This window comes from Nuphar pumila, chromosome 11 (genome assembly GCF_984573655.1).
Source record: "Nuphar pumila chromosome 11, dmNupPumi1.hap1.1, whole genome shotgun sequence".
Taxonomy (NCBI): Eukaryota; Viridiplantae; Streptophyta; class Magnoliopsida; order Nymphaeales; family Nymphaeaceae; genus Nuphar; species Nuphar pumila.
Window position 1 is genome coordinate 4,698,950 of NC_143259.1, and position 72,089 is coordinate 4,771,038.

General features: G+C 38.1%; 2 protein-coding genes across 4 annotated transcripts; both read right to left on the reverse strand.

Moving 5' to 3' along the window:
* Window positions 1-21,571: 21,571 nt before the first annotated feature.
* LOC149821710 (NADH dehydrogenase [ubiquinone] 1 beta subcomplex subunit 8, mitochondrial-like) lies at window positions 21,572-26,923 on the reverse strand. The gene is made up of 5 exons (XM_089980149.1): window positions 26,792-26,923; window positions 23,815-23,972; window positions 23,605-23,691; window positions 23,242-23,337; window positions 21,572-21,892 (listed from the first exon to the last, which is right to left on the reverse strand). Exons 2-5 carry the CDS (start codon window positions 23,953-23,955, stop codon window positions 21,836-21,838), a joined length of 381 nt encoding a protein of 126 aa, XP_089836275.1. The 5' UTR covers window positions 23,956-23,972; window positions 26,792-26,923; the 3' UTR covers window positions 21,572-21,835.
* A 1,954-nt stretch (window positions 26,924-28,877) lies between these two features.
* On the reverse strand, window positions 28,878-58,693 carry LOC149821711 (E3 ubiquitin protein ligase RIN2-like). Of its 3 annotated transcripts, none has more exons than XM_089980074.1 (13): window positions 58,571-58,693; window positions 57,024-57,517; window positions 55,969-56,046; window positions 45,914-46,000; window positions 45,685-45,806; window positions 35,764-35,860; window positions 35,541-35,646; window positions 35,157-35,314; window positions 34,503-34,640; window positions 34,355-34,422; window positions 33,529-33,756; window positions 29,621-29,999; window positions 28,878-29,539 (listed from the first exon to the last, which is right to left on the reverse strand). In XM_089980074.1, exons 2-13 carry the CDS (start codon window positions 57,264-57,266, stop codon window positions 29,483-29,485), a joined length of 1,761 nt encoding a protein of 586 aa, XP_089836200.1. In that variant the 5' UTR covers window positions 57,267-57,517; window positions 58,571-58,693; the 3' UTR covers window positions 28,878-29,482. The 3 variants fall into 3 exon arrangements, with proteins under 3 accessions (XP_089836200.1, XP_089836199.1, XP_089836201.1); XM_089980073.1 differs by having other exon boundaries at window positions 34,355-34,425; XM_089980075.1 differs by having other exon boundaries at window positions 57,024-57,473; window positions 58,571-58,682.
* Between the last annotated feature and the right edge of the window lie 13,396 nt (window positions 58,694-72,089).

The window sequence follows — 72,089 nt, forward strand, 5'->3', positions numbered from 1 at the left end:
GTGTTCAGACCTTATTTGGACAAGTTCATCGTGGTATTTGTCGATGACATCCTCATATACTCTACTTCGAAGGAGCAACATGAAGAGCATCTGAGGATAGTTCTGCAGACACTTAGAGAACATAAGCTCTATGCCAAATTCTCTAAGTGTGTTTTTTGGTTAGAACAAGTGTCCTTTCTTGGACACATTGTTTCTAAAGACGGGATTATGGTAGACCCTGCAAAGATTAAAGCAGTCACCAATTGGTCAAGACCCAAGAATCCTACTGAGATTCGCAGCTTTTTGGGATTAGTTGGGTACTATCGGAGATTCGTTGAAGGATTTTCGTTGTTGGCGGCTCCTATGACGAAGCTCACAAAGAAAGATGTAAAGTTCGAGTGGAATGAGAAATGTTAGCAAAGTTTTCAGAAGATAAAGAAGCGTTTGACCACTGCTACAGTGTTGGTCTTACCTTATGGATCTGGAGGTTTTACTATTTATAGTGATGCCTCTCACAAAGTATTGGGTTGTGTTCTGATGCAACACGGAAAAGTGATAGCTTATGCATCTCGTCAGCTCAAAACTCATGAAGTCAACTATCTGACGCATGATCTGGAGTTAGCAGCGGTGGTCTTTGCCCTTAAGATATGGAGGCACTATCTCTATGGCGAGCAATTTGAGGTCTTTACCGACCATCAAAGCCTTAAGTATTTATTTTCTCAGAAAGATTTGAATTTGAGGCAAAGGAGATTGTTGGAATTTCTGAAAGATTATGATTTCGAGCTAAAATATCATTCGGGTAAGGCGAATGTAGTCGTTGATGCTCTTAGCAGAAAAACATGAGCTCTAGCTAGACTTGCAGACTGGGAGTTATTTTCCTCGGTGGCTCATCAGAAGGCAGAAGCTCAATGCTTACCATGTCGATTATTATTCGTTCAAACCACATTAAAGTCAGAATTGATGGATCAAATTAAGGAAAAGCAACCCTTAGACCCAGAATTTATGCAAGAAAGAAAGAAGATTTCAGAAAGTGTAGAAACAGAATTCAAAATTGATGATCAAGGACTTCTTAGATATCGTCAGAGAGTTTGCATTCCCAAGGATGATCAACTTAGAAATCTGTTGATGGAAGAGGCACATCATTCTAGATATGTCATCCATCCCGGTAGCACCAAAATGTACCGAGATCTGAAAGATACGTTTTGGTGGAGTGGTATGAAGAGAGACATTGCTGAGTTTGTTAGCAAATGTTTAGTATGTCAGCAGGTGAAGATTGAGCACCAAAGACCAGGTGGTCTTTTGCAACCACTCCCCATACCCGAGTGGAAATGGGCGGATATATCAATGGACTTCGTTTCGGGGCTTCCAAAGATGAAGAATGGGATGAGTTCGGTGTGGGTGATTGTCGACAGACTAACTAAGTCAGCTCACTTTTTAGTTTGTAAGACAACTCACTCGTGTGACCAACTGGCTCAATTGTTTATTAAAGAAATTGTGAAACTTCATGGAGTACCAGATTCAATTGTTTCAGATAGAGACTCGAAGTTCACATCACGTTTTTGGCAAAGTTTTCAAGAAGCTATGGGGACGCAATTAAAAATGAGTACAGCTTTTCACCCTCAGTCAGATAGTCAGTCAGAGCGAACCATTCAGACCCTTGAGGACATGCTTCGGGCATGTAGTTTGGAGTATAGCGACTCGTGGAATGATTTTTTGCCATTAATGGAGTTTGCCTACAATAACAACTTTCAAGCAAGTATAGGCATGGCTTCATTTGAGGCATTGTATGGTCGACGATGTCGAACTCCCTTATGTTGGGATGAAGTCGGAGAAAGGAGTTTGTTAGGGCCAGAGATGGTTCAGCGAATGGCAGACTAAGTGAGATTCATTCGAGAGCGTCTTCTCACAGCTTAAAGTCGACAGAAGAGTTATGCGGATAAAAGACGTCGTGAGTTAGAATTTAAGCAAGGTGATCACGTGTTTTTAAAGATATCTCCGTTTAAGGGAGTAATGCGTTTTGGTCGAAGAGGAAAGTTGAACCCCAGATATATTGGACCATTTGAGATACTTGCGAGGGTTGGTCAGGCAGCATACCAGTTAGCTCTACCACCTTCCTTATCTCGAATTCACAATGTGTTCCATGTTTCCATGTTGCGGAAGTACGTGCTAGATCCCTCCCATATATTGGATACAGTTGAGACTGTATTAGATTTGCAAGATGATTTGAGTATGAGAGAAAAGCTCATCGAAATCCTGGACACGAAAGTGCAAAAGCTCAGAAACAAGGAGTTATCTCTCGTATTGGTTAGATGGAGCCATCACAGCAATAAGGAGGCAACTTGGGAGCGTGAATTTGATGTCCGCGAGCAATTTCCACATTTGTTTCCAGGTAAGATTCGGGACGAATCTTCTTTTAAGGGGGGTAGAATTGTAAAAACCCCTCTGGCAGAGTAGCTGGAGGGGATAGACATAAGTTTTTTTTTTTTAAAAAAAATTAAGAAACTGCGGTTTCCCCAAAGGGGAAACCGCGTAACAGGAGGGGGTGAGGATAAGCCTCACCCCCCAAAATCCGCGGGGGTGAGGGTTATCCTCACCCTGCGTGAGGGTTATAAAAACTCTCACGCAGCCTCCCTCCACCGCATTGCATCGAGCGGCAGAGGGAGAGACAGAGAGTGAAGGGGAGCGAGAGAGAGAGAAAGACTTACCGGCGACGACGACGGCGGCATAGAGGTAAGCCACCCCCCCGTCTTCTTCTTCCCTTTAGGAGCTCAGAGGGCCGACAGCTATGGCTGTCGGCGAGTTACAGTTAAAGAAAAAAAATTACAGAGAAAGAGAGAAAAGGGGGGGGGGGGGTCGGCCGACCCTATGGCGGCCAACTTCGACGGTCGGCCACGGCGATCGGCCGACACCGATGGCTGGCCCCAAAGACCGGCCCATGCGTGTGGGTGCAGAGGGAGGGTCGGCAGGGGCCGACCGCCCCAGCACCTGAGATCGGAAGGGGCTCAACCCCTTCCGCTGTTTTAATAAGGGGGGACCGGTTCGGTCCAGGTCGGACCGAACCGGGTCGGTCTGGGTGAGACCGAGCCCACCGGTCTGGGTCGCGCCCAGACCAAGTGTTTAAAAAAAAAAGAGTTTGGTTCAGCCTGGTTGCGACCCATACCGAACCGGGTCGGTTTGGGTCGCACCCAGACCGAACCGGGTCACGTGGATTGAGCGAACCGGTTCGGGTCGAACCGGTTCAAGCTAAATCGGTTCAAGCCGAACCGGTTTGGGTCGAACCGGTTCAAGCCAAACCGATTCGGTTAATTGTGGGTTCAAGTAGAACCGGTTCAGACCGGATCGGGTCTGAACCGATCCGGTTGAACCAAAATCCAAACTGAACCATTCGGGTCTGGATCTAGGTTTTCCAGTTCGGACCCAGTTCAATCTGGACCTGTCTCAGATCCAGATTAATCAAGTCTAGATCTGACTGGATCAATCTCGGATCTAGACCCAGTCGGATGATCCTGGATCCAGTCAGACAGATCTGGATTCAATCAGACTGTCCAAGATCTAGTCCAGCAGGCCCAGATCTAATCAATCTGTCCTGGATCCAGGCAGGCTATTTTGGATCCAGTCAGAATAGAATGGATCCAGTTCAGACCCAATCAGACTTTCTGGATCCAGTTAAGCAGTTTTGGATCCAGTTATGAAATGGATCTAAATCCAAATAGACAGGGTTTGGATCCAGATAAGAGTTGGATCATAAGATAGTCTCAAATGGCCCGAAATCCGAAATGTACCAAGAGATCCATTTGGATACTTGAGATCCATTTCAGTAAAATGGACATATCTTCGCACTCCGAACTCGGAATCGAGTGAGGTTTGGGGTGTTGGATTTGTATTAAAGAGGGGAATCCAATAGTCTATGAAATTCAGTCAAACTAGAAATACAAAATCGTGGTTTATTGAATAAGATTCGGAAAGGGTATTTTGGTAATTTAGTAAGAGGTTTGTGAACTGATTCAAGTATATTGCTTTAATGACCAGATCCTATTGTTAGAGCTTTATGAGCCTCGATTTCGGAGAGAGTACGTTATTCGCACTTGAGGTAAGGGATATTATAAGTAACTTTAGATATAAATAAACTTGTTTCACGTTGTTTGTTATCGTAGTGTTATAGAGGTTATGTGATTAGCATGATAGCTTTGAGTGAGACCATGACATGCATAAATTTCATGCTTGACATTATGAGTTCATTTAAATACATGTTTATTGTGAAATACATGTTAGTTGTAATATGTCATGCAGGATAGAAAGCAATTGAATTTTCATGTCTAATTGATCATTGATATCATGCATTATGATGAGATTAAGTTTAGATTAGAGTCTCATTTAGTTCATTGATGTAGTATGAATGGATAATTAGAGTTCAGCATGCAGTACCCCTTAAATCCCGGAAGTGGCGACCTGTGGCAAGGGCTACCTGGTTCGCGGCCAGAGTGCAGCCACCATGGAGAGTGGGCCGCCGGTGATTTAATGATGTAGAGACACTACATCATTGCGTGCTAAGTGAGAGTGGTGTGAGTCCTAACATCAATATGAGATTAAGAATGAGAAGTGTTGTGATTAGTCATAGCACCACTCGTGAGGGAACGAGTGAACTTTGAATTTTAGAATATTGTTCAATGTGTGAACTTAGTTATGACTTAGGATTTCACTCACACTAGTTTGGGATTCTAGAGGATCATGGATGGTTGATAACCATCATGTTTAGGATGTAGCATGAACTATGCCGAGATTGAGAGCTTGACCTCCCGGCTAGCTACCGGTGGGGTACCCGTGGTGGTACACTGCAGTGCCTAATGGTCCGGGGACCACTGGGAGTGTATGGGTCATTGTTTGGCCAACATGTAGAATTGGGGTGTTCTAAAGGGTTGCTACGCCCATAGATGGCTATTACCGGTATAGCCAGCCTAAAAATAGTTGTGTGAAAGAGAGTATTTGAGAATGATAATGAGAAAAATTAAAATATACAAACATGTGTGGTGTATCGAGAATTAAAATAAGACTAGGGGCTTAGAGCCCACTACAGTTGTAAATTGTTGTTTATTTACTTATGATTATTTCTTACTGGGTTGTAGACTCACCCCCATTTTTGTTTAATTACAACTGTAGGTTCCAGGCATTAGATCATTCACTTGTGAGCAACTTCTTCTTCAACAGAGCATTGGTATCTTTTACTTTCCTTGTCATTGAATAAGATGTATTTGCTTTATTTTATTATGAATGATGAACAATTGTAAGGAAAAAGTTGATTATGAAAATAAAATAAAAAGTTTTTTTTCAGCCACGTTTTTTGTTGTGTAAGCTTTGCACTCTTCCCTCTGGGAAGTAATACCAACCGAACTTGGACTCCTGAGGTCCCAGATCGGGGTGTTACAAAATGACACAAGGTCATTGCTATGCAGAAAAGCCAACTGGTAGCCAGATTGTGAATCCCTGATGAACCGTCCAGCTTGACATGTGGAATAATTTACCTATGAATCAGTTGTGCCAGTTTCCAATTGAACTAGTTCCTGCAAATGAGCTAAAACGGGTCCCCTCATTCCCTATCATACTTCCCAGGTCGGGCACAATTTGCCTCTTCTCACCATCCTTTAATGAGTGTCATCTTGGTTTGTGCAAGTAGACGTCATCTTGAAATGCTCCCTGTTGACAAAATTTAAGATTAATTTTGAAATTAGCAGTTCAATCGCATAGCAACAAAAGCTCGTGAGCTTAAACTACTAAGAACACATTAAAATGACATTCTCATGACTTAAAATTTGCCAATGAGCAAAAATTCATTAAAAGGAGAAAATTGAAATCTAAAAACCTCGGTCAAGTTATTATTTGGAAATAATAATAAAACTAGTAGAAAAGAGGAGAAGTACATGCACATGCAAATGCACAAATACATAATGAACACTTTTTTTTTTCAATAATTGCATAAGAAAGCCTTATGATTGGAGCTCCTTTTAGTTTCATTCCTCGTAGAGAGAGAGTGTAGGTCAAGCACTTTGTTAGAAATTTCTTTGTAATAGGTGGGATCGAAGCTTCGAGGCATGCAATAATGGTGCTTTCTTAAAAGCGACAATTGTCCCCACTAGAGTTGAACAAAGGTGCAATAGGGTTGAACACAACATTACTTCTGAGATATCCCCACTAGAGTTGAACAAAGGTGCAATAGGGTTGAACACAACATTACTTCTGAGATATAATCAATCATGCACTTCACGTGCAATTTCAGCCACTCGCACTGAGTAGACTGGCCACCATAACGTGGCTACCCTGAACAACTAGAAAACAAAGAAATAGAGAGAGTAACGAGAGATAGCGTGATAAAAAAGATCATCATCAAAGACAAATATACAATCCAAGTGATAGATGAATTACTAGACAAACTTTATGCCTATTTTACTAAATTAGATCTTTGATCTGAATCTTCAGATTCCTATGACCCCAAAAGACATTCACAAAATGGTCTTTCACACTCATGATAGACATTATGAGTTATTAGTCAGGGATTAAGAAAACAATGAGGAAATTTGTCTATCATATGTGACACTTGTCAACATGTCAAATACAAGACAACTTCACCAGCCAAATTATTGCAACCCTTTCTGATTCTCATGCAGATATGAGAAGAAATATCTATGGACTTCATTGATAGACTTCCTCTAACCAATGGACACTTTATAATTTTTTTGGTGATGAGCTGATGACCCACTAAGTATGGTCACTTTATTGCCTTAACTCATCCATACACGGCCCAGAGCATGGCAGACACCTTAGTGAAACACATATTCAAGCTCCATGGAATGCCCCAAATCATTGTTAGTGACTGAAACTCGGTGTTCCTGAGTATATTTTGAATAGAGTTCTTCAAACTCCAAGACACCCAGCTTGCCATGGGTACCTTATACCATCCCCAGATAGATGGCCAAACAGAGGTCCTGAACAGGTGCTTGGAAACATAACTAATGGTCTTCATGGGGGACAGACCCAGACAATGGGTTCGACTTTTATCCTGAGCAAAGTGGTCATACAACACATGCTTACACTCCTCGATCCAAATGACTCTCTTTGAAGGCTTATATAGATATTAGGCCCTATCAATAGTCCAATATGCAAATGGGTCTGCCAGAATGGAGGCAGTCAACTCTATCTTCTTCAGCTTCTCAGAAAACTATGCATGCTGCTGCAAACTGCTTAGCATCGTATGTAATAGCAGCAAGACAAGAGAAGGTAGGATAAGGAGTTCCAAGTAGGAGACTGAGTTTTACTTAAAACCCCTCTCCACAAACAGATCTCTTTGAGGAGAGCTAGGGGTTACAAACTTGCCCCAAGGTTCTACGGATCATATACCCAATCTTGGAACTGTTTAAGAATGTAGCCTATAGACTCCAACTTCCACCTGAGGCCTAGGTACATCCGATGTTTCATATTTCTCACCTCAAGCCTTATGTGAGAAGCCCTCCAGAATAGACAATTTTCCTACCATATATGGGGAACTTGATATATATAGTCCATCCTTACTCGTGTTTTTGGCAAAAAAACATCACATCAATATGAGGATTACTATTGAGGTCTTGATGCAGTGGAGTGCATCTAGACCCACTGTTATCATCGCAAAATTTTTCCCCTCCCTTGCGAGAGAGAAACGAATTTCGCGAGTCAAACTCGACCAAAGTTTTGAAAATGGTTTTTGAAAATTAACTCGCCTCCGTTTTGAAAATTTGTGGGAAAATTCCGTGGAATGGGATCCGCCTGTCGGTACGAGGTTCAACCGTTCCTGGCGCCTTTACCAGGGGTAATTGAACCAAGGATCAATTATGTGCTTTAACTTGACTCAAATATCTAAATTATGCTCTATTTTTCCTAGAATGCACAAAGAATCAGGCTTGTGCTATGAAATTTTGAAAATAATGCAATGTTTGAGAAAATATGATGTTTGCTTTGGAAAATTGAAATATGCTTGAAAATTGATTGAAAAAGTACTTGAAAATTGAATTCTTGAGAAAATCATTGAATTTCATTAGAAATCAGAAATTTGCATTGGAAAGTGATTTCTCAGGAAAACTTGAAAATCTGAGAAAATTGGTTTTGAGATTGGAAACTTGGAATTGATTTTATGAGAAAATGGATTTGAGAATTCTGAGGAAATCTAAGAAATTCATTGGAAAATGACTTTTGACATGAAAAATGGATTCTCAGGAAACTGGGTTCTCAGGAAAATGGGAATTCTGAGAAAATAGATTTCTGAAAACTTGGGTTTTTGAAATTTGAGAATGTTAAAACATAGGAAAATCTTGATTTGAACTTGGGAAATACTTTGAAATCTCATTTGAAAATTTAGAATTCTGTGAAAATCCGATCCTGAGAAAGACTTGGTAAATCCTTGAGAAAATTGATTTTTCTGAAATTGAAATTGGAAAATGAATTTGAAAATAATGTAATTTGAATGATATGAATGAATGAATATGAATTTGAAAAGAAAATTTCATTGAGGAATTGAGAAATCCTTTTGAAGTTTTGAAAAATGCAGTGCATTTTGAAGTTAGCCTAAGTGTGTAGGCTGAATGTGGCTAATACGAAGATCATAAATCTTGGTTTTCTTCGTATTCTGACTATGGCCATAAATACGAATCCCACCGAGTTTATAAACTCCATAAGAGCTTGTGCACGTGCCATTTGTGTAAACCATAGTGAATTTGAAATAATGTGCATGAATCATACATCACATATTGAAATTTGCATAAATTAAACTATATGCAATGCAGCCCTATTCTAAGTAGAAATGTAACTCTTATTCCAAATATTACATTATTTTTTTACATTGAATTGAAATAAAATAAAGAAATAAAATGGCTAAGTCTTCTTCTTGAATATTCCTGCAAAACTAGAAAACAAGGTTAGCACAAAAATGTAGGTTTTTCTGAATTTATCCGAAAATATGGGAAATTATCGGATATTATTCAGATATAAACCCAAACTCATACCCCCTTTGATATAAACATAATAAATAATGAATAAATTTGAAAATAAACTTGAAAATTCGAAATTGGGGTCAAAATGACCAAAATACCCCTGATGACCTTGAAATCAGGGTTTTCTGAAAATTTTTGTAAATTTTGAAAATTCGAAAATCAAATGAAATAAATCAAACATAATATGATGAAATATGATGATATGCATGAAATTTTGGAGAATTAGAAATTGAAATTTCGAAATTTAGGTCAAAATGACCAAAATACCCCCGATAACAAGACTATGGCCTTGAAACAAGGGTTTTCTGAAATAAATTTTGCAAAATTGAAAAATATGAAATGCAAAGGAGATTGAAATTAACCCTAATATGATTCTACATGATTATGTACATGATAAAAACCCTAAAATGGCGAAAATATCATAAAATATCGAATTTAACCTGATTTTCGCCTGATTTTCGCTTCTGAATTTAAAGATAAACTAGCACATGGAGCAAATGAACTTGAAATTAAACCAAATTTCTCATGGACACCTAAAATAACCCTAGAAACAAAATGGAGCTCGAAAATCTATTTTTTTGTATTTTTAAATATGGAAATTCAAATAAAAACCCTAAATTTTGTGATTTTTGCCTAAAATGTTGATTCTAAAGGGGATTTAGGATATCAAATTTCAATAAAAATTTCTCAAATTTTATGGGGTGACATAGGACAGTAAGGCAAGGATTTGTTCCTTTTACACTTTCTAGTTTTGACCTATGGTCGGAGCTGTACCACTCCGGCAAGTCGGATCAGAATCCGGCGACTCTAGGATTTAGGGGAAACAGACAGGTTTCGGTAGAAAATATGGGGAAAATGGAAGAAAGATGGGAAAAAGGCTGAAATTGTAAGAAAATGTCTCTGACAAATAGAAGAAGATTGGATCTTTTTACACCATTGGGATTCAGGTTACGGTTTGGAAAAGGCCGCACTGTTATCAGAGACCTAAATCTCTGGAATTTCTGGACATTGGAATCTGTTAGACAGAAAAAGAAAATCCGGACAAAATATTAAAACAGATCCACAAATTCCCAAATTTTGGGAAATGACAGGAAAGCATGTTCGAAACAAGTTTCATGTTGAAAGTTTTTGCAAACAAGCTACAGATTGGGCAGACTTGATGCATTAGGTTCTGTCTATACCCTGACAAAGGAAAATCAAGATTTTCCCATAGGTCTGAGAAATCCGATTTTTTACAGAGATCAAAGCTAATTAGAAAAACCTAAAAATTTCCAGATCATTAGTAGATTCAATCATGAATCTACTGTGATTTTTGAAGAAGGATACGAATCTCCCATGGGAGTGATTCTGGAGTTTCTTGTCTGCTAAAGCGCAAACTGGAAGTTCAAAAAGACAGAAAACCCGATTTAGGGTTTGATTTTTAAAATGAAGTTTCAGAACCCGAATCAATCTGGGTTTTTTATGAGAAATCAGAAACAAATGCACGTTCTTAACATGAAATTATCAGAATTTTACAATGTGAATCAGTACATTAAATAAAGACCGGACTGAACACCTGAATAAAAAATGCTATAACTAATATGCAAGTACTAATAAAACTAAGTAAAATACCTATAAAATGGTAAAACTAATTAAACAAAATACCTAAAACGTGTGATTTATATGAAAACCATGCTTAAAATAAAGAAGACAAAGGAGATACAAAGTTGGTTGATGTTGGCTATTGACGAGAAGGACCCGATCCATTCATCGGATGGATCACCTCTCTTACAACCTTGAATATGGTAAATCAAGATTCCACAGCCATGAGATATTCCTTTTGATCATATAAATCCAATTTCAAAACTGGTTTTGCAATAGAATCATAAAGAAATTACGAAGGTAAGGGATTTTACCTTGGCAAGGGTCTTTGCTTGGATCGACTAAAGGAAAGGACGGTAGGTGTGGCTGCACCAAGGTTGAAGATGATGGTGATGAAGGTGGGTGCTAGGAAGCTGAAGCTGAAGATGATGGTGATGCTGCTACACTTGGAAGGACCGGAGATGGCTGAACCGGCTGGGAGGAGTGGCTGGAGGAAGGAGGTCCGGCTGGTGAAGGTAGAAGGCTGCAGCTGTTGAAGGTAAGAGGGACCGGCTGTTAGTATGGCTGGAGTCGTGTGGCACCAAAGAAGGAGGAGGATGGTGGCTGGATTGGAGTTGGTTGCTGCCGGCTGGAGGCTGCTTCAACGTAGACAGATCGGCTGGAAGTGGTCTTGCATTGTGGCTGCAGCTGCTACAAAGGGAGGATGATGAAGGTACTGGTGCTGTAGCAGCAAAAAAAAGAGGCAAGAGAAAACCAAAGGGCGTCAATGGGCTGGAGAAGCCAAAAGTGCCCAGCCGTATGACCCTTTTTGGTTGAAAACTTAGGAAAAATAATGATTTTCCTAAGTTTTCATGGAGAGATAACCTTGATGGGGAGGGAGAGAGAAAAAGGGTTGTGGCCTACGTGAATGCTGGGAATAGGTAAGTGAAGAGGCTTTAAGGTAGAGAGGGAGAGAGAGAGAGAGAGAGAGAAAAGGAGGTGCCTTGAATGGGTTTTTCACCAGCCGTATCTTCTCCTTCTTTCCAAAATCTAAACTTAGGCTTTAATATATCCCCAACTTAGGTCTTGATTGTTTAATGAAAAGAAGATAAAGAAGTTTACGTGAATGGCTGGGCAAGAAGGAAGGAAGGAAGGAAGGAAGGAAGGAAGGAAGAAGGAAAGAAGAGGAAGAAGAAAAAGAAAGAAAAGGGAAAAAGAAAGGAAAGAAAGAAAAGGAGGGAAAAAGGAAAAGGGAAAGAAAAATGAGAAAAAAATGGAAAGTGGGGCTGGATGCTTGGGCGACCACCTTGTGGGTCCCACCTCTCTAAAATGCAAAATAAATAAAAAAAAATGAACAAATAAAAGAAACTTGAAAGGAATAAAAGAATATATTTTTTTTAATAAAACAGAAATGTAAATGAGTGGGACATCTCAGAGCGGGTCCAAATTCTACTTTTGAAATTTATTTTGATGATTAGAGGGGTAAAATAGTCTTTTCAGAAAATTTCCATGCAAAACGAGTTATTTTTGGCAGTTTTTGAAACAAGCTCAGATTTTCAAGTTCAATACCTCATTGCGAAGCAAATCCAATATTGAATTTAAAAATTTAATTTTGAAAGAAATCCAGATTGTTTTTCTCAAGAAAATATTTCCAAACGAAACGAGCTATTTTTGGCAGTTTTTGAAACAAGCTCGGATTTTGAAGTTCAATACCTCGTTGCGAAGAAAATCCAGTGTAGAATTCAAAAATTTGAGTTTGGAAATAAATCCAGATTATTTTTCTTCAAAAATTATTTCCAAATTTAGACTCCCGGGGGTAAAAATGTCGATTTTGAAAACCCGAGGTCTTGAAGTTAATTTTTGAAAGCTTTTAAAACTCGATCTGGATTGAAATTTATAAAACTGGAGCTCTGGACTTTGAAAATGAAATGAAATGTGATGAAATGTTATGAAATGCTGAGAAATGATATGAAATGACATGAAATGCTATGCAAAATGCTAACCTTGAATAAAGAATTTTGGATGTCAGACCCCGATTGACACTTGTATCAGTTTAAAAAGCATTAAAATTGATAAAATTTGCAAAATAGCTCAAGAAATGGTTTTCGGGACTCTACTGGGTCAGAGTGACACTGAAAATTGAGGTTCGAGCTGGATTTAATTGAAATGAGCTAGATTGAGCTGGGTTTTAGAGTTTTAGAACTCAAATGAACTGACCCGGCACTGACTCAACTGACCTTTCTGACTGAATTTTCAAGAAAAGTTGCCATTTTTAGAGAAATGGTACGGAATGATCACTGGAGCGAAGTGAATTACGAACCTGAGCTGGGTTTGAGCTAGAACAAAGGTCAGTAATACTGACATGAACTAAAATCAAAGTTTGAACACTAGCTCAATTGACTGAACTCAACTTAATTTCAGCTGAAAGAGCTAAAATGAACTAAAATTGGTTCCTAGACACTTGGAAATGGTTTTGAACTGAAACTGGAGCACTCAAACTCGTGGTGAGCTCAAGTTAGACTCTGGAGAATATGACTGACTATGAATGACTGACTCAGAGACAATTGGCTTGGATTTGAGTGAGAAATAAGCTCATTTCTGAAGAAATGATCCCATTTTGGCAGGAATGGTTATAAATGGAAATGGTTTGTTCATTGTGAGCTCAGATGAGCTTGGAATAATTGATATTCTAAATGTTCTGAACTGACCAATGAGCTTCGTTGACTCCGACTGACTGGTGTCTGGGATGTCCTAGGGGTAAAATAGTAATTTTCCTAATAAAAGTTGGTAAAATGATGATTTTCTGAAACTAACTCGGGGTTTGACTCCTACACTGACCTAACAGGGTTGGCACTGCACGAGGAGGGTTGTTTGAGAATGGATGTGGAAAATTTGAGGTGTTTACACCCACAGGAGTCACTTGAGAGATCGATGATCAACTTGTAGAGCACTATCAAGAGTTTCAGCCTTGAGGACAAGGTTGATTTGAAGATGGTGGGATTTATAGCGTCCCAACCCAGGTAGCTTAAGAATTTTGGATCTGAATATCTCTATTAGATGAATGAGACGGTTGATTCATATGGGTGTAAATGAAAATTGAGGTTAGGATAAGGAATAGACCAGTCAACTGCAAATAAGAGGATGGATGAAGCCATTTAGAGAATATGCAAGGGTAGAAAAGACAATCTTCTAGGCATTATCAGGTTCTCGGGGACATGTGTCCATTTTCTAAATTGGCGCTACCTAGAGGGAAAATGGAAAAGATAAAGAAGCAAATCTCTCTTTGTTAGGGACGTGCAGTTTGATCCCTCATTTTTATGCTACTTTTCGTTCTTTTATGCTTGGTTTTTTATTTAAGCTTTGTGAATATAAGTTTATTTTTTATCTCATTAGTAAAGTTGTTTTAGAGAAGTTATTATCATAACTTCTTGGTCTATTGCTAATAGAAATTAGGCTCCCTCCTAAGAAGGAGATAGGCTCTTGGGATTCATGCCCAAGGTGATTCACTCTCACTTCTCCCTTTCCTTCTCACGCACTACCCTTTCCCTCTCACGCATCTCCCTTCCTACACCACTGCCACCCCCTGCAAGCCGTGGCATCCGATTCGAGTTTGCACCCCCATCGAGTCTGCATCAGAATATGATTGATATTATAGACCCAATTATCCCCAACTCAAATTTTAAATATGCAAGTTCATGGAGTCCACTATTCTTTAAAAGAATTATACACTAACAAACTTTACTATAACCACTGAAATTGAAAAGGTCATTCAATATTCTAAAGTATGCTAAAATCTAAATATAAAAAAATATATAATTTCGAAACCAATCGATTATATTAAGTTAAAATAAAAAGACATCAATGTTGTATCATATTCAAGATAAATCAAAATCAATGGATTTGGGATTAGATCGAATATAGGTTTATGTATAAGCAGGTTCAGGTAGGTAGGGATTCCGGTTCAGGTCGGTTTGGGTAGGAAACAGGTTCAGGCGTATACTGGGTTTGTGTTTGGGACAGTTTTGGTATAAGATTGCATGGAGCAATTTGGGTGGTGTAAAAATGGGTCAGGTCTAAACAGTTTTGGGTCCATATTCCCCTACTCAATAACTGACTCTTTTTTTTCGATGGGTCTATATTTTAGACTCAACCCGAGCCCATGGGCCTACTAAGATTGAGTGTGGTCAGGTCTAATTTTAGACTCAACCGCCAAAGCTTTCTCAGGTTTATCCAATCTCAGATTGCTTCTTGCCAATTATGCAAACATCCAAGGGGATTGTTCACATTTTCCCTAAGAAATTGAAATGGCATGGCTGTCCTTTGGAGTTATTAACGTATGACTTCAACCTTGAGGAAATAACAGTGCTAGACTTGTCACACAGTACGATCAATCACTTACAGAACAAGATGTTGCCTTTGAGAATTAAAGTCATAAATGACGATTAAGTTGGCAGCGGGGCCCCACCCTTCCTCACCCCGGGGATGGAGGACATAAAACGGGAATGGAGGCAGGGATGGAAGTTAAAATCAAAACCCATGCGGGGATGGAGGCGGCGATGAACTTACGCTTTCCTCTGCCCTGTCCTGTCCCGTCCCGATCCCCTACCAAGCCCCGCTCCCAATCTTTCTTTAGGGATGGCAATGGACCGAGGGAAAACGGAGCCCCGCCCCGTTTAGACCGGGGATGAAGGACATGAAACAAGGATGGAGGTTAAAATCAAAACCCATGCAGGGATGAAGGGAAGGATTTTGAGACGGAGCGGGGGTGGAGACCTTGTCCTCCGCCCCCGCTCTGGTCCACTGCCATCCCTAAATGCGAGCCGCACAAGATCAGTGATCTCCCATCTCAGTAGGAGGAGAACACCCTCCATGTCACCTTGTAATCTCCTGAAAATTCGCTGATTCCTCTCCAACCAGATTAGCCTTCATGCTGTAAGAATCCACACCCGCCAAGCGAACTTCCATCTCTTCTCCCATGACTACAAATGTGTCCCTTGGCAATTGTAAACTCTCAAAAATCATATTCAAGTCTCCTCAAGGCTCGTGTAACATATTTTGCATAAAGTCATACTCCCAAAACAAGTGTAGCAAAGATTCGTCGTCAGCTACCGTGTTGGACACATGTCGTCTCCTTACAACAAACAAACAACAACTAAGCCTTCATCACAAAACAATTGGGGTCGGCGATATGAACCAACAAAGAAAATCATTCTGGGTCTTCCACATGAATCCTTCTCCTCCATTCATTTCACATGTGTCTTCTTACCGAGAAAAAATAACTATTTCAAGTACATCTTTGAAACCTTGAAGGTTCTCAATCTTAGTGGCTGCAGTCACTTTGCTAACAGCCCTGACTTCTCTAGTTTCCCATGCTTAATGAAATTGATACTTGAAGATTGTCATAGCTTGGCTGAAGTTCACGAGTCCATCGGCAATCTACAGAGCATGGTTTCCTTGAGTATGAGAGGCTGCAAATCACTAAGAGGCTCTGCTGAACAGCTTTTACCAATTAAGTAATCTTAAAATCTTAATCCTCTCTGGCTGCTCCAAGGTTGCCACTTTGCCAAAGCAGTTAGGTGCCATGGAATTTTTAACAGAACTTGCACTTGATGAGACTGCAATAGGAACAAGACCCGATTCCATTGGACTTTTGATAAGATTGTGCAAGCTGTCTTTAGTTTATTGTAAAGCTTTGGTATCCCTGCCCGATTCCATAGGAAAATTGAGCTCTTTAAAGGAGTTGATGCTAGATCATAGTGTAATTCATGGGATACCATACTCAATAGGATCATTGAAGAAGCTTCAAAGATTAGGTGCAAGAAATTGCTAGCACTCACTGATTGGATTAAAATCAGCATTTTGCCTGCCACCATGTGACAACTGAGAAATCTTTTTTATTTGGACTAGTGGTCTTTCAGCAATAGTGAATTGCCTCAGAATTTTGGAAACCTCACCAACTTAAAGATTCTTAATCTGAGCCGTAACAATAAGCTAAACATGTTTCCATCTAGTCTCTGTCAACTGAGCACCTTGGAAAAGCTAAATCTCGGAGAATGCAGCTTGCCAGAGAGTGGAATTCCTAAAGATTTTTTAGGGTTGTTAGATGCTTAGAAGTGTAGGTGTTGGACTAGAGAAAATAGGGCTTCTCTTAATCTAGATCTTAGATGCCTGAAAATGGGTGACAAAACCCTATTTATAGTTGTAGAGACGAGTCATGGACCTTGGCTTAATGGATTTTAAGCCCCAAAAATCAGATCTGGATGACATAAGTATCTGCATCTGATTGGGGAAAGATTTGAGGTGGTGCAGTCCTATTGGCACTAGTTTTTAGCTTATGGGCTAAGAAACTAGTTTTGACAAGCTGAGGGGGGGTAATGAACCAAAATTTAAAAGGCTAAAGAGGTGAGTTTGGGGCTTTTTGGTAAGTCTTGGAGTCCAAAACTTCTTCCAAACATACACCAGGCCCAAAATGAGAGGGGACAAGCATTGATGCCACCCTGGGGGTATGGGCAAAAATCTGGGTTGTTGCCCTCTTCGCCCCAGAAAGGGCACCAACCTAGATTGTCGTCCTTATTGAGGAGGCTCTGGATTCAAACTAGATCCTTACCTAACATGACAACCGGACCAGTACAGGTGACAACCCAGGCTGGATTGGGTCTTGATCCACTATTGAGAATGACAGCTTGGCATAAAACTGACCCAGATCCAAATAGCTTGAATGACAATTGAGTTAGATATGTATGTGCAACAACTTGGGTCAAGATCCATACCAAGGATGACAACTAGGGTTCAGATCCAAATAGTCCGGGCGATAAGTGGGATGACAGTCCAAACCAAGGACAACAACTAAGATTTGAGCGACAACCTGTACTAGATTTAGGTTCAAATCTAGATGCAAACAGGGTAAAAATCTTGTTTTTTGCATACCTTTTGATTTGATGTTTGTTTGAGGTGATTTTTAGTGCGTTTAAAAGCTTATGATGTCCTCTTTGACTTTTCTTTTGGATACAAAGCTTGAAAACATTATTTTCCTAACCAAAAATGCATTTGAAGCATATCCAATAATTTTGAATAATTTTAAATACAAAACATTGTGTTTCATGAAAACAAATATTTGGATAAAATCCATGTAATGATTATTGGTCAAATTTTGGGTATTTACAAATGCTCATTTTTATTGTTGAGAGCTTTGTCTATAACAGATAAGTAGACACACTCATCTAAGAAGACAATATGATTTTGAAAAGCTTGACAACCATACAAAATCTTTTCCTTTTTTGATAGATGACATTGAATGGTGTGTGCTTTTCTTCTCTAGCTTTTATAGTGAAAGACTTTGAAGTTGTCTTGGAAACAAGCTGAGCTGCAAGATCGGCTCATGTTCAGCTTACAAAAAGCTCGTTCAAACTTGTAAAATAGACTCAACAAGCTGAACATGAAAAATAGGTATCAACTCGAGCTTGTTAAGTAGTAAAAAATATAATTTAGATCTATTTTGCATCATATAGTATATGCAGAATACAACAACAACAACTACGCCTTCATCCCAAAACAATTGGGGTGGGCGATATGAACCAAAAAAGAAAATCATTCTGGGTCTTCCACATGAATCCTTCTCCTCCAATCATTTTTATCCAATGCCATGTCCTCGGTGAGGTTCAAAGCATTCATATCTTTTCCTATCATCTCCATCCAAGTCTTCTTAGGCCTACCCTGACCTCTTTTAACTAATATATTTTTTTCATTTCTTCATCCTTCTAACTAGAGCATTATTAGGCCTTCGCCGAATATGTCCAAACCACCGTAAACAATTCTCTCTCATCTTTTCAATGGATACAATGCCTACCTTCTTACGTATCTCCTCGTTTAGAATCTTATCTTTTATTGTATTTTCACACATCCATCTAAGCATACGCATCTCAGGTACACTCATTTTTTGAATATGATGTATCTTGGCAACCCAACATTTTGTACCATATAATAAAGCGGGCCTGATTGTCATCCTATAAAACTTTTTCTTCAACCGCAAAGGCATTCTACGATCGCACAACACTCCAGTTGCACTTTTCCATTTCATCCACCCAACCTTTATCCTATAATTTACAGCTCCATCAATTTCTTCATACTTTTGAATGATAGATCTCATATAGTATATGCAGAATATATGATTGAAATATTTTAGCTTGCAAAAAATAGGTTTAGTGTAAAATATTATCACTTTTAGCTTTGAAACATTGCATTCTTTGCACAAACAATAATGGAATCAGTTCCACTCATCCCCTATGTCATCCCCATCTTCATACCCCTCTTTGGGACTTCATTGATGCAAATTATTCTGATCAAATCGGACTCCATAGATATGATCTACATCGCTCATTTAGTGAAGATCAACATTTAAATCGCTGAGATCAAATTGGACTCCATAGATATCATCCAAGGGCCATTTCTTATTAAATCAACCATGCGGAATCAATTTATGAGGTTAGATTTCATTACAACTTGCATCATAAGATTTAAAAGGAGTATGAAGATGGGGTGACACAGGGGATGAGTGGAAGAAAACTGCTTACATAATCTAACCAGCAGAAGATACATCTTTTACTATTCATTTCATTATCTTAGATCTTATGATTTCAAACTGGATCTGAAATTCAATATTTGATGAGAGAGAGAGAGAGAGGTGAATATGACTTCGTAGGATCTGTAGCTCAATCTTCGACATTGGGCAAGAGACTCATAAATTTTGGGGGCATTTTCTGATCTTAGATCTCAAGTTTGCAAGGACTGGGTTTGATGGAGCCCCGTAACAAATCCAAACCTCGGATCTCAAAGGCAACCCATATGTTTGTACCCAGTTGGCTTAACCACCCTTGTACCAAATCCCTAGAACTGAAGGTGTGACGACACTTACCCAAAGCAAAATTCAGCTGACAAAATTCTCCAAAGCAACCTATCTACTACACCCAAGAAATGAATCTACCGAGTACCGAGTGAATTCACATCCCAAAACAATAATGTCAGTTTCACCAAGAAAAGAACGTGAGTAGAAATACCGAATGCTTAGGTTTGGGCTTATAAAGATGCATTTGATTGCTCGGGCCTTAAACTCAGCCGTGATCCAAGGATTAGAGATGCATGTATTTCTAACCCCATCCCCCACTCCCCACCCCCACTTTTTCAATTTATAACCCAAAGAAACTGCACCTGGTACGAAGACATGGTCATGTTGGCTTAGCCTGCCATACATATGTATGTGGCGTAATATCGAGATGGGACCCCACCCCCTGGGCCTATGGTGAGTGATGCTCATGGGAATCGAACCTTGAATGTTGATCCAACGGCCAAGGCCCTCAACCCACTACGCCAAACCCTACACGTGTCTTGAAAATTGGGCAAGAGATACATGAATTATCAACTAATCTCAAACACGGGAGAGGGTAAGGTTTTGATTTAGGGTGCGGTTTGAGTCACTGTTGTCAGTATCATTGTGAATCAGCTGATTCGCATCGTGTCAGTCAAAAATCAATTACGAAATTGGTTTCAGGCCTATTTTAATATTTTTAAAACAACTTAGAAAAACATTTTTTAATATTTTACTGACACGTCATCCACTGGTTAAAAATTGGCTGATTCTGGTTCACAATCAAAATGTGCTGATTCTCTAAATCATTTTGAAAATCAATTCAGCCCCAATACCGAGTATGACAACATTGGTTTGAATGTTTCAATCTCAAAATCAGACTTGAGATCAAACCGCAATCAAATGCATCATCGGTGTTTTTTAAACACTGTTCTTGGCATGAGCCCCACACCAAATTCAAGGATCTAAGTTCCAATAAAACGCACTGTTACGATAACACCACCACCATGCATCTATTTGGCCCACATTGTAATAGACGAGACATGAAGGTAAGGTTTTGTAAGGCTGGGCTTGAAGTGTCTCATTACCAATATGCTTCGAGAGTGATATTTGTGGCTTTTAGTTCAAGTGTGTCATGTTACCAACGGGGCTGGGCTTGTCTGGCAGGAGCAGTTAGTGCACATCACCTTGTGTTGGGATGTTGCAAGTTCGAATCCCAATGGTATAGTTGTATAACTGGTTGGAATCTGCGAGAAAAAAAAAGTGCCATGTTCAACATCAACAACCTAGGGAAGCAGGGTTCTGTATTATTGGAGGCTGAACACCGTAAGTCCGTACTCATATAAGCTCACTGACACGAATTATGACAAAATTAACATCTTTAACTGAAGTTAAATGCCTCGATCTGTTTCAGCATTCTGTTCCCCAAATAAATAGAGTGTCACGAGTCAGTAGAAACAAGAACAGACCTATTCTTCAAACAGTAAAACAAAGTGATAACCTCTAGCCATTGGGAAACAGACATTTGATGGAAAATGAATCAAGAGAGAAGATGTTGCGACTATACCATGCATTTTCAACTGACATATTGTAGAGAAAAAAATAGACAAGTACTAGGGAATACCCGAGTATGATTGCAAAGACCACCCATATAAAATGATGAAAAGAGATTTGAGAGATGGGCCCCACATTTTTCTTATAGCAATCCATGCTCTAGATGCCACACTCGAGATGAACGGCATCTAGAGCATCTTGAATGGAAGAGCTCAAAATGAAAGCAAAACCCATAAACGGTTGGATGCCTTCCACAGCATAGATGAAGGGCATCCGATGCACCCCTGACTGTAACTTCAGTTTTGACCGCACTGGCAAAGAGAATGGACCAAGTCGTTTAGATGCCAAAGACCCATAAGAATTTCACTCACTCTAATACTGAAAGTCCAATAGCACACCTCTCTCTCTCTCTCTCTCTCTCTCTCTCATGCACACTCACGCTTACATGAAGGTACATTTTGGAGTACGCAGATATACTGAAAGGAAGCTATAAATAGTCCAGAGAAGAATGACATGAAGTCCCAGAAGTTGGTAAAGTTGGATAGTTTATGTGCACATGTGAATGTGAAGACAAAATTCCTCCAAAGACTCGGACCCTAGAGCAACATTATAAATCAGCAGCCCTTTATTAAGTTCAGTTCTCATAATTCGCAATCAGGTTCTTCTGCACGTTTATAACCAGAAAGACGAATAAACTTAAAAAATGATCCTTGCTGAGATCAAAGTCTGGAACCGCCAAAGAAACAGAAAACAAAAGGCAAAACAGCACACCACTGATGGGCACCAGCACCAAATCAGGAGACAATAAATGAAAAATCAGGGTGTCACCATCTGTAGTTTTAGACTTACAAGCAATATCGCATCCAAAAACTCATGGCTCTCCTCCGAGCTCCACCCGCAGATTGTCATATGGATAAACCTTTGGTGTCTACAGATAGAAAAGTTGCATCAGCACCTCAATTACCAATTATCTGGCTCACATTAAAGAGACTGTTTTCCATATACCTTTCAGTGGAACAGGCTTAAGTTCAAATTTCACAAATATCAGGTTTCAATTTATGCTGTCCCAACTCTCTCAAAAAAAATTATGCTGTCCTAATCTTTCTCAAAAAAAATTATGCTGTCCCAAAAAGGAGAAGACCCTGTGTGTGTGTGATGCAAAAGGGTCGGATTCGGTTCAGATGTAGGCATTATTGAAATTCTACATAATGAATCTGGCATAATCAGATTCGGATTCAGATGAAGCCATTACTGAATCCGGATCTGATAAGCTATAACCTAATCTGATATAATTTTTACATGTATTCTGAATTGGATTAAGATTTGGACTTAAATTCGGATTCAGATGTATAACCTAAACCCGAATCCAAATCCCATTACCAATTGGACATGATATATACTACCAAAACAAACTAAATGGATTGGGATTCAGCCGGATATCTGACCCAAATCTGAAACAATGGCATTCTTGTATATTCATGTAGGGGATATTATTTTAGGGTGCAAATCTGATCCACAAATCCACTCAGGAGAAAATACTTATTTAGTGTAAAAAACTAGATCAATTTCAGATAGTGAAGGCTCAGCACTACGACCATTTACAATGAAAGATAACCAAGTTGTTGGGTGACTTAAATCTGATGTAACATGACTCCAAAGTCCCCCTGTCAGTTCATAATTTAAACTTTCTAGCAAGAATATTTTAAAGGGTTATTCTAACATTAAACCAGTTGTGTTTAACATTAGATAGATTCAACCTTATGAAAATGACTAAAACACTCTTAAAATAATGGCATTTTTTAAAAACAAGGTTACTTTTTGAGGTCAAAAGGATAATTTTGATAACTTAATAAAGTTACTCTTTGGAAGAGGTGTTTGACTTTTCAATTCCCTTCAAGTTCAAAAGACCTATAATGGCCAAAAAAGTAACCATGTATTTTAAAAAATATCATTCTTTCAAGGGTATTTTAGTTATTTTAATAAGGTTGAATTCCATCTAACGTTAAACACAACTAGTTTAATGTTAGATTAACCCTATTTTAAAAGAATACTAGCACAAAAGGTTCAGTGGAAACGATATAAACACTAGGCTGTTTGTACATATATTTGACCCATCAAGCAGGCATGCATTACGTAGACATAAACAGCTAATCTTTCACAGCATTGGTGACCATTTTCTACATTTAATAAAAGCATGTAAATTGAGGACAATCAAACCATTCCACATGCAGAAAACATATGATGCAACAACTAGGTAATAAAGCAAATTCAGCTTACAAAGGGCACTTTAGAAGCCTTGTCGTTCCAGACAGCTAGCAGTGCAACACCTGCAAAAAAGCCCAACCCTCCGCACAACCAGGCTAAAGCTTCATACTGAGAATGATAACAGTAAAATTCAGAAAATGTCAAGTTACAAAAAACAAATAGATCTTATTTACAATTGCAAACAACAAAAATAAAAGGGAAGAATGCAGAAAATTTTGAGAAGGTTGCAATGTTTCTGCATAACATCTGACGCTTGTTTTGTTACATACTCCAACAATGAGTCAAAAGGGCTGAAATGTTTCCAAAAGGTTGCAATAAATGAAGCATGTGTTTTTCTTTAAGTAGGCCATAAATGAGTTAAACCAAGTAGCTTACCTTCCCAACAATGGGGCCAATACTATCCACGCAGGGTTCTGGATACGGGGTTCCATTGTCCCAAGTTAGCTCATCATTTACAGGAAGCTGAAAGAAAAAGAAACTTAGGAAAGGGAAAAGCAAAACAAGTTGCACAGAAACAGATATACTCAACATCCACACACACACAAGAGAGAGAGGTCATATTTTCTTCATATAGATCACACATACAGGCTTGTCAGGAACTATGTGGTTCCCAACAGGCAGACCCATGCCAGATCGAAAGCGTAGAGAAGATGAAGATAATGACCGTCCAACCAAGCCACTGCCACCCATGACATGTCTTGCGACATTGCACAGTTTCCCAGCCATTCTTGGAAAGGTTTTCTCTGCACAGAACACCGGATAAACTAGCAATAAGCTTGATGCACTTGCACTTTTCACTTAACTAAGTCCAATTATATTTATAAAATTACACATAAATAGAAAAGGGCAGACACATGTATTGCAACCCCATCAACTTTACATGTTGATTTAAAATCTGTCTGCCCTAACATCAGCTGTGGTTGCTAAAAAAATTAAAATCTAGATAGCAAGATTAATAAACCATCTGATCAAATCTGGGATATCTGTGGATAACAAAGAGAGAAAAAAAGGCTATGCAAAAAGAACATTTATATATCAGAAAACATACACTTGCATGTATATTAGTAGAAATAACATAAACGCTATGTGACAGTAAGAGTGTACCAACACAATAAAAAAAAACCTGGTTCAGGTCTCACAAAGTACTTTAAGATCAACTTAACATTTTATTGGAAGAAAATCGACGCAAAAGAACTTCAACTTGAGTTTACTGGAAAAAAAATCAGGCAGAAAAACTTTCTACTAAATGATCCCTGAGCAACTGAAATGAGTTTGTTAAAGACAAGTTATACAAATGATTATTCAACTATGTTCACAGGGACACTCCAAATTACTCTCATGTTATGTCTTCTTATATAATATTCTTAATGGAAAATTAAACAGAATGGTTTGTCCCATGCCCTTTTTTACGTGTCCTTGTGACTGACAGCTATTCAAAGATCCCTAAATTTCTTAAATTCATGTAATGTAATTCATGAAATGTGCATTATAAGAAGTTTTGGGGGTGAATAAGATAGCAGGAGTGGGGGATGGAACTATCTTAACTGAGGGCTATTCAAAGATCCATAAATTTCTTAAATTCATGTAATGCAATTCATGAAATGTGCATTATAAGAAGTTTTGGGGGTAAATAAGATAGCAGGAGTGGGGGTGGAACTATCTTAACTGAGGGATCTCTGGTTCAAATCCCATTGGGGGGCAATACCCCAACTTGAACACCAAAAAAGAGAAACAAAAAAGAGCTCTTTAGGGGGGAAATATTGGGAAAAAAACTTAATCGAATACTCGATTAGATTGTGTTTGAATACCTCAGACCTGATATTCAAGGATCTGATCGCTGAGATTCATGTGTTATAGATACAATGATCTCTGGCCCAACTGCAATTCAGCATTTGACTACCTTGGATATTACCATGGGCCCCATGACACATCAGATGATCCAAGGTAATCAAACACACCATTAAGGACAGCATGTCCTTATTTTCCTGAAAATATAAAAGCATACTTATCATAACTTACGATTCAGAGCCCTATTAGGATATACAGTAGACATAGCAAGAAGCAGTCCTTTAATGCATAAATGAACTTCAAAGTATCAAATCCAACTTTGAAGTAAAGCTAACGAGACCTCAAAAAATCAAAACTACAAGAAAACATCAATAATGAGGCCATGTTTGTACCCCCCAAGTAAAGGGAAATCTCATGGAACCAGATAAGAACTAAATCAATTCAAGCAAGAACCAACAGGTTACCTTCCTCTGGAAAATAAATGCACATAAAAAATCAAACTTAACTCACTATGTAACCAGAAAAAGGTCAAATTAAGAAATATTTTTTTTTGGATACCCTGCTCCATGAAAAAGAAATCACAATATAAATAAAAAACAAAGGTACGCCCATTGTACAAATGCCATAAACGCTGGGATAAGAAGTTGAGAGATGAAGAAATGTTGAATGGATCACACTGTCGTGTCAGAGAGAAGCAAATGGAGAAGAGCAAAGCACCCCAGTGCATGATGATGACTAGAACTCCAATCAAAAGTACACCTGTAAAATCACTAAAGGTTCAATTCTGCATAATAAACATATGGAATACGTACCATTTTTTAAAGTCACGTCTAGGGTTTGTATGGATGATACAAATCCAGATATTCAATTCTCCGGCTTCCATTTTTAAGTTTCTCAAAACATGAGTATCTAGGTTTTTCGGTTGTCCTCAGCTTGAAGCCCACAGAGCTTCTTCTGCTTCAGCTTATTTGAATCAAAACTTCAAGAACCAAACTCTAAATTCCAGTTGCAAAATAGGGATGGCTGAGGAAAACTAGCCCTCACCTTAAGCACAAGCCTTTACTTGAGACCAGCTTAGACTTGTGCACCAATCTTTTGATTTAGACAAGGCCTCTTTCAAAGTGGGATTTTATGCCCATTTTCAGGCACACTTGTCATCATCAAAGTGCTTCTATCTCAAAAGCAATCTCATTCTGGGTGCCCATTTCAGTTGTATGTGCGAAAAAGACTTCTCGCAAGAACTAAATACGAAACGAACACGAACGAAATAGAAGAAACAGAGGCATGCACTCCAATCATCATAATGCAGAAATTTAATGCAACAAGTGGAACCAAGTTTCACTAAAGCAAGCGACAAATTGGGGGACAAGAAACTCAACACGCAAGCACCAAATTAGGATCCTTTTACCGAAAAAATCACGATAATAATATGGTTTTAGAATCAAATCTTTACATCTCTAAACCTAAGAACACTTCAATTCAACATCTTGCAAAATGCCCATTACGACCCAACAAAACCGATCAAGAACATGATCGGATTTTTGCACACCATCGTAGTCATAAGACTCACAGAACAAAACCCAAACTTCGTAGACACCAATCAAACATCCGTATTCATAGAACCCCAACAAAGGATAAACAAGGAAGCCAACTCTCACTGTGGAAGTTTGCAACCCTAACGTGAACCCTACCCTTCAATCAAACCCTAAGATCTTCACAGTATAAGGATAATGATTCAGAAAATTCCGCACACACACTGAGTAACGTGGACTACCTCCTTCTGTGTCTCTCCACTCGGATCTTCCTCCTCGCCCTCGTCTTCTCCGGAGCTCAGACTCAGGCAGTGATCAACGCTACATAACCGAGAGCAATTTACAAAAAAATGCCCAAACTCATCAGATATTTATATAAACGCGTAATATCTTGGTTATTACATTTAACTCTATGCTTCTATAAGTTATGTTTCAAGGACACGATTGGCCTTAAATTGCCGACCCCATGTAATTGGAATAAGGCTTGATGATGATGCTTGGCCCTAAATTCAGTCAGTCTGAGCCTCACCTTTGTTTTAGCAAAATAAAGTGACTGAAATGTCCGCATTTCTTTTTTTGTTGAGGAAGAAATGTCATCGTTGTTGATTTGTTTAACAAAAGATCATAAGCTAACTTAAAATGAGTTGTTTAAAAGGAAAAAAAAAAAAGATAAAAACAGCAATTTATATCTCAAGCAGGCATTTGAAGATTAGGGAGTAGCCGCTTTCCACTTTTCTAGCATACCGCCAGCTTACCTGGTTTTTTAAGGGGTTTTCTATTTTTTTGAAGATATGACCATTGAGATGTGATCTACATGCTTTATTTTATAAGAATCTGCTCTTGGATTGGCCGATTCCTACAGGCAGGTAGGTTTTAATAAGATTTAAAAATCAATAGTCTATAATTTGCATAAATATTCAATATTTAAATAATCATGTTTTTTATAAAAAAAAAAAACATGGTCCAACTGTCATTTCCCAGCAAATCGGCCATGACAAACACATCTGCACGGTCAGATTTGCCAAAAACAACCCTGAAACACACATTCGCTGGTGGTAGGCTGCCGGTAGGTTAAAAAAGTGATGGGCAGCTACCAATTTTCTTGCATTTGAAATGTATACAGATAAACGAAGCAGTTAAAGGTAATACCACAAATGGTACCAGTTTTGTAAATAGATGATTAGTTGAGCCGATTTTTGTAAATTACTCCAAATCTAACTAAACGTTAATGTAAAATGGGTCGAGCCAACTTCGCCCCATTAGATAAACCCAGAAAGCTGCAGGGTCCCTGTTAGTCAAGGCTGGGCTTTGTTGGAACCCAACTAGACAGACCAGGGAGGATGGAACCCATTGGGTTACACACGCCTGTCGGAACAATGTCACGTCTGGGTCTAGTTTTTGGGGCATTCGGCAAGCATGAACTGAGAAGTGTTCAACCGGATTTACATGTGTTTTTTTCTGAGAATTTACAAGTATTTTTTTTTTCTGAGATCTCAATTGGATCTCAAGTAGGGTTTAGCTCTGATATATAAGCATCCAAACAACGTCCAGCACCAGCAATTGGACAATGTTCGACCATACACGATTAACCAATTGAACCAATTTTAGTGGTTCGATCCCAAATGTTGTTGAGTATTTCCTAAAAACAAAAACTTTTGTTATTGGGTCAGCAACAAAACAGTAGGTTTTTCCAGATCCATTATATCTTTTAATATTTTACATGTGAATTTGCACCTTGACAGAGTAGGCAGACAGCCAAATTCAAATTTACGAGGGCTTGCACAAGCAGGAACCTAGTTGCAATTAAATCTGATTAAGTTGGATCCAGGCAAGGCGTACATATGGATCCAATCCACTTATCACATACCCTATAAGGGTTAAGCCGAGAGTAGAAGCAGAAATTTATATTCATCTCCTAGGATGCTGCAGAGGATCCTAAATGAACTTACCATGGTTTAATAACGATGGAGTAAATGGATACCCATCCTTAAATGCATGATCTTCCTGTGTCAAGTATGACGGTATCATGCTGGATTCATGTAGAACGGATGCCACAATAAATATAATATGGAAGAAAACAGGTAGCAGCTTCACAAATTTCATAGCATAATTATGGTAGCATAGGTACTTAAGCGTCAGCAGCTCTACATCATTTGCAAATAATAAGAAAGCCAATGACCATTGAATTCACCAAGCCTCTATGGCAGAGGCGAGAAGTTTTATCAAGCAACTTAGATGATGTCAATGCCTCCATGGGCAAGCATCTTTCACATGAATTGGCAAGGATAGCACAGCACCATCATTATGCTAAGTTTGCTTTCAGAATCATCACCAAAGTAAAATATTGATTAAAAAACACAAGTGATCTTGAGCTCAAGCTCACTTCCTTATTACAAAGCCTACCATATTCAAGAAACAGTTTAAAACTACCCAAAGAACCTGTATATGAGATACATCATGTGTAACAAAACTACAGAAGCTGCAACTAATGCACATTAGAGAGACAGTTATGGTCTTATCCAACAATAGATGAGCAGCGCCAAGATAATGAAAAGGCATAAGCAGCAATAACCCAATCTTTGATACATCACAAATCCTGAAACGAAGCAATCAATTCAATGGTTCTTGAATGATCCAAATTCTAGAATGCAAACAATGCAGCTGACTTATTTGCATAATATACATGTTTCAGACAAGCCATTTTGCACGTGCTTCATTTTGATTCTATACGAGATTACATTTGGGACCATTTCCTTTTTTATACATATTTGAGGCACAAGCTAAGACTGCCGTTGACAAGGAAAGGGCAGGCATGTCCACAGTTCTCAGTAAATTAAGGAGCCTTTACTGTTCATCACTCAAGAATATACACAGGAGTTTTCGCCGCTGCGCTAAAGTTGAAAACAAACTCACGCAACAATTAATATTGGCAGTCACAGATGAAGTAGATTATCCACTGTAATAGTGATAGAGTTGGTTCGCCGAAGTTCCTGTAACGAGCAGCAATATGTTGAGATTTGAAAGGAGAAAGAGAAGTGAAACCTTGAATCTGAATCAAGTTAAATAAACACCTGAAAAATGATTTCATCAGGAATGTGAGGCAACACTTCCCTCACTGTATCAGCCATGGAAAGCAAGCTTGATATGTTTTCCGTCGCAGGGAGAGATGGATTTCTGATATGCAAGCCGTTCATGTTCCCAGGGTTCCTGACAGTAGATGATGGAGGAAGCGGGGCACCTGCAACCACCTGGGATTGTGCCATGGGCCACAGGCTCCATGAAGTGTCATCCATTGTATCGTGTGTGTATGTCCCACCAACTGCAGCAAGGTGTCTCATCAACATTTGCACCCTGCCGAAACCGACTGATCTTATTACAGGTGATGATGGGCCAGCACCATCCATACTGGCATTAGGCCAGGAATTTACCCATCCTGCATCCAGGCCCGTTCTGCACAAGTGAAACAAAGCGGCTCACACACCAGTAGACATTTTAAAAACAAACTCCCAACATGCTGAGTGAGCTGTTCACATATACAGGGAAGAATTGAAAATCATGCACTTTGACAGTTCCAGCCATGCACCACCACACAGATCAGTGCAAAATAAAACTTTAAATCACCGGGGATGCTCAACCAATAAATATTGGAACATCGTTAAGCTAGAACATCATTTTCAATAGGTCATATGAAAGCAGACACCTAAATATGCACCATCGTTAAAGCTAGAACAACATTTTCAACAGGTCATATGAAAGCAGACACCCAAATATGAACCACCACCACACATTAAAAAAGTCCCTACTCCCAAAAAACTCGGATGGTTCTCCAAGGAACTTCCTTATTGGATCCCAGATTTCACCAATTTCCTGGACCATATCAATAAGGGAACTTATGATCCGCCTAACCCCAGATCACCCTGGTCTAAAGTTTCCCACATTACCTGGCTTAGAAGATCCTTGACCAAGGGTATTCAAGCAACTATTGATAGAAGGGTAGGTAACTGGCAATTTGGAATGACAGTCGAAACCTAAGGGAAGCATTCAACATTAGTTGATTCAGCCACACACTAATATAAAAAACCTAATGTGTGTGTTAAATCTTTAACTTATCCTGCTCAAAGGATCAGTATTGAATAATGAACACTCAAACTGACTCTGCCAAGTCCAGAAACAGTACCAACCGAGTTTAGATGGTATGAATCTAAATTAGGTCCCTCGTAATGCACACACACAAGTCTACAAGCACGCATGCACACACACTCATAAAACCTTAAAGTTAAACCCTTTATATTAACATTAGTATTATTCAATGGATTGAGATAAGCAAGAAGCCCTCAAAAGTGGTGGAGGGTAGATTAGGTATTATGTTTTGAAGGGAAACAAAAGTCACCAAATGGTACTTTAGTAATTTTATTTTCAATTTGATCATAAAAAATAACTAAGTATTTTCAAAATGCCATCACATTCAAGGTTTTTTTATCATTTCAATCAGTTAAACTCTGCTAACATTAACACAAAGGGTTAACCAACTGTGAACAAATACACGCACACACAAATAAATATGCATAAGATATACATGCACACATACATATACATATGAATGTACATACGAGTAATGAAGACCAAACACTTCTAGAAAACATAATTGCATGTGTTTTTTTGCTTTAATTTTAACCTGTAAATCAGTAAATGTGTCACTGCTTATTCTCTAAAAATCATGCTTTGGAGTTTGGATTGAATCGACTTAACGAGGAGCATTTATTTTTACTTCATCAAGTTTTGGTGCAATATGAGCTGTTAATTTTTTATGGCTCTAAAAGCACACCTAAATATTAAAAATGCCTCTTCTAACACATCTTTTCTACTAGGTAACATATAGATAATACGTCAATATGTTCGAGCTAAGAAAATACCTGAAACTTTGCTCTTTGAAGCCATTTAGGATGGTTTGGTAGATAAGAATCATGAGATTGTTTAGGAGCTATTTATTACTTTATACATACACACACATTTCCTATAATCGATTTTATGTACAATCGACCGAGAATCGAATAGTTGCAATTGATTTTAAATCATATATTTTCCACACACAAAAAAAAGGCTTCAAGTTGAAAATTTTTGGTGTGTTTACGACTGTTAATTTTTGCATTGCCAGCCATGTCACATGGATATGGCTGTGTGTACAGGGATACGTCAATTTTTATGAAGTTTTCAATATCATCAGCATGTAAGGGGATATGGAACAGGAGCCAAAATGGAGTATCTGTGTGACATAGTTTGCCAGAAAAGCCAGCAGACCCTGCACATGTTAAGATATAGAATTTAGGTTTTCTGGTAAAAATGTATGTTGTAATTTTTTGCTTTTTTATATTTTATATCTCCCTCTAATAGGGTCATTTTTGTAATTTGGCTAGCTTAGGCTAGACTTTAGGCATCTCTCATGGCTGTGTGTGTGTGTGTGTGAGCATGTGTTTGTTTGCATGTTAGATTAACAGCTGGCAGGGATTTGTTTGTTACGCTAAAGTTACCAAACCAATCAAAATATAGTTTTTTATGAATTCAAAAGAGAATACCAGCACCAGGAACCTGGCCCAGGTCCAACCTAAGTCCATTTTAATGGGTTTGGATCACTCCCATAAATTTACTGGCACTAGTTTCACTTAAGTCTTATAACCCAGATCCAGACCTACAGATCCCTGAACTGTCAAAGTTGTTATATGCAGTTTTCTAATTGTTAGCATTATTATATAGGAATGCTGAAGCAGCATACAACCAACCATAGTCACAGATAGCGATAATTTCAAAATATCGCGATATTATTGCTGTAAATTCAGAAAACAATAATATAGGTAAAATATCACGATATTTTGAAATTATTGCCAATTTGATAATATTGTGATATTATCATGAGAATAACATGATATACTCGTGATATTATCACAATATTATCAATTAGTTTTACTGTTTCTATTTATTGTTCACATTTTAAATATGTTTTCTTCTTTTTTTTACATTTTTTACTTATTTCTTTTATGATTTATGTATTTTTTGTCTAAACATGATAAATTTTTACTTTTATTTTTTATATTTTTTAAGCCTCGAGATTTATCGCCAAACCTATAATATCGCGAGAAATAGCCTCGCCGAGATATAGCCAATACCGATAATTGTGTTTATGCAACCAACTAAATGAATTTGGCAGCTGAAGCAATCTTTATTTTAGAGAGGACCATGTAAATCATGGAAGGTCCGAATTATTTCTGCAAGTGTTTTTGGAAAATCTAACTGCACAGAATAAATCCCCAAGGTCAAAACTCAAAACCTAGGGGTCTGTTCTTGGATCAAATTTTCTTGATGCACAAATACGACTTTATAATGTGCTAATAATCAATGGTTTGAAGTTTTTGAAAAATTCATATTATAAAAAATCCTATCTGCATTTCAAAAAAAATTAATCCAAGAGCTGATTCCTAAGTATTTGACCATGGAAATAAAATCCACATTGTTATAATTGCCAAAAGCACTTCCAGAATTGATGTTTGAAGTTTTGAACGTGGTTTGGATGGTTTGGATGTTGAGCTTTCTCCCTCTCTCTCTCTCTCTCTATATATATATAGGATACATATTTGCTACTGCCAACTCTATGTATAATCTAGTTGAAAAATCATAGGGGCAAGTTGTATCCACTCAATCTGACCTCATAGATGTGTCAGCATGGTTTTTTTGCTAGGAATCATATTTTGCATTATCATTTCTCAATGCAAAAATATGATTTTTTTGAGTCATGAGAGTTTGGTACATTGTGAGCTGTAGATTTTTGAAACCCTTGGAAAACCAAATTACATGTTACAAAAACATGATCCAAAACCCTCTTTCTACTAAAAAAACTATGTAGATCACATCGATAAGGTTAGATCTACAAAAAAAAGTGGATCTAAGGTGGAAGGAGAAAGGTTTAGCATATACATTGGTGACTAACCTCCATAGATTATTTCCAGGACCCTGTTGCTGATTAGGAACTGTACCTCCTCCAATCAGGTCACCTCCAGATGCAGCTCGATCAACACCAAAACTCATTTGTCTAGCAAGTTGCTCATCCTCAGTAACTTGCCTTGCTCGGGAATTTATGGAGTCAAGGTGGTTTCCCATAATAAGTGGCCTTCGACAGGTTGGACATGAATAAACCTCACTCATACCCTGGTCCAACCTGACATGTCAACCAACGATATCAAGTTGATTATACTAGCACTTCCAAGAGAATAAAGTAAATGCACAAAGTAAAGATGCCGCGCTTATACGGCTGAAAATGTATGATTTTGCTGAAACGTTGCAAAGTAGTGTGTGCAAGATATCAAACCTATCAGATTTGTTCCTAACACATGCAAACCTGTTTTACTTATACAGGTGGTAATGGTAATGGGAAAAAGGTATAGCAGGAACTCTAGAGTTGCACATTTTTAACTGAGGGGTCTTTGGCAGTTGAGTCAAAATACCAGAGGGCTGTCCCTAAGTTGGCTATAAAGGAAAAGAAGAAAAAGGTGATTTATGTTGAAAGGGCTTGCATGCCAAATCTGGAAATTGACAGAACCCAAGCTATGTTTTTGTACAAGACACAAATATTTAGATTCATCATCCGAGTGGGAATAGAATTTTATTGTGTAGGTGGGGGCTTTTTGTTTCATACTCCATAACTCGTTGATTTAACATAAATAAGATTACAGAATCTAGTTACAGCCTAGTATAGATATGTATGCATGAAACAGTAACACTTCAACTTAGAATATATGGATAAATTTACCACATACCATGCCCTTAAGCAAGAGAGGTGAAAAAGATGATTGCAAGAGAGTTTCTTTGCACTGGCCATTGGCTCCTGCTGATTAAATAATTTTTTATTTTCTTGAAAGCCCATAAAAATCTAAAGACATAACCAAAAGGAACAAAAAAACTCACCTTACAAATTGCACATTCATCATTATATGCAAGTAGCTCATCAGGAGAAGCATCAGGAAGTGCTCCATGAAGAGTACTCAGAGCTAATCTCAACTTGATGAACCCTTTCAGACGTTTTATAATGGTAGCCAATAGAGTCTGTGAATTAGCGAAGGCCACATAGAAAGAGTAGAGTTCAGAGGAGAAAGTAGGTAATGTTATCTCATAACCTATGTCACATAGGTACGGGTGCGGGTGCGGCGATGCAGCACTTTAAAAAAACTTGGGTGCAGGGGTGCGGGAGGGTATATATATATATATATATATATATATATATATATATATATATATATATATATATATATATATATATATATATATATATATATATATATATATATAATTGTTAACAGTTAATAGCAGTAACACTAATTTTTAACAGTTAACACTAATTTTTAACAGTAAATTTTTTAAAGTCCAGATTTGGACATTTATGACCCTGGGTGCGATGACCGCACCCAGGGTTGGCTTGACTGCACCGGGTGCCGCACCCGCACCCGAGTCGCGTCGCATCGACACGGGTGCAGCACCCTGCTGGCCAAATCCCTGTGACAGCTCATAACAAATAATCATTTAAATCAGTATCCAACTAAGACGAGAGTTACGATTCTTTACACGTAAATTTAAGAAAAGCACAGCGTCAACAAGATGGAAAGAAAGTCCATGAAGCCACCAAATATGCATGTAATGACCCATCGCCATCAATAAAGTCATCATCTCCAACAGAAATCCAAAGTTCCGAATCAGCATACCCTTCCACTCCCACAATGAGCCTGCAATCATAGTTCTTAGTTATGAAGCTCAAATAACCAGAGAAAGAACATATTCAATCAGCATCCCCATAACAAGAAGATAAAACTACACATTCACCTAAAACTCAGAATCAAAGAGAACACTACCAGATTATACCACTGGCAGAATCACTCATGAGGCCGCACTAAAGAATTGCTTCTTTGCTCTACAAGAATATTCAAATGGATTACAATTGTCAACGTTTACCTAATCCTGGTCCATCAAATAGTCGATTTCCTTGGCAATCCTCATTTCTATCCATGGAGTAACGATTATATGTGTCAATGAGCTGCAACCCGTGAACCATAATGGCCTAAAATACCATTTGAAGAGCCAGATAGTTTCATTAGCCTTACTATTAATGTCCTTAAAGCAAGGATTTGAATAGACAACTTGGAGTACAAATATAAAAAATGGGGCAGTAAGTTACCTGCAATGTCTCAAATGCAATCCCAAGAGGCTCAAACAGCAATAGCAGAAATGAGGATGATTCTGAAGCTCTATATACCATAAAACAAATTCTGATCCTGAAAATATCCAGATTATGGCAATTAAAATATCATAAAACACAGAAAAGGAAATAGAGATATAATCTTCATTCGGGTGCACAAAACATGAAGAACTGATACTAGTGCAGTATCAAAAGAAAGCATGTTGAAAATCAAAATGGTGGCAATCCTTCCATGCATACTCCTAGAAAAGTAAACTAATTCAATATATTACAATAACAAAAACATCATTTCTCAATTGAATTAGACAGTGACTGGCCAAACTGCCTACTTATTACAACAATAATGAATGACAAGAAATACCTTCCTAGGACTGACATAATTGCGAATATACCTTGAAGAGATTGCTGAGATTCTTAATCTTCAAACAGCAGAGAAAGCTTCATGTTCAAGTCTGTTCAACAAATTCTTAAGGATCTTAATATTGGAGGTATTGGCGATTATGGATTACCTTGTGTTTTTTAGTTATCAGAGACATTGTATGTTTTCTAGTAGTAGGGTAAACCACAAATCATACTTCTTCAGTCTCACAAATCATGAATGTTTCACCAAATAATGGTTTCGTAGATTAGAGAAGATATGCCACCATGAGGCAGTTTTCACGTTCCCAAACCAAATAGTTTGCGTTATATTCATCAGGCTTCTTCACACTTCCATTAATGAAGCCCAGCTTCCTTCTAGCACCAATAGATATATTGACAGACAGGGATCATGCCTCAGTTTTTTCCATCAAGCTTAACCTTAAATCTTGAACATCACATCAAATAGCATGTCTCTTTCGATTCATACGCTTCAACATGCACATACAAGTAAAATTGAGCCCTAGTTGCAGAACATAACATCCACATAACTTCAGAAATTGAAAGAATCGCAAATATAGCCTGATGGCAGGAAAATATTTGAAAAAATTCTCACTCATAAGCCTTTCACCAAAAAATTCCAGAAAAAAAAAAGAAAATTCCTCTAAAATACCAGTTGATTGGAAGCTAATGTACTGAAATGATGAAACTTCTCTCTCAAGCCAGACATGCTTGTGACATCAAAATCATCAGTTGAAATGGTTAGTGTAATGAAGTGCTAAGGAAGGGATGTGATATCTCCACGAGCAACGCAACCGCATACACACATACAAAGTAGCCACTAATGGGCGAAAATACAATAAATCACAAAAGTGGTAAACACACAAAGTGAGAAGGAATAAAACTATTTCACTTCAAGAATGGCTTCAAAGAAGCTTACATTACAAGGGGAAAACCCCTTTTATTTATAGACAAAAAGGCACCTTTGGAAGGGCTCCATATGGAACGTTGGAGCCCTTCCAGCGGTCATAAATATGACCGTTGGAAGCTCCAACGTCCCATATGGTGGGCCCATAAAATAAGAAAAAAAAGAAAAGAAAAAGGAAGGAAAAAGGAAACAGTAAAAAAGAAGGGGAAAGAGTACATATGTGCGTGAATAGGTAAAAAGACAGTTTTACCCCTAATGGGTATTACAAAAGAATATATATTTATAAATATATAGATAGACAGATAGGCATATATATGTAAAATATATATGAATATGTGTCATGATCTATATATATATATATATATATATAGATAGATAGATAGATATAGTACATATAATTTAACACCCCCCCTCAAACACACGGTGACATCACCGAGAGTTTGTCAAGGAGGAAGTAAAAACGAGGTGATGGCAGAGCTTTTGTGAAGAAATCCGTTAGCTGGTACTCGGTGGGGATATATGGAAGTTGAATGGTACCCCGTAAGAACTCATCACGAACATAATGGCAGTCCATCTCTATGTGCTTTGTTCGTTCGTGGAAGGTGTGATTGCTGGCAATGTAAATAGCACTCTTGTTGTCACAACACAGCTTTGAAGGAGTAGAGAAGGAAATGCCCATGTCTTTAAGCAAGCTTCTTAACCAAATAAGTTCAGTAGTGGTTGTAGTCATCGCCCGATATTCTACCTCTGTAGAAGAAAGAGATATTTTCTATTGTTTCTTACATCTCCAAGATATGAGTGACTCTCCAAGAAATACACAATAACCTGTGGTGGAAATACGATCATCGGGGTTGCCCCCCATCATAGTCAGTATAAACAAGTAAATTAAGAGATGAGGAAGAGGATAAGAATAAGCCTTTTGTTATGGTGTTCTTTAAGTATCTGATGATCCTCATGACTGCAGCCATATGAATGGTAGTAGGAGCAGTCTGGAATTGGCTTGCACTATGAACAGTGTGAGAGATATCGAGTCTGATGATAAATAAATATGTTAGTGACCCAATTAACTGACGATAAGGAGTGGGATCTGCTAAAGGAGTGTCATCATTGGCTCTCATCTTAGCATTGATTATTTCTGGAGTTTCCACTTTCTTGTCATCTGTTAGCCCAGATCGATCAATGATGTCGGATGCAAGCTTCATCTGAGAGAGGACATACCCCCTTGGAGAGTATGCAACTTTAATTCATAAAAAATACCTTAGAAAACCAAGGTCAGACATATCAAAGTTTTATTTTAGAATATTTTTAATAAGTTCAATACCCTTTTTATCGTTATCGGTGATAATCATATCATCCAGTAACAGGATAGTTATATGTTCCCCTGAAGACTTAACAAACAAAGCAGTATCAGTATAACAAGAAGAAAAACCATTATTAACAACTACTTTGCTAAATAAATCATATCAAGCTTTTGGTGCTTGTTTAAGACCATAAAGAGCTTTGTTTAATTTAAGAATATTTCCTTTTCCAATTTCAAGATCTGGTGGAGAATCCATAAAGACTTCTTCACATAGATTTTCGTTCAAGAATGCATTTTTAACATCAAGTTGAAAGATAGGTCATTGTTTAATTGATGTTAAGGCAATTAAGGTTCGTACGCTAGTCATTCTATCTACAGGAGCAAAAGTTTCTTCATAATCAATCTCATATTTTTAGGCGTAGCCCTTGGCAACTAACCGAGCTTTGTATCTTTCGAGAGTTCCATCACATTTGGTTTTAACTTTGTATAAATCATAAATTTTACATTAAAATATAATATATAAGAGTCTATTGTTATTATTTTGACTATGTTGAACACATCCATGGAATCATATTTGACCAACACGACCTTTGCCGTATGAGCTTCAACTAAGGGGTTTGGAACCAACAAAGGATAGCAAACATTTTCCCTCATGTATATATTTCATTTGTGCCTAGACTTGGACATGGACCCGATTAACTTATATCTGGTTGGACCTTGGATCCATTATAAACCAGACCCGCTTAACTGGATAGTCTAATAAGGGGAGCAGATCGGGTCATGCTGAATGGAGAGCCCCTAAGCAATGTGTGCCTGCCCCTAAGCTCGCAGTGGTAGTGAATGGAGAGCCACTCATTTTATACTTACGAGCAGAAATGGGTACGATATGCATTAATACCAAAGGACGGTGGATGGATGGGATTGTCTTTCTCACTTTCCATCTGCAATCAAAGACATGTATGGGTGAATATATTAGTACTCGCCAAATTGTACATACACACTCAATTTGGGAAGCAGATCAGGTCATGCCAACATCGTGGCCATTCGATTTGCATTTTAAAAAGCTCAAAAGTCAACAAAACCATGTGGCATTCATCCAAAATGCAAACAGACGGTCTGCATGAGCAAAAACGCTCATGCTCAGCAGGACCTGATCTGCCCCCCTTTCCTGTGAACCGCAAACTAGCCGATCTCCACTCCCGACTCTTCCTCTTCATGAGAGTATCTCTCTCGTTCACTCCTTTCTATGTTTACCCCCCACGCTCCCTCTCAGATCCCTCTCTCTCTCCCTCTCTCTGCTCTGCCTACTCCACTACCACCACCAAGAGCGGCGGCGTCGCCACCCACTGCGCAGGTGAGTCCCCTCCTCCCCTTCTTCTTCTTCTTCTACTTTTCTTTTTTTTGCCGCTGGCGACAACTGCAGCTACCCTGTTGCTGCTGCCACAAGCCAGGCGGAAGGGATTGGCCAAATGCCACCCTGTTGGGTGAGCTTACGCGGACTGTTTGCCTTGCAGAGAGACGAGCAGAGAATGAGGGCCCTCAATATTAACCCTAATTTTCAGTCAAATGGGGGTTTTGACCCCCATTTGACCAAAAAATTGAGGCGTGTATGCCTCACTTTCAGGCGCGCCTCGCCCCGAGGCGTACGCCTCAAAGCGTATGAGGCGTACGCCTTAGGGTATTTACGCTTTTATGTGGCGCCTCAAGGCACAAAGGCCCTCGCCTTGAGGCGAGGCGCGCTTTTTGCGCCTTGAGGCGCGTTTTTAATAACACTGATATAGAGGGTTCATGATATGAGTGTATCATCATGAGACATGTTCTATAGTTAGGAGAGAAGGATTCATAAGACACAAATTTTTGTGGTGGTCTACTATCGCGAGAGAATCTCCTAAGATGGTTATCTTCAACATGTTCTTCTAAGAAGAAGTCTTGGGAATATCTTTCAAACGCAGTTTGATGTTCATTTCCTAACTGTCGGGTATAAACATTAATTTGATTAGGATTCTCATTTTGAGAATCATCAATATGTTGAGGAATGTTGTTATCGTGTCCCAACTAATTTCACTTTGGGATTTATTTCTAGATGCTAAGTCAAATAAGAATGAGTAATCAATGTCTTCTTTAGATGTTTGAATATCAAAACCAGTGTTTTAAAACTCGCTGAGTCAACTCGTTGACTCGGCTCGGCTCGGCCCTCCAGCGAGTCAACCCGGCAAGGCAAACTCGGTTTGCCAAAACTCGGGCTTGACTCGGGCTGACTCGGCTTGACTCGGCCTGACTCAGACTTGGGCGAGTTCTGGGATGTTTTAAATATGTTTTTTGAGTTTCAAATTACAGTTTTGAAATATATAAGTACATATATTTTAACAAGGGTTACCCCCAGATTTTGTATAAAAAAGAAAATAAAATCATTTCAAGATAAAAACTCATTTAAATCCATAGAATAAAATCGCCATGTTATTCGAACTATTGTTCACCATGTGCTATCAACTTATTCTAGCAAAATATTTTAAAGAAATGATTCTCACTATATATGGAGGGTCAAATGTGCCTATGGAAAGTCACATTTAGGTTTTATCATCCATTTGTTATGTGAACAAGCATTGTACAGATTCAAGTATTAGTAGTCTTTTTATAGTTGTGCCATTAATATATTTCCTGCATAGTTTTCATACATGAGAAAAATGCTTATTTATGTTGATATTGGGCATACTGTAAACTGTCAATATGCACATATATCCCTATTTTACATTTGTGGATTTGTTAGAGAGAGAATTAAAACTTTTAAAACAAGCTAGCATATATGATTGGCCATTTTAGGAACCTTAGGTAGTTGCAGACTGAACTCATGGTGACCACATCCTCTAATTCAAGTCATGAATTAGTCAAAGTGCTTGTATAGATATCAAATTCAATTATTCAAGCAAACCTCTATAGCTCTTTGCAGTTGTTTTTATATTCTTACAGACATTTAGAGACTATGTTTACTCCAAAAACATGGTTTCAGACAAATTATATATTGTTTTTCTTTTAAAATCAAAAGTTAACAAAACCCGGTCCGAGTCACCGAGTTGACCCGCCGAGTCACGAGTCAATAAAGAACGAGTCGAGTTCCGAGTCACGGGTTTTAAAACCTTGATCAAAACCATTATGTTCATCAATAAAGTTTACATTTCGAGAAACATAAAGTTTATTGTTTCGAATGTCATAGCATATATAACATTTTTTTATTTTCACCATAACCAATGAATACCCATTCAAGAGCTTTTGGTGATAATTTGTCTTGTCCTTGAATAAGAACAAAGCATTTACATCAAAAAATCCTTAGTCTATTAAAATCGGGAGTAATTTTAAACAATTTTTAAAAAGAGAAACACTTTTTAACGAAGAAGAAGGCATACGGTTTATAAGATATGTTGCGGTGAGAATGGCTTCGGCCCAAAAAAATTTGGGAACCTTCTTAGAGACAAGAAGAGTTTTTGTACTCTCAATTAAATGCCTATGTTTCCTTTCTGCAAGACCATTTTGTTGTAGAGTTTTTGGGCAAGATCTTTGGTGTATAATTCTGTTTAGTTTGAGGTAATTTTGAAAATCTTTTGACATGTATTCACTTCTGAAATCGGATCTAAAAATAGATATGTTATTTTGAAATTGGCTTTGAATAAGAATATGAAATTCTTTAAAATTAAAGAAGACATCGGATTTATTTTTAATAATATACACCCATGTGTATCTAGTAAAGTCATCAATAAAGACAACATAGTAAGAATAGCTTCCTTTGAACATAACGGGTGTCGGTCCTCATACATCGGAATGCACAAGTTTGAAGGGTCTTTTTGACACAAAACTACTATGTGAATACGAAAGCGAATGAATTTTTGCAAGTATGCAATCATTGCAAGTACATGTATTTGTATTATAAAAAAATCCAAAAAAGAAAAAAGATACAACTTGGAGATGCTAGGATGTCCAAGCCTCTTGTGCCAAGTCTCAATATATTTAGATTGAACATGGTTACAAAAAGATTTGGATGGCAAAGACAAAAAATATATATAGTATAGGTCTCCTCTTCTATGGCCTTGCCCAATCCGCTTCCCGGACCGGAGATTCTACACATAGCAATGGGTTAGTGAAAAAGAGACACTATATTCAAAATCGGTGATTTGAGAAACGGAAAAAAGGTTTAAACTAAGTTTTGGAATAATTCTTATTTTTGGAACAAAAAAATCTTTGTTTTGGCCATAAACTTTTTCAAGGTTTCAAATTCCTTCAACATCTAAAGATGTTTCATCGGCTGTGGAAACATATGATTTAAAGGAATTAAGACTTGGTTTTGATAAAAGTGATGCATTTGGAGTCATATGGAAAGAGGCACCCGAGTCAAGTATCCAAGAAGACATACCTGGAATAGAGAAAATGACGGCACCGGAAGTGGAAGGTGTAGAGGAGTTCATTCTCATGAATTGTTGGAGAGTTTCGGTAAGATGTGCAATGGAATCATTAATGTCTCCATCTTTCTTAGAATCTTCATTTGAGATGGGAGAAGTCTTTCCAACAGAAGCCACTTTCTTCTTAAGCTTGGGACAATCCGATCGAATATGGCCCGGTTCATTACAATGATGACAAACCATCTTTCTTCCTCCACCATTATTTTTCCAAAAGTGAGATGGTTTATATGGTCTAACATTGTTACCGGGTCTAGACACGACATGAACTTCATCACCTTCCTTTTTTAACGCCAAACGAGTCTCCTCTTGACATAAGTCGGCTAAGATATCACTAAGGGGAGTGGAAGCCCTATGAAGGAGGGATCCTCTTAGTTGCTCAAATTTGAGACGAAGCCCATGAATAAATTGAAAGAATTTTTCTTTTTCCATTTGCTCTTGCCTCATGGCAATAGCACTACCTTCCCATTGAGGTTCAAGAAGGATGAGTTCATCCCATAAAGAGGATAGGGCACTAAAATAATCCCTAATACTCATATCACCTTGTTTTGTTTCTCTAACTTTTTCTTGCAAAAAGAAGTGTCTAGCAAGATCACATTGCGTGTACATCTCTTTCATAAAAAACCAAGCTTCATTGGCTTTCTTGAATTTGGCAAGATTGGCACAAATTTTTAGCTCAACATTATTCATGAACCATGCAAATATTTTAGCATGCTCACTTTCCCAATCTTCCATTTTAGAAGAAAATTCAAGAATGGCATTTTCTTTTGCTTCTTCATTTAAAGCTCTCTCCTCATTCCCTTCAAATTTAGTGAGTTTAAATTGTGGTTCCGGAATAGTTCCACACACATAACCCCAAAGTTTTTTACCTTTGAGATTATTTTCCATGGCGGCCGCCCACATACGATAATTGGTCCCATTTAATTTAAATGAGAGATCAATTTTTGAATCCTCGTTAGCCATCCTTAACATAGGAAACTTGAAAGCAAAAGAGAGAAGAGATATTACTTGTCAAAAGGAGTCCAATGAAGCCTTTTACAACCTTGCTCTGATACCATGTAATGAAGGGTTAAGGAAGGGATGTGATATCTCCATGAGCCACGCAACCGCATACACACATACAAAGCAGCCACTAATGGGCGAAAATACAATAAACCACAAAAGTGGTAAACACACAAAGTGAGAAGGAATAAAACTATTTCACTTCAAGAATGGCTTCAAAGAAACTTACATTACAAGGGGAAAACCCCCTTTATTTATAGACAAAGAGGCACCTTTGGAAGGGCTCCATATGGGACGTTGGAGCCCTTCCAACGTCCCATATGGTGGGCCCATAATAAGAAAAAGAAAAGAAAGAAAAAAAAAGAAAAGAAAAAGGAAGGAAAAAGTAAAAAAGAAGGGGAAAGAGTACATATGTGCGTGAATAAGTAAAAAGACAGTTTTACCCCAAATGGGTATTACAAAAGAATATATATATTTATAAAAATATAGATAGACACATAGGCATATATATGTAAAATATATATGAATATGTGTCATGATCTATATATATAGATAGATAGATAGATAGATAGATAGTACATATAATTTAACAGTTAGAACCGTCCATTCTTGTTGCAATTTCTTTGATACCATCTTAAGTCAACATTCTTGCCCTTACAACCATGAATAAGGAGGAAAGAAGGAAGAAGACACAGTAAAGATGAAGGAGAAGAGAGGAAGGAGAGAAAATCAGAAAGTTAGAAAAAAGGTTTAGGGATATAATAGCTGATCTCTCTCACTTTTATTATTATCTCAATAATAATGAAGAAAGGCCACAATGCCCCTCTTTATATGTACTCTCTATAAATACATCTTAAGTCAGCATTCTTGCCCTTACAACCATGAATAAGGAGGAAAGAAGGAAGAAGACACAATAAAGATGAAGGAGAAGAGAGGAAGGAGAGAAAATGAGAAAGAAAGAAGAAAGGGTTAGGGCTATAATAGCCGATCTCTCACTTTTATTATTATCTCAATAATAATGAAGAAAGGTCAAATGCCCCTCTTTATATGTAGTCTCTCTAAATACATGTAGAAAGTCAAACACCTTAACTAGTAAACTGATGAATATGAAAATCATCCACTTTCAACACAAACCCTCTAAATGTGATCTAATAGTTTATTTAGGGGTAACATCTAAGATGAGGAATTTCTTACATTAAGGCAGGTTTTTGAAATAATAAAAACTCAAGCATCCTTATTGCAACAAAACATTGCAATAAAAATATATAGTTTATCAATTTATTTGCTGAAACAATTTGATCCAAAGCAGGTTTTCTAGTAAATAAACGATAATAGACACATCTACAACCTCAGATTAATTAAGAAAACTTACTTGCAGGCTGCAGCTATGACTTCTGGAATTGGTCCATACAAAGTTCATACTCAAATTAGACAGCAGACCAATCTCCCTGCCTCCCTCCCTCCCTCAAATTAGACACACACACATACCTAATGGTGGTGCATATTTTAGGTTGCACAATCCAATCGCCAAATCTTTTCTAACCCATCAGATTTTACATAAACCATTTACTTTCAAGTTTCAACAGATGTAATCGTAGCAAAATCAAAATCTACATTACACACTGATTTAATGGCCAAGAAATCACCCATCATATTGGAGTCAACCTTGATATATGCAAGTACCATGATAATGAATATCTGGTAAGGATATACACCAAGAGGTTACTTCAAACTTTTGACAATAAGAACTATAAAATTCAAGAGTGCACAAACAACAAGATATCATGGTTCGGTACACAATTGACAGACTCAAATAGAGGAAATAAGTAATAAATTTGAAAAAAAGTCAACAGGATTGAGGCCAATACCAAAATATATCAGCGAAGAGAACCAATGATAAAACAAGGTAAACACGAAAATATATCCATGGAGTTGTAGAAGGTGATGCATTTAGGCGCTCAAGTCTTTCCTTGGTCAATCCTTGAAACAACTGGCAGTTAAAAAATCAAACAGGAGAGGAAAGGATAATGATCAAAAATCCATTCCCAAAGGATAAATAAAAGCACATATGGTATTATATAGTCAAACATGGCATACCTTCATAGAACAAAGAGCCATAAACCATGCCATCCAAAAGGTTGCTAGAGAAAAGTCTGTGTTAATAACCAAAGGAATAAAGGCTCCCTGTTACAAGCCAATTACTTTGATTACAATCCATTAAAAACATGCAAGAGCTACCTCAACAAGTCATGACAAAGAACAACAGAATCTGTATAGGAAAAAGAAATCAAAACCAGTAACTCCAAATATCAACATACACCAGTTCAAAGAAAAGGAAAGTGGAGATAAGATATGGTCTAGTTCCAATGAGAGACATGCACAAGTTTGACAAAAACTCCCATATACAAATGTCAATGCATACTTCACATAAATTTCCATGTGCACAACCATCAAGCTCCTACAGAAGCAGCCTAAATAAACATAAAATTGATGCATAAAGCTGATTATTCATGTGTTTGTCAGACTACACCAACATGATTAAATTAAAGTTAATGCATGAGCATCAACAAAACCTTTAAAGTTCAAACATCAAATGTTAGATACTGATCATGGAAATCAGAATAAACTGTTTTAAAATATCTAAGGTTGGTTTTCTTCATAGATGCTATGTAACATGGCTCAGCACATAATAACTGCTAGATCCCAATGCAGCAGAAAATCACTAATCTAGAAATATCTAAAACCATTAATTGGTCTTCTTCATATATATCATATACCATTACTCAACATTACAAGACATAATCGCTGCTGGATCCCAATGAAGTAGAAAACTATGAATTAGTGCTAACATTAATTCAATCATGACATTCTATTAGCTGAAATAAAAAATGCAATAGAAATGATAAAAAGAACTACATTTTATGCTTAATTGCAATTTAGGGAATGAAAAACAGTCTCTCTCTCTCTCTCTCTCTCTCTCTCTATATATATATATATATATATATATATATATATATATATATATATATATATATATGAATGAGTGATGCAAACATGCTAAATGGGGTTTTCGCTTTTCCGGTGCTTTTTCGCAATTCTAACCCCATAGATGTGTTTGGCATGGTCAATTTACTAGTAATCGACAGCCGGATCATGTGTTTTTGATGAAAAAAATTATATTTTGAGTCTTGAAAATTTACAAAGATTTTGGACTGTTAATTTTGTGAACCTTATAAAACGTGTGGGAATTGAATGCTCCAAGAGACGATCCCTATATAATCAAGTACAAAGATAACATATGTAAGGTCATAATTTAAAAATAAAACGAAAAAAAACCAAATTTAGCATGTTTGCATCTCTCTCTCTCTCTCTCTCTCTCTCTGAGAGATTCATTTTTAGTTTAGTTTCATGCTTGCCTGTAGGGTTTTGTTTGTGTCCTATGATTTACTATTTTAAGATGCAATCGATTGCAAAACTATGTGTGATCTGCAATCAGCTTCTGGTCATGCATGACATATTGAAAAGGGGATCATTCTAAATTATCAACCTAAAAGTAATGTTAAAAGTATAATTTATCCACACTCCGGCCCTTTCAGACGTGGGTCCCATTATATTCCAGATGGGAAGGCGTTTGGCGCCCCCTTGCTAGGGCACCTACCCATCTGGAAACCAATTATCAAACCAACAAATTATGAAGGAGAAAAAAGCTCCTTCCCATGGGAAGGAACCGTTCTTCACATGTAGGAAGGAGCGAGAAGGAGATTCCGTTATGCCATCATTATGAACAGTCCAGAAATACCTAAAAACTTATGGTATGCCATCATTATAAAAACACAACGTTAGGTCATCTTCCTCACTCTTGATTGTGATTCAGAGTGCAAGACGCTCAGATACTCTCTTGACCGATTCATCGTAGACTGCTGGTGCAGACGCTCCAGTACTCTCTCCCTCACTCTATTTTGACTGCTTGTGCGATTCATGGTTGTGGTTGATGTTTTTCTCAAAAAAAAAAAATGGAAGAGAATGGAGTTATTTTAGGATTTTCCATTTATTTGAGATTATTTGTGTTTTTTTAGGGTTTCAGATGTGGATACGTCATATTTTTGTCTGATTGTTTGCATTTTATGTGAAACAATTTGGGGTTTCTTGCGTTTTGCTTGTGTTTTATGTGAAAAAATTTGGGGGTTTACATGTGTTTTGCTTGTTGATGTTGTATTTGAATTATTCATTGTAGCAAATAATAAATGCAAAGTTTTGTTTGTGTTTTATGTGAAAATTTTATGTTTTGCTTGTGTTTTATGTTGAGTTATTTTAGGGTTTTTCATTCATTCTTGATTGTGTTTTTCTAGCGTTTTATGTTGAGTTATTTTGGCAATGATCAAACGCGTTGTTGGTTTGAGTGGTGACCATCAATCTTCTTTGTTCTGTGACAAATTGGGGTGTTTTGTAGAAGATTTTGGGGAAAGTCTAATATGTAAGCCCAGATAAAATCCTTTCTCTACCTGGTGCTTGGATTGTTTTGGTATTTGATCCCCATAACCTTTTGCTTAATTTCAAATTTTCAAGCTACAATTTGGGCTGACATATAGAATGCATCATCATTGGTGGTAAGGGGCTCTTCAGTGGCAACATAAGTTGGGACTACATCTAGAGCACACATTGGTTTTGATCTACTCAAGTTTCAATCTTGGACCATGGTCTGAGATGCATAGTTATCTTTTGAGGAGATAAGAGTTCAGGCCAATTACTGCAAAAAGATAGCAGTTAGTGCAGCAACTTCAATCATGTGACATGGATAGCAAAGTATCTCCAGTATTCTGCATTTATGATACATATTTGTGACTTTTTTTCTTGATCTTAATTTTAAGAATGACAAGTTGGTGAAAGTCCTAGACAATTGAGAAGTGAATTTTAGGTATTGTTTTCGGCATGATTCTTTATGTTAAGAGTTCAAGAGCATTAAAAACTCTTTCATGCATACTATCTTGATTTAGGTGAAGAAGAAACTAAGAAATGACCTCATTTTACACCTGTGGTATTTTTCTTTTCCTTTTCAGACATGAAACCTGTTGAAGGAAAAAAATGGTCTTATTTAAAGTTGTACAGCTTGGTATTTTAGGGATTTGTTAACATGAGGCTATCTAGCCTAGTGCCACATGAGCCTATCTAACTTACTACGTGCTTTGCTTGATGTTGTTGTGGTAATTTGTCACTTTTAAGGGGAAAGGATTCTGATGCATGTATCCTTTTTTTCCTTCATGGCTCTGTTATCAAACCATGCTGCTTATTTTGTTATGTTTTTCAAACCATGCCAGATCTGGAAATGGTTGCCCTAGGATTTTTATAATGGCAGCATTTGCTTTCAGGGTGCCCACTGTCATTTTTACTTCCAAACTAAATTTGGTTGTTTTAGGTATTCCTTTACCTTTCCTCGACCACAGATATCTTATTTATTTTATTATACTTTTGTGCATCAGTAAATTGGCTTTTCGTTGGTCTTGTAATGTCATGTTTCCTCCTTTTGGTAATTTTGAACAATATAACATAACAAAACAAATTTTACATTGTGTTTAAGGTTGGCAACTCTCTTCCTATCCTGAAAGCTATGTCACATGGGTGCGGGGATGCAGCACTTCCAAAAAACCCAGGTGTGGGGGTGCGGCAAATATATATATATATATATATATATATATATATATATATATATATATATATATATATATATATATATATATATATATATATAAAGTCCAAAAGTTGGACATAAATGCCCCTGGGTGTGTTGACTGCACCCAGGGTCAGGTTGACCGCATCGGGTGCGGGTGCGGGTGCAGGTGCAGGTGTGACACCTAGTTGGAGAATCCCTGTGACATATAGGGCAAAAAAATTTCTTGGCAAATTTTCTTTTTAAGTCCGATAAATTGGACCAAAATGACCCTGGGTGCGTTGACCGCACCCAGGGTCGGGTTGACTGCACCCAGGGTCAGGTTGACCGCACCCGGTGCCGCACCCACACCCGCACCCGCGTCGCGTCGATGCGGGTGCGGCACCCTGCTATCCGAATCCCTGTGACATAGCCTGAAAGTTATTCTCAACTTAGGCATCACCCTTTCATGGAGAATATATTGGTTGTTGAAAGTTTCAAAATTGCATGTTGTAGAAATGCAACTACAATTAATAAAAGGTCGCTTCCTATTGAATGTTATGGCCTTATAGTGTTGAAAGTCCTTTTTTATAGTAGACACTGTGTATTTGCTTTTTGTACAATGCTTCTGGTTAGTGAATTTACTTCATACTCATCTTGCATCATTGAAGCATTTGTATTTGTAAGATTGCATTTGTATTAGTTGATCATTTTTCATACCATATTTTATTATGAACTGCTCTAAAATTATTAAAAAAAAGTTTTTAACTCCGCCATTGGCATGTTGACCAATGCCAGTCCCCAAACTAGAAAAAGGAGGAGGGAAAACTATTGACCATATGATTATGCATGCCATACCTGTCCACTATATTAGCAAATACTTGGAAGAGTCAAGCTAGGGTTGCCTCCAAATTTTCTTCTGATTATTTTTCATAAATTAATTGAGCTTTCCAACAAGACTTTGGCTTCTTTCACAAATGTATTATTATGCTAGCAAGCTTGGGTGTACAACTTGTATTGTTACGTTGATTCTGTTCCCGGCCAGGTGGACTCTGGGTTTCTCCTTTTTGTGATCTATAACCACAATAACAAGAAGTACAGATGTTTACTTTAATAAATTCATGAGCTATTTATTCCTTCACACAAAAAACCATTAGCTATTGTAGTAGCTTGCATATTATGTTTTGTTCTGATGTAGTTTGTAAATATCATGTATGTTACAGTAGGATTAAGCTTTCACATTTTTGCAACATTTCCCATTTGGATTTGTTGTCCACTTTGTTCTGTTACAGCCATCAAACATCCAATCAAATACTATTATATTTCACATGCAAATCAAGATGCTTTTTTTATATCCCACTTGATGGTCTGCTTATTAGTTATTACTTCATAGTGCATACTCATTATTTTTTTCCCATTATCTGAGTCGCTGTAACAGATCCTGCTTATCAATTTTTCTCGTTATCCTTAACGGGGTTGTTGGGAAAAGGGTGCAATGGCCAGGACACAGGGTTATCACAGGTTCAGAAGAAGCCAGCAAGTTCACAGTAGCACAGTTCATTTATGGGTCATCCTGGCATCCATCTACTGGGGTTGATTTTTTTGGCTGGATTGTCTCAGTGAGAAGTGATATAGTTGCTTGCCTTTAGGCCTATAGCTCTCAAAAGTCAAAAATCAACTGAAACACTTGTTTCCCCCTCATAGCTCTCACTTTTTATGGAAGACAAGGGACGGTAAAATCTTAGTGGGTGGTACAGGAAAGTGTACAAAGAGGGCATATAGGTTATTTTTAGAAGGTTCAATTATGTAACCAATGCATGTATGCTCTTGTATTCATGTCATGTGTTTTGCTAATAACTTTTATATTTTAACATATGAATAAGATTGGCACATTTTTATGGATGTGAAATGGACCCAGACCAGACCCACCTCGAGTTGGGTTCAGGTTGGCCCAACCCATGACCAGACCTAACCCAGCTCGAGTTGGCTTCAAGTTGGTCTGGGTGGGTTTAACCTATACCCAACCCAAAATTGTGCCCATTTTAGAAGGCTGAGGGTAAGACGGTCCTTTACTACAAAAACAGTGCTTTGGAAGGCCTTCTTAACTAATGCGCCAAACACACTATTAATGTTTAAAAGTTCTTTCAAGATACAGTTTCCAAACAACTTCTTTATCCTGCAGATGAACTTCTAAATTGTGTCATCCCTAGAACTGACTCCTACGGAAGTTCATCCACAATATGGGGCGCCAAACGCCAAAACAGTGTGTTCATCCCATAGTATCTGCCATGGGAGGGCCAATAATGCCATAATGCCAAAACAGTGTGTTCTATGTGGTATGGTATCATAAGCACGATAAACTGCAATCACCTGATCACTTAGGGAATAAAGGCAATATAGTCCTGTATCAAGGGTCTAGCCAAACCTTACAGACATCTTCAAAGGGTTTGCACTTTGCACCATCAGGGAGAATGCCATTGCAACGGCAAATGCTAATAACAGCATCAGGCTCTACCTCAAAATCTGGATGATATGATAATAAATATCTCGTTCCCCATAATCAAGTTATGATTTTCATTGTGATTTTGACAAACTAAGTACTCCAGTCATACTACAAATCCTTTTCCTTAGGTAAACAACATCAGCAGCCTTATGGAAAACACTAAAAACAAGCCTAGGGACATGGATGAAATTGTATGGCTTACAGATAAAATCATAAAAGTGATTACCCACAGTAAGATTTAGTCTTAAGGAGAGAAGTTCTCCTTATGCTGGAAACAGCTAGAACAACAAAAAAGAAGAGCAACGAAATCAATGTTGCATCAGAAACCAAACAAAATTATCAGGTGAGTTGATGTAAGCCATCTGTCTATGCAGTATCGAACACAATGAAATCACAAACAATAACACCTCAAAATCTATCATTTTTATCTTTTCAGAGTCACTCTTTCAGCCATTTCCAGCATCTTCTCATATAACAAGAAGGTTTATGGCATCATCTTCAAAATCACTACAATGGGGCTAGACTAATGTATAAATGCCTTAAAAGCATGGTCACCTACATCGTTCAAGGTAATTTCTCAGAGATATTTTCAAAAAGACATTTTCTCAAGAAAATCTTAGGAAAATCTTGGAACCCTTAAAAATTGAAATTTATTATTTTTCTTGCAAAAAATATAAATAAACAAGTTTTTAAAGTTTTTAAAATACAAAAGAAACCAAATAGAAAAAATGAACTTAAAATATATAAAAATAAGATTTTTTTAAATAACATGATAATATCGTGATAATATCACGATATTATTGCAATATTTTCATTTTGGAGATATTTTGAAAATATTGTGATATTTTACCGATATTATCAGCCTAGCTGAAAATGGTGATGATATCGCGATATTTTCAAAATATTGGCTATATAGGTGATGATAGTGCTTAAAACTAGTCCACTTTGGTTGCGTCGTTTTTGTTCTTTTATTTGTCAGATAGCCTCCAGTTGTGTTCAAATCATTTTAAGATAGTGCAACTTGCTTTGTCTCCCAATTCTAAAGGGAAGCATTTTAAAGGTGTTTCATTCCTTGGCTCTTTTTCAGTCATGAATGTTAGTGAAATGTTAAATACTCTAGATATGTCAGCAACAAATAAATATCTACAGACTGAAGATTAGTTAAACATAAAAGATGCATGCACCACCTAATGCCAATCTAATGTGCAACAAGATTATAACACAAGCTTTATCAAAGATATTGACAACTATATTGCAAGATTTAATGTCCCAAATTAGCAAGCTTTCACTAAATGGTACAGGATCTAGGAATGTTGAATAATAACAACTGAAGCAATTAACTCTATCCATAGAGGTTGAATGGATATCTTTATGCTGAAGGTCGATTTCAAGAAATCCTTGAACACTAGGCTGGGATGTCTTTCCCCCTCACTGGATAAAGTTGGTACAAATCCTCCATTATTTGGCATCAATAGCATCATGTACTAGCAATGAATATTTTTCCAAATCACCCATGGTTTGAGATAGGGCGGCCTGCTATCCCTTGACGTATAGAATAGAAGGTTTTAGCCTTTAAGGTTATTGTTAAAAAGGACGTTACGGAAGCTTTAATCAATGAACTTCCACTTCTAGGAATTCTGCCCCTCTGCATCCAGCAAATGTAGAGGTTCTGCCTATTATTTAAGCTTTTTTCTTTTTGTTCAGGTCTGAAAGTGAACAACAAATGTGAACTGATGGTCTTTAACAAAAAAGAGAATCACAGCTAGACCGCCTAAAACTTATGCTGTTGCAACTTGCCTTTGTTAAGATAAATGTATCTTTTGTACATATTCTTTGTATATATAATATATATGTATATGTATGTGTATATATACATATATATATATATATATATATATATATATATTTATATATAATATAATTATTATATATACATATATATATATGTATATATACACATACATACATATATATATATTATATATATATACAGAATATGTACAAAAGTTACATTTATCTTAACAACAAAAGATACATTTATCTTAACAGTCTTCACTCCCAAGGAGATACTACGGCCTAACCTTATCACATATTATTTCAAGGGAATCTCGCTAGCCTGATGTGGAGCAGAGAATTAATGAGAAAAAAACAGAGGGTTAGCAAGATACTATCCCGGGCAAGTAGTGTCATTTTTTCTAAGCATGTTATGAATTGCATTGCTTTATATCTCATTTTTTTCTATATCATGCCAAGGAGGGTGGAGAAGATGAATGCTCAGCTCTTCTTCCTGTTCCTATGGAAGGGTGATAGAAGTGCTGGACATATGCATTTGGTGTCCTGGGAGCAACTCATCTGACCTAGAAAAGATACATGGTGGTATCTCCCAATGAATGTTATGGTGTCATTGTAGAAGTTGGATGATAGCATCACATGGAGAGGTGCAGATAAAGGTTTTGGAGGATTTCAAATACAAAAGCAACCTCAAACAAGGAACTGGGTCATTGATCTGATTTTGGAAGGATAACTGGATGGGTCAATCTTCTTTAAAATTTGCTTCTGTCAAAGGCTACTACCTACCTACTAACAAATCTTGTTCAGTTGTACATTTTTGGTATGGGAAGGCGTATTTTATGTGAGCCTCGGGCGGAAACTAATGAATTCTGAATATGACAAATGGGCATCACTAATGTTATCCTCATTCAACATTAAATAAAATGAGGACAAATAGGATGATATAACATAGAATTGTGCAATATCAGGTAATCCCTCAGTTAATTCCTGTTATTATTCCTGCTCGAACCACTGGCACAGAAATCCTAGATGGTCCAAAGTGAGGCCCCTGATCCAGGGGTGGCAGCTTTGTGCAGTCCCCTCAATGCAGTTCTTATCATGGGCAATCCGAGAAGCAGGGTTTTTCAGCTCCCAAATATTAACATCATACATTGTTGGATTAAGTAATCAACTTTTCAACTATTATGAGATTGATCTCATTTTCAAGAACTTAAAAGTTCGGTGTGAGAGGACTTCAAAGAGGCTTTGTGAGCAATTTCTTGGTTCAGGACATTGACAATGGTTTCTTGAACAGAACACAAAGGAAATAATCAATTCTTCATTTAAAAATTGTGCCTGTCTTTGGCATGGTGGTACATCTGGAAGAAGAGGAATTGAAGAATTTTGAGAATTCCACATCTGCACCCAGCATTCTACATTGGAGAAAGAAGCATTCTCTCATAGTGGCCAAGAGATAATTGCCCAGGACAGGACATTGCCTGGATCAGGAGGCCTGGATTGGGCTCGCTGGGTGTTTTATGAATTTTAATTTGTGCTTTCTTTCCTTAGGTGATGAATCCTTGTCACCCTGCTCTGATTTAGTTTTCTTCACTGTTTCATTAATAAATTCCCTTTTCTTCTTCTTCTTCTTTCAAAAAAAAAACAAAAGAAAATAAGTTAGGAATATTACCATGATCTTTAGATGCATATTTGGATAAATAGTAATAAGGACCTAAATTATTTTGTCATCGTCTATTTCATGCTTCTTTGTTTTTTCCCTTTCTTGGTGAATTAGATAAATCAGAACTTTTATGACCAATCTGTTCAACATCTTACTCACCCCAGCCATTGATTATACATGAGGTGAAATCAAGCCAGGTGTTGGCAGATTCTGAACCCATATTTGGCAACTGAGGTGCAGAAGGTTCCACATGAAACTGAAGCGCATGGAATGGTAATCACACCACTATTAGCATCTGAGATGGCTCTCAACTGGTTAACTGGAAGGGCACCATCATCACTATCCAATAGAACCATCAGTTACCAAAATTCTAACTTTTACAAGAAGCCGTGAGCAAGTTAAGAAATGACTAGGAGTCTATATCAAACAGACAAGTACACCAACTAGAAACAAGGACAAGAATGTAGCATCTTTGCAAATTCTGAAAGATATTCACTTGGAAACAAGGAAGAAAAAACTGTTCACTCAAATTTTTCCTTTAAAATGTTAATTACCTTCTGAACAATGTAGTTAAGAAGATGCTCCATTGCTTTGCTAGTCTCAACAGGAGACAAACGACCAAAAAATACCGTCTGTCAAAAAGGAAATGCCAAACATTTATCGCTTTAGCTTCATGCAGATATACCAAATCAATATCCAAAGCAAAGAGATTTTTTAGACTTATAAATACGCACTGCACTGGAGAATAACAGTTTTTCTGCAGAAGTCCACATGTAGCATATGGATCTATTCACATTTTCTCTTTTCCATTCGAGAGGAAACCAGCAAGGGAAAAGATTTCACAAAAGCAAAATCAAGAACATCATCAACAAACAGACCAGGGTCACTGGAAACACTATAGCACTCTGGGAAGTGTGCTTCCCTGAAACGCGTTTCGGAAGCGCAAAACACATCACTTCCAAAACATGCAGGGAAGCGACCCTTTTAAATGGAAAGCGTGCTTCCCATTCCGCTTCCCACTTACTTCCCAATCGCTTCCCGCTTGCTCCCCACTCGCTTCCCGCTTGCTCCCCACTCGCTTCCCGCTTGCTCCCCACTCGCTTCCCAATATCAAGACGTGAATTTTCTTTTTTTGGTAGCTTGGAGCCTTTTAACATTTTTTTTTTGCCCAATATCGGGAAAACTCGATTCCTATTCGCTTCCCACTCAATCCCAAGTTGCTTCCCTCTTTGTTTACTCTTTGCTTCTGGTTCGCTTCCTAGGTCACTTCTGGTTCGCTTTCCTTCTTGCTTCCGAGACGATTCCCGGTTCGCTTTTAAGTAGTCCCGCACTTCCCGCTTCCTAAAATTTTACCTTGATTTCCGCTTCCCTCTCTCGCTTCCTCGACTGGCAACTCTGAAACAGACCACTCACTAGCAATGGTAATAAATGATGAAAACTAAGCAACAACAAGGCTTAGTGAAGAACGGAACAACCCCCACAACTACAAACATGTGCACATGCACGCACACCACAACTACAACAAGTGCACATGCATATGTGTGTGTCACGCAGACAGATTTTCATGCATTCTTATCTCCTAATAAGGGGCTGGTGAAATCTCACGTACCTTCAGACATAAAGTCACTGTAACAAACACACTCAACATGAGATTCACCAACAACGCAACCGTGGCATATGAATCCAGAAGTAGCTTCAGTAAGTGAACTGCTTGTCCTACCCGAAGCCCACCATCTCCAGCAATAGAGTCATCTGGAATGGCCTCATTCAGCACCAAATTTATCCTCCATGATATGCCTACGAGACTTACTGTCATATAACCTACTGCAAAAGCCAAACAATTTGCACCCATTTTTCATAAAGTCCAGATCATTTACTGGAGATTACAGCTGCATCTTTTTGACCAATGCTTTCATCTGTTTGGTAGAAGCATGATTGAAGTTCTCATTGTAGCTAATCATGTTACTGCCACATGAACAGGAATCATTATGAACGATCTTCTGCTCGACCCATTTCAGCAATCATTTGCCAAGCATACATAAAGCAGCAGCATTTCAAACTAACAAAGACAAAATTCCATCATTAACATGTAGATCACAGAACCTGGAAGACAATATCTAAGCATCAGAAAGCTAAACTTCAAGAACCAAAAATTTCATATGCATCTTTAGTTCTATAAAGCAGGTAAGACAACTTCCAAAGGTTAAATTGGGATCAAGAAAATCTCTGGGCACAGGAAAGCATGTAGACAACCTAACAAAGTGCAGCAATCAATTCATGTTGCAAGTAATCAACCTTTTAATAACCCAAGAAGGTAATCAGTTACAGATGCATCTATCGGAAAAAAACATGAGTAAATACTACATTCACAGCAACAAGTTCATCAGAGACAACACTTTCACAATAAAAGAATTCGGACGCAAGGAGATACCCATGAGGGTCCACCATGTTTTGTTGATGAATTAAACCATACACCATCGTACATGTTCGCTATCTTTTAAGACCGGCCAATTACACCACTGAATTTCCCCATACTAAACATAATCACGATGTCCTCTACAAGTTTCTGCCATCCTCGGGAAGGCTCTCTGTGCACAGTTCTAAAATTGTCTTTCTACTAAAACATGACAAGGAATAGCCCAATTTAGGATCAAACAAAACAACCCAAGAGGTGTAGGCAAACTATGATCACAGTCTTCGCTATAAAAAAACGAAAGGAAACAATCGCATCCTGCATACCTAACCAAAACAAAATGAAAGCGAATAGAGGAGTGCAGCGGATCAAACTGAAAACGAATAAATGAATTCGACGTCGAGTTGAAACCCTAATGCGACAACCCAATTCAAATGGGAGCAAAGATAGAACCCTGATTCCCAATTGACGACCAGACGGGGAAAAGAAAAACACGATCAAATCGAGAAAGCAATTCCCGACAAGAACAAGGGAAATCACCCAAATAAGGAAAATATTTTCATCCGCCTTTATCTTCTCCGAGCAGATCAATCAAGAGAAATAGAGAGAGAGAGAGAGATCAAAAGAACCCCTAAATCGATAACCCTAATTCTGCGATTCAAGAACCAAGAAGTAAACCCCAAAATTAAATAGCGATTAGCAAATAAACAAAGAAAATAAGATCGGAGATTAAGATTAATGACCTTGTTTTATCTCCCTCTTCCTTTTCCTTTTCTTCTTCCTTCCTCTCTCGCTCGCTCTTTCCTTCGTCTTCTCTCTTTTCTTCTCCCTTGTTGTCGAAGGAAGAGAGAGAGAGAGAGGGGGGGGGCAAATTTGGAAATGACGTAGTTTGCCCGCGCAGATAGATACGTACGGCCATCCGCTTTGCATTTACGAGGGATGTGAATCATGTGACTACGTGTGCGTGTAACCCACGCGTCACATATCACTTGTTGATCTTGGCCTTCGATATTGAGGATCTAACGCTCCTTATTCGGTATATTTACTGCGCACTGAGTCATCTCGTCTCGGGATGTCGTAGTTAACGGTCCAGATTATGGATTGGTAAGAAGTATATGAGCGCTAAACGCACGGAATCGGTTGGGTGGTTTCGTGGGTGCAATAATTAAAAGGCCAGAATTGTTCGTTGCTTAGCGTCGGTTCAATGATTTTGAAAAGCTTTGGGAAACGAGAAAGGGGAAAGCATGACGCGGCATCTGGGTACCGGTTCTTTGGGGCGCAAATGGGTCGGGTGGGATCAGAGATCAGATCCAATCCAATCCACTTTGGTGATTTGATCGAAGTACGGGTGGGGTGTCACGGGTCGGATTTAGTTGGGTCTGAATCAGGTTCTGATTTTGAAGTGCTGATATTGAATTCAGACTCAGGTCTAATCAGGTCCACCATAAGAAAAACCATACTCGGGTCGTAAAAGGATTACATGAACCAGGCCTAGCCCATACCTGATTATACGTTAAAAATCACCTCTCAATTATAGTTTGAAACTCAAGTTGGACCTGGATATACATATACTATAAAATTTTACAAACCAAAACAGCTCCATATATTATTCATACCCTTTGGGTCTGACCCGGATTCTAATAGGATCTTCTTATTTGTCACCAAACCCAGCCTACAGGATTTGATACGGGTTGGCTCTGGATCAAACCCAGCCCATTGGCACCCCAGGATTGAAGCATTGTCACATACTCAAATCTCATCTTACAAACAATATCAGCAAGGAAAAATCTTGTGATATTTTAAAAATTCTAGCAGTTACCAATAATATATACTATGTCTAAAAGTATATATGGGATTTTGATATAAAAGTCCATCAAATTTATTTTCTAACATGTTAATATATCATGATAAATGAATAATATTTTCAAAATTAGTTACTGGTTATTTAAAAAAAAAAACGTTAAGTGCTTCATTTTCCTTAAAACTTTTCCAGCCCAAACTTTCCCAAAAAACCATATGATACATAGCCTCTTAAAGAGTTTTCAGCCATGGTCAATGGGGCTCACTAGGGTGGAACATCCCTCCTTAGGGTGGTTTCTTACCTAAAACTTGACTTAGAAAAAAAATATAAGTCTAACTACAATATAAGTTTTTCTTATTTGTCAAATGAGAAACTTTATGTTTAAGAAAAATCTCTTTAATAAAAAATTTCATATCTTAGTTTTTATTATATATATATATATATATATATATATATATATATATATATATATATATATATATATATATATATATATATATATAAATATAGGAGACACCTTGGGTTAGGCACACATAGGGGATGTCCAGCCCATGGCTCCTACACTCCTATTAGCCTTGGTTAAATCTTTAATTTCATTTCATACAAATTAATTAATATTAATTATTTTCTAATATAGGTTCTTTTTTTGGATTTCAAATCTAATTAGGATCCAAACCCAAATCAACCCGTGAACATATCCGAACTCAATTACCAAAACTGAAATTCAAATTAACATTAAATAGGATTTGAATTTCTCAATGTAAATTAAGCTTAAATTAACTTTGAATCTAAATCAAATTTCAAACCCTACTTCAATTGTGATTTAATTTAACATGTAAATTCAATTTCAAGTTGACATTAAATAAAATTTTAATTTTTCAAATTGAATATTAAAATTTTATTTTTTATTATTTAATAATTTCCAAAAATTCACAGATGTTACATGGAGAACAAACTTTTATTTTTCATAAGCAAGCTTTTTAGTAAAGCTTCTTAAGTTTGGGTTTTTGGGCCACATGTAACTCCAAATCAAATTTGACTCGGGGGTCATGAATCATAATCACAAGAGCTAGAACCCTTGTGGTTCCTACTCTAATTTGCCTTTGCAAATGAGAGTTGGTTGTTATTCACTCAATTTTTTATGTTCGGCAAGCCAATGCCAATGAGAGTCATTTTCTCATGCATAAGAATCTAAATCTCACGAGACGTTATCAAACATGTCTTAATATAGTTTTACATTTTTCAAACAAGCTTTTCTCTCTAGAAATTTTTGGTAAGCACGGTTTCAACCAATGTTATCAGTACAGGTGGGTATCGGCAGAATTTTGATAGGCTCCAGGCTGGTTCGGCTAATTTTTAACAAATCTAAAAAATACAAAAAAAATTATTTTTAATATTACTTTTAAATTATTTTAATGGTTCTAACATGTGTCATATTATGATTGACACGTAATAATATTTTATTATTTTTGGGCTGATACAGATTGATTCAGCTGAGTATCGGTACAGCTGAATCGGCAAAATAATCATTTTCATCAAGCGTTTGCATATCAGTCAACTTATGGGGTTTTTGCAAAATAGTCCTCGGTGAGGGGCAAAATAGTTACACACTTTTTTTAACAAATCAGTCATTTTTTTTTTTGTTTTTTGCAAATGGTTCTCCATGAAGTAGGGATGGCAGTGGACCCGGGGAAAATGGGGCCCGGCCTCGCCCCATATGGACCGGGGATGAAGGGCATGAAACGGTGATGGAGGCGAGGATGAAGGTCAAAATTCATCCCCGTGAAAGGATGGAGGCGGGGATGGACTTACACCTTCCCCAACCCCGCCCCGCCTCATCCCCACCCCATCCCTGTTACTAATATTACTAAAATATCTAAACCTAACTAATAAAATTATAAAAAAAGCATAATAATATATACTAACTTTTAGTGTGCTGCTACACCTGATCACACTACTAATTTCTTTTGTTCTCCTGTCTTGTATGATAAAAAACAGACACTGATCCAATTATAACAAGCTGGTTGGATTAATAAAAAAATACAGACCCTCATGGTGCTTTAATTTAAGACCACAAATCAATCAATCTCATGCAATGCATAATGCCACACAACCATGCACCCTGTTTGGTCCTGTTTGGTATGTCTATACAAACATTTCTTGTTTGATAGCATCCCCATATCTCATCTTCACAATACCAAGCCAAATTACTCCATTGCTTAGAGCAGCCCTTTGCCCAGAACATTGAAATGGTCGGTTGATTGTGACAGCAAACCACTGCCTAGGAGGTGAGGACAGAAAGACTGGGCTGAGCCCACTGGATTGGTGGACTTGAGCAAGCTTCATCAAGTCACTCACTCATTGGGTCATTGTACCAACATCTTGATTATTTGTGCCAATTGGAAATCCTTCAACTAAGTTGTGGAGTTTACCTAACTTGCGCATAAAGTTAACCAGTTTCAATGCTCTTTAGTTAGGGTGAGTCACTTATGCTCAAAGGTTTCAAATATAGCCTTCTGTATTTTGCTCCAATTCGGTTCTAGTCATTCCTATCGTCGCAACCCGTTCCTGAGATCTTATTGATGCAAGTTGTTTTAATCAAATTGAGGTCTATAGATATGATTTACATCGTCCATTTAGTAAAGGTAGATATTTGAATCTTTGGAATCTGACTTGTGTACAGGGTTTTCTGGTAATAAAAATTCAAACGCCGAAAAAACACAAAAGTTTTATGATTTAAAAATTTGTCTTTTGTTAAAAAAGCACAATCCAATGATCGATTCTTATCAAGTTAACTATGCTTGAATCCATCTATAAAGTTGGATTTGATCAGAACAACTTGCATCAATGAGATTCTAGCGGAGGTACAACGATAGGAGATGAGTGAAAATCGGCTGTTTGCTGCGACTAAATACGCATACTAATGATGGCACAGATAGGATCGTAGCAGCAGATGGAAAGCACACACACACAGAAGAGAGAGAGAGAGAGAGAGAGAGAGAGAGAGAGAATGGAGAAATAAGGTGGTTGATGGCTTCTTTCAGGAAGGTTCAGAGCGATTTTCTCTAACCGTGTGTTCTATATGATAGAAATCTGTATATATAAAGTTTCACCTCCTGATGTTGCCATCAGCCCAGATAACTGACTCGGCTAGGAAACTACCCCTCTAATGCTGAACCTATCAATTTGGATTTTAGGAAAGAGTTTTGAAGATAACCCAAGAGAAAACATTTGGGTTGGATAGAGATAACTGTAAAGTTATCATATCCATGCATTTGAGGTGAGTGGCCCAACTCAACTCAAATGCATGAGCACCATGGCCATGTACGTGGGCCAACAACTAATGGGGTGTTTGTTTGAATGCTCTTTCTCACGAAAGAAAGACGCTCTCTTTATAAGAAATATGGCCTCTTTCCCACGTACAGTAGGTGAAATAAATGTGTTAATGAGAAATATATGGTAAGACCCACTTAATAAATGCAAAAAAACAGTTTTATTGTCAAATGTGCTCGTACCTCTTTCCCCTGGGGAAGCACTTTCCCATCAAAATGTCTCTTTCAAAGGAAAGAGTCATACAGCTATTGGGCTTGAGATCTTGAGGTGTCTTTAACAAAAATCACTGAAATGATTAGTGATTTTTTATTTTCCTGTTTATTGATTTTTTTTTGGAAAAAGGTCTCTTGACAATTCAGCAATATTTAGAAGAAAATCACTACGATCATTGATTTTTCTAAAGCAAACGTGAGAAGCAAGGTTATGGAGGGGACGTATATCACGCTTGCCAAGTATATGGCAAAGTATTCGGTCCCATTACAAAGTCCAGCCTAAAAAATCCTAATCGGTTACTCTATTTCTGACCTTTTTTCAGATGTGGGAATCTATGTCTTCTTGGGTAGATAATGGACGTCTTACATTTGGATAGTTAGTAGACACCATCCTCTGCCTAGGCTTATCAATGAGTTGGGTTTGCATGGGGTACCCAAATTTTTAAGTATGGCATAAAAAGTGCCAACCCAAACCAAGTAATATGTGAGTAGGGTTTGAGTAATAATTTTTGTCAGGTATCCAGTTGTCACTGTCCGTGCGGTGCGGAACTGGAGCAACGCGAGGCGGCGAGAAACGACATTGAGGAGCAAAAACAAAGTGTGGGAGGCAACTCTTTAAGGCTATCACACACACTACAAGAAAATCGTGGATTAGCGACGGACACTATCTGCCGCTAAACTGTTTAGCGATGGATTGACGATAGATTAGCGATGGATAGCATCCATCACAATTTTTTTGTCGCTAATTAGCGACAAAACTAATTTGTCATTACTTCTGTCGCTAAGTTACGACAGATTAGCGACGAACATAATCCGTCGCGAGTCTGTTGCTAAATAAGCACAGATTTGGTTTTGCGACGGACATGATTCGTCGCTAATCCATCACTATTTTAGCGACAGGTTAGCGACGAATAATATCCGTCGCTAAATTTTAAAAAAGAATTAAAAAAAAAATTCTCCATGTCAAGCGGTATTCCGACAACAACAAGCCAAACTTGTACCGCACCCCACAGGCGTTGCACAGGGTCTTAGACCCAAGCGGCCTGGCCCACCACTGCAGGGTCTTTTACACAAGGCAGTGGTTGCACCTCCAAACCAGTGCACTCTCCGACGCCCTCCCGACCTGGTTCCCTCGCTTGTCCGTCGACCTGAAACCAGAACCCCCAACAGAATCGTTAGGCCAAAAAAATAGAGGTCGGGAATGAAAAGCCACATTCAGAAAAGAAAATCACTTACCGGGACGGAAAGCTCGTTGCCGTTAAGAACGTCGGCGAAACTGACAAAAGAAGAGTCGTTCGAGACCGGAGAGGTCAGGCCAGCCTAGTCCTCCAACGTCGATGACTCTGACTCCTCTTCTTCCTCGTGTTCCTCGGCCACGAAGTTGTCCTCGTTCGAACGTCCTACCAAAATCCGATTTAAATCGAACGGCTTTTGGGTCAGTTTAAATTTTGCACGAGAAAATTTTGTGCCCTAGATGGGTCGGTTTAAATCGAAAAGTAACAACGGAATTAGCGACGGATTTTTTTCATCACTAATTCCGCCACTAATTAGCGATGAAATTAATGACGAAAAAATTCTATTGCTAATTCCCTCTCTAATTAGTGACAGATTTGTGATAGAAAAAATTTGTCGCTCATTCGTCGCGAAGTTGCGACAGAAGTTTTTTGTCGCAATTTTTTGTCGCAAATTAATGTTTTTATTGTATTGAGAATTAGTGGTGAAAAAATGTTGTCGCTAATCCGTCTCTAATTAGCGACGAATTCGCGATGAAAAAACTTTTCGTCCCTAAATTGCGACGGAGTTTGAGGCATAATTTTTCTGTCGCGAATCCGCTGCTAAGTAGCGACATATTAGCTATGAAAGTTTTTTCATCGCGAATTTGTTGCTAAATAGCGACAGATTTATGACAAAAATTTTTATGTCCCTAATTCTACAAATCATTAGAATGTTAGCGACGAATAGTTTACTCTAGCTAATCCGTAACAAATTTGCGATAAAAAAAATTCATCATAAATTTTCGTCGTTAATTAGCATTTTTCTTGTAGTGATAAGAGTAAATGCTCAACCAGTGCTCACAGCACTTGCAAGCAGGGGCGTAGCTAGGGTGGGGGCAGGACTGGGCTGTAGCCCAGTCCTGCCTCCCGAAACAGTTAAATTTTTTTTTTTTTTAAAATACCCAGTCCTAGCCCAGCCCTGACTGCAGCAAATAGTTTGATTTGTCCATATGAAATAGATTTTTATTAATAATTGTAGCCATTTTTTATTTTATCTAAAAAAAAATTTTTCGGGGGCGCTGCCCCAGAACCCCCCAACTATCGCAAAAATAAAATTTTTTTGCTACACCCCTCTTTGCCCCCCCCCCTCACATGAATCCTAGCTACGCCCCTGCTTGCAAGGCAACTAGAGAGGGCCACCATATAGGAACTGATGCTTAATGAGTACTCACAATACTTGAGAGATTCGTGGGCATGCAACAACTTAAGAGGGATGGTCGCACGCAAAGTCACATAAGCATGCAGTGTACATGACAGACAGTCACCAATAAGCACGTTCAATTTGCAAGCAACCAAAGGGCCGAAGGCAAAGTGTCCAAGAAATACAATTTCTATTCATAAGTTAGCCAAACGGTACTTGTAGACGCTGCATGAAAACTCACAGCAGGACAATGTGAGGTGGAACGGTCTTGAAGAGTGGTCATTAAAGGGAAGCTCTAGAGTGTTTGATTTTTGGGTGGAGGCATAAAAAGTGCCAACTCAATCCAAGCAATATGTGAGTCGGGTTCGAGTAATGATTTTCGCCAAGTATCCAACCCGAGTGCTTTATATGTATTTTCAATAAAACTAAACTTCTCAAATTATACTGATCCTAATTTAGAATTTCAATTTTATAACCCTGCAAAAACTGAACGTGAACCCAACTTATTATTTGGGCAAGTTAAGGTACACCCTGATGTGTCGGATACCCGACCCGTTGACAGCCCTACCCATGAATTCCATGCAGTATGCACCTAGTTATACGGTGCACATGAATTCCATGCAGTATGCCTTTCACATGTGGGGATATAGAAGCAAGAGCTTGACAAGACGGAGCATCATATGCCCATGTAGGGTGTGATCAAAGGATTGTACGTAGTCGAAACTTGTACTAGGCGTCTAAGACATATTTTCAGGGGTGTCAACGGTCCGATTTAAGTCAGATCTGGCAAAATCCAAATCCATTTTGTCAGATCCTGAACATTAAAGTACAACCGATTAATAATAAGGTTTGGATTCAGCATCGAGTTTTACATCTGAACCTGAGTGCATCAAATCCAAGCTTGACAAATTATATGTAAAAGTATATCCATTTGATCTGAACCTAATCGGATCCATTTACATTCCTAAGTTCTAACAGGAATACAAGTGGTACAGGTTTGGGTCGTATATCTGACCCAACCAAATCTCTTTAGATGGTTTTAGATCTGATTAAATTAATCAGGTTGTATCCGGTTGCATTTGCTTAATGTTTACATTCAAATCTGGGTCTTCCTCTAGACCCAAGAATATCCAACTCCAATTACACTTAAAATCTAAATCTGATTAAGATAAAAATTGCTAAAATGGATCGAAATTCATCAAAGGATTCTCCATTTGACTCTAAATATATCAAGTTGGGTACTCGATGATTTTCACGGACTTGACAGTGGGGCAGGTTCGGGCTGCATGTATAGCCTGAAGCCTGATAAGACTCGGATCTGACCCGGCTCAAACTGTAAGCAGCTTACGCTGAGCTTGAATCGGCCAAAAGAAAAAAAGAAAGGTTTCAATATGGCTTAACCTAATCCAACCGGGACAAAACCAGGTCGTCAATACATATGCCCCCCCTGGTTCATCCCATGTCTGACAAGATCCGACCCGACCCAAACCCTATAAGGGAAGGGTTTGGTTGTCAGCAGGTCAAGGATGGGACCCAGGCCCGGATCTAAGTGGTATCGGTTCAAGTCAAGTCAGGCTGGCCTGATGTCCACCCCTAGTCAACTGCTATATTACATGCCCAAACTCGTAGCTTTGAATGAGCATGCCTACAATTATTACATTGTAAGATGCAATGCAATTTATGCCTAACCAAACCCCAAGATAGTGAATGATTAATAAAAATTGTAATGGTCCTCCTACTTCTATACACCTACTCATAGTCATAGATCTCTCTCACCAACCCATCCTTGTAAATTGTAATGGTCTAGTAGCAGAATGGGCTCCTAAAATTTAGCCTTGTTTCACCTTTGGTACTTATCAAATTCCAATGCCACCTATCAATCACCACCACCCTTTGTGTCCAAGGAATGAACCCACTAACTTCTTTTCCACACCACCCACTGTATCCAAGCTTAGTTCTGCCTCTAGAGAGAGAGAGAGAGAGAGAGAGAGAGAGGACCAATCATGTCCCTTACTACAAGGGAGCAGGGTCCGTGAAGGGTACGCAACCGAGCCAAGGCTACCGAAACACGAGCCCATGTTGCTTGTCTTTCGGGCAAAACCGAGCCCACCTCGACCCCGGGTCCCCAGGGCGCCTCGGGACTTTGAGCGACCTTGGGAAGGAGTGGAGGACGTACGTGGCGGGTGATCGTTGGCTGATTATGGTGGGTGGAACATGGATCTTGCGCCACGTGGATGGATTGGCGCGAGTGACGGTAAAGTTGAACCGAGGTGTCCGTCGATGGAGGAGCACCACGCGGTTGGCCACGCAGGTTTGCCTCCCCGCTCTAGTCTAAAAGTTTAAACCCCAAGTCCCTGTGGGGCCCCTACTCGCGGGTGGGACCCTCGACGTTTGTTGGGACACACGGGCCCACCATAGGGTGCCGCCCTTTTCACATGCATGCACCGACCCGTGCCAAATGACTGCGGGCCCACCAGACGTCTCGCACGTGACGTATGCGCGTGTCTGAGACCGAGCCTCTCCTGTTCTCTGTAACAAATATCGCCAGAAATTGCCTGAAAGTTTTAAACGTCATTTTTTTTGCAAGATTTTTAAAATATCGCGAGATTTATGAAAAAATACATAAATACTGCGATTTAAATGCAATATTTACGTTTTCAACGGCTATTTATCATGAAAAACAGTGTATTTTTTAAAAAATATTTTTTATTAATAATTTCTTATAATATTTTTTAATTAATTTTTTATTGCAGAGATTTTGCCAAAAAAATGCCAGATTTATGAAAAAAATTCAATTTCTCACGAGTTTTTGGCAAACGAGATTTTGCCAAAAAAAAGCCTTTGTCACTATGCTCGTGTGTCCCCCCACCCCCCATGTCATGCTCCTTCAAAGAGAGGTGTTTTCACGTGGGAGCCATGCTTACATATGTTCGGTGAGATCTCTTCCTTGGGGCGGCTCTTGATCGGATTGGGTCTTCTCATTAATTAGGAGTGTCAACAGGTCGGGTTTGGTTTGGACTCAGGTGGCGCCAAACTTTGCCCCAATTTTTGGGGTATGGTATCATGTTTGGACCTGAGTCTAATTGGACACACCATAAGAAAAAGCATGCCCAGATTCGATAAGAACCACATGAACCAGTCGGTAAAAGAACATTTTTTATCATTTTTACATTAAAAAATTGTTTGTCTTAATCGGAACTTGGGTCGGGCAAGAGTCTGGTATAAAATTTCACAAACTATACCCAGCTCCATGTATTAATCGGACCTTTAAATCCGGACCTGGATCTTAATCGGGTCTTCTTATTTATCACCATACCCAGACCCTATAAGGTTTGGTATGGGTCAGGCCCAGGTAAACCCTACCCGTTGACACCCCTATCATTAATGAGGTAGTTAGACCTGTATTAGTAAGCCCAGAACCTAGTACCATTAGGTTTGTACTTGGCATCAGGTTCACAGCGACAAATTCTGCGATATTTTTCAAGCATATCACCGAAGAACACAATGTTTCTTCATTTGTCCTGAATATTTAGTATCTTGTATTTTTATAAATATTGTGATATTATCATCTCGAAGAACGCGTCGCAGTGTTTACATTTTTATCTTTTTTCTTATATTCCAAATTTTATGTTCAATATTTTTGCCAAGTGTTCTAGAAAAGCTTGAGAAAATGATTTTTTTTGGAAATTCTAATACAAAATTTACAACTGAAAGAGTGTCATTTAACTGCAAGATATGTGTTGGGTACGGTCCGCGGGTCCCACAAAACAATGCCATAACATAAACCTCTTGAAACTGGTAGGACCCACACGGTACACCGATCCGCTCTCGTTGGTGCATATAGAAAACGGTTGCTTATAGTTGATATAAGAGGAACGCCTTCATAGGATGGCGCTCCAATTGTTATTCTCGGGGTTATCCAGCTTCAACGATACGCAACGGTGGATGCGAGGATATGACTCTTTGCCTGTGGAGATGAAGGGTATCTTTTCGTACTCGATGACAAAATCCGCTACCGAGAAGTGATAAGGTAGGTGCGATAGCACGGTACTATTCTGAAACGGTCTCTCTCTCTCTCTCTCTCCCGTGATACCATGCACCCATAAACGAAAGAGCTGCCCATAAAAGCATCCCTATCTTCATCTTTCTTCTCCAACAAGCCTTAGCAACCAACCTTACCTATCAAGCAATGTCTTCCCTTCTTCTTCCTCTCTTTCTTTTCCTGTTCTTGTCGAGTCAAGCTTGTTCAGCTGGACGACTTCTTTTATTATCTGATGATACCATAAAAGATCTTACGAATCCTATAAAAAAGCTTGATCTTTCTAACCAGGTTGGTTAGTTGGTATATCTTTAACTTCACGAGTTCCTTTCTTGCTATCATTGTTTTTAGGTTCATGTGTGATATGTGACATCTTTTATCTTTTCTTGCAGAATAAAGAAAATCTAAAGGTAGAGCGTAGCCCAGTGCTGCAGTCACTGCAGGTGGTAGCAATGAAGCCAATGGAAGGATCGGTGGTGGATGAGAAGATGATGATTGGAAGCGGAAACCGAGAGGGTGTGGAGTCTGTGATGAAGACAAGTGACAGGATTTCAGGTCTAGTAGTTCGAATTCAGTCGCTTTCAGTGGAATCATGGCATGTTCCTCACAAGAGGAATGCTGAACCAGGGTTTCACTTAGACTATGCCCCACCTAAGACACACCCACCCTCTCACAATTGAAATTATACAACTCATTAGCTCTTCCCCCCCCCCCCCCCTCTGAACAATATATAACTGGTGTATCAAAAGGTTCGATCTTCAAATATTGTATAGAGAAAAATGAAAAAGAAAGTGAAACAGAAACTTATTAATTATTAACATATACTTGTATGTTATAGGCACCCATTGACTCAATCTTGTTTCTGCTGCTATATTTTATTCTAGCTTCTTGCCACTTCTTTGATTGTATATGGTCTTGGGTAGTATATACCTTATGATACCAACAATCATCATTATTCTCATCATCATTTGTATGCCTATTATTCTTCATTATGTTATTAAACTTCCATTATTGGTTCTTGTATGGCTATGTATATTGACAACAAATATGTGCAGGGGCTCAGCCTTTCAAACCCACTTCCCATAATGTTAAACGGCAGCCGAATAAATTAGAGGTATTTTGTACAATACTTGTCATATATTCTTTCCAAGTGTTAGAATAATAGAAAGATTAACTGTGGTAGCTGAGTCAAAGTAGCTCAAAAGAAGTAGTAGCAGTCTAGTCTAGCATGAATACCAATCATAATGCAATTAGAAGTGATGATCTTGACTGTGCCCATGAACCTGAACCATGCTCCTAGCAGAGCACTTTGCCATGCATACTAAAACCTGTAATGCAATGGGTACTGTCAGGGGTAATTAAGGCCTCTAGTAGTGCTGAAACTGTTGATGTGTCTGTGTATGTAGGGATCAAGGAAACTGCACTACCGATCTTCTGGGAAATTCCATGTCAAGGAAGGAGCAACAGAGTCTGTCGAACCTGATGTTTCTGACATGGTTGTCATGGACTATCCTCAACCCCACAGAAAACCACCAATTAACTACAAAGCACCATAGCTATAAAGTATACTATCAAGGGTTGCAGCCTGAGTTTTCTGCCTTATTTAACCGGCTGCTGGGTGAAGTCTGAGTGTTATTTACTCAACAGTTGTAGATTAGAATTAGTGTCCTAGTGTATCTGTAGATTATTATGGTGTCATGGTGTCTGTAAATTATTTATAGTGTGGTACAACCTAACAATTCTTTGTCATCTGTGTGTACGTCTTCTACAATAACAATTAGGTTTGGTGCATAGGAATGTCATGTGAACGTGATTATTGTAACAAAGTGATTTTCCCATAATTGAAGAGAGTTAGTAAACAGTTGGTGCATACACTATTGGTTGGCCCTCCCACATGGTTGTCAGATTTTTTTTGTCAGTTTGCTCTCTCTCTCTCTCTCTGCAACGGCAATTCATGTCATTTAAGGAATCATCATGCCAAACATTTGTTGGCTAATTCAACTTGACCTTTTGCTAACCTCAATGAGTGACTTACCAAATACCATGTTGAATTTAACATTGTGCTAGACCAAAGGATGCCACCTGACAATTTCCATATTGGAACCCAGTGTAGCATTCTTCAATTATATCTTTCTATGTATAGTTGACGACTCAAGTAAAGGCGAGGTTGTGTACAAAGAAAGCTTGAGAGTACATTATGAAGGAAAGAGAAAAAAAAGATTGACCCGATATTCTTGTAAAAAATGAAGCTCAAATTTTGTTGACCACCAACGAATTCAAGGAAGAAGACAAAAAAGGTCCATGTGAAAAAAGTGCCAAATCAACATCAATGAAATGAGTATCCCCCCTCAAAACCAATAGTCTGCATGTGTTCCACCTTACACTACTATCAATAAACCACGTTTGGATCTAGACCATTGCTTTTGTGAAGATGGAAAGTCTGAACCAATATGGGTTAACCT

What these genes read in the sequence shown, in the direction of transcription:
- LOC149821710 (XM_089980149.1), bottom strand. Translation starts at nt 23,955, where the DNA reads ATGGCTGGGAAACTGTGCAATGTCGCAAGACATGTCATGGGTGGCAGT. An exon ending in TTGGCCCCATTGTTGGGAAG is followed by an intron (nt 23,338 to 23,604) that starts GTAAGCTACTTG and finishes TATCATTCTCAG; the next exon opens with TATGAAGCTTTAGCCTGGTT. An exon ending in AGGCTTCTAAAGTGCCCTTT is followed by an intron (nt 21,893 to 23,241) that starts GTAAGCTGAATT and finishes TTCTATCTGTAG; the next exon opens with ACACCAAAGGTTTATCCATA.
- LOC149821711 (XM_089980073.1), bottom strand. Translation starts at nt 57,266, where the DNA reads ATGGGTGCAAATTGTTTGGCTTTTGCAGTAGGTTATATGACAGTAAGT. An exon ending in TGCTTTTCTTAAATTTACGT is followed by an intron (nt 34,641 to 35,156) that starts GTAAAGAATCGT and finishes GCTAATTCACAG; the next exon opens with ACTCTATTGGCTACCATTAT. An exon ending in CTCTCTTGCTTAAGGGCATG is followed by an intron (nt 33,757 to 34,354) that starts GTATGTGGTAAA and finishes TTGACATGTCAG; the next exon opens with GTTGGACCAGGGTATGAGTG.